Source organism: Magnolia sinica, chromosome 8, assembly GCF_029962835.1.
Source record: "Magnolia sinica isolate HGM2019 chromosome 8, MsV1, whole genome shotgun sequence".
Classification (NCBI taxonomy): Eukaryota; Viridiplantae; Streptophyta; class Magnoliopsida; order Magnoliales; family Magnoliaceae; genus Magnolia; species Magnolia sinica.
In genome coordinates, this window is record NC_080580.1 from 44137246 (window position 1) to 44209334 (window position 72089).

General features: G+C 40.0%; 2 protein-coding genes across 8 annotated transcripts in view; one reads left to right on the forward strand and one right to left on the reverse strand.

Annotated features, from left to right (window-relative positions):
• Positions 1-7381: 7381 nt before the first annotated feature.
• LOC131253277 (serine carboxypeptidase-like 27) lies at positions 7382-60030 on the forward strand. Its single transcript, XM_058254229.1, has 9 exons — positions 7382-7998; positions 8124-8219; positions 8313-8405; positions 8488-8573; positions 8673-8929; positions 19469-19600; positions 19739-19834; positions 59469-59574; positions 59679-60030. The coding sequence occupies exons 1-9, from the start codon at positions 7635-7637 to the stop codon at positions 59820-59822; spliced, it is 1374 nt and encodes a 457-aa protein (XP_058110212.1). The 5' UTR covers positions 7382-7634; the 3' UTR covers positions 59823-60030.
• An 11000-nt stretch (positions 60031-71030) lies between these two features.
• LOC131253992 (cyclin-dependent kinase G-2-like) overlaps positions 71031-72089 on the reverse strand; it is a 1331-nt gene continuing 272 nt past the window's right edge. The window contains exons 1-5 of one of the 7 annotated variants that reach the window (XR_009175410.1): positions 71829-72060; positions 71653-71745; positions 71535-71557; positions 71335-71446; positions 71031-71211 (exon numbers count right to left, since the gene is read on the reverse strand). Coding sequence is in view for 4 of the 7 variants with exons in the window: in XM_058255058.1 (XP_058111041.1) it covers positions 71148-71198; positions 71335-71446; positions 71657-71745; positions 71829-71915 (339 nt within the window). In the remaining 3 variants the exon portion in view is untranslated. Of the gene's footprint in view, positions 71212-71334; positions 71558-71652; positions 71746-71828 lie in introns of all 7 variants that reach the window. The other 6 variants (XM_058255061.1, XM_058255060.1, XR_009175408.1 and 3 more) reach the window with 6 other exon arrangements.

A 72089-nucleotide genomic window follows, 5' to 3' on the forward strand; every position in this document is an offset into this window, starting at 1 on the left:
TGTGATAATCTTTTAGAGAACGACCCGAGGCAGAGCACCATATAATAATCTAGTAGGGAATAGCCCAGGGTAGAGCATCCATGCGCGCTAATCTTTTAGGAAATCACCTAGGGCAGAGCACCGGTGATAATCTTTCGGCAGTGACCCTAGGGCAGAGCACTCGTGCATGCTAATCTTTTAGGGAATCACCCACGACAGAGCACCCGTAATAATCTTTCGAGAATGACACTGGGCAGAACACTTGTATGTGCTAATCTTTTATGGAATCACCCAGGGTAGAGCACCTATGATTCAATTTCATTTTCCATTCAAATACGACATACGAACATAAAATACATTCCACTAGTCATAACAGATAATAATTGATTTTCCACGAGTTTAACATGTAAATAAAGGCTTACATTCACGTTCATTACATATTAACTATACATTCAAAGATAAGAATTTAAAAGTAATTTGGCAAGCAAAACACAACTAAAATCAAAGCAATCTAAGCATCATGTGAAAACCATAATAAACTAAGCTTAGCGTGCACGCGTGAATATGAAAATTACAAAGTAGGGAAAGATCACCCACCTGGAAAGGTACACAAGGTCTGAATACATCGCTGAAGATATGCACCTCGATCCGAGTTCGATCCAAGTTAGATTCAGTTGGATGTAGTTATGCATGATGTGACTCGATATGCGTTTCTATGTGAATCATTAGAGATCTCAACATGGAATCACATACATTAATTTCACATCTATTAAACTAGGGTTTTTATTTTCTAAACCCAAAATACAACAATTCATTATATTGACTCAGTGAATCGACCTAGTGAGTTGAATGAATGAGTCGCTAGACTTAAAACTACAACTTATTATAAGAATCAAAGAACTACAAGGGAAACTTATCTGATGATCGATGTGCACAGGGCCTAATTACGCTCAAGAAATACGTGCGAATGTGGACGAAGAGCCGGTTAACTTAGTGAGTTGACTCAGCTGATACTTCTTCCTTTCTTCCTCTTTCTTCTCTTTCTCTTCTTCTTCTTTTCTTTCTCTCCTTCTCTTTTCCTCTGGTTTCTCCTTTGAAATCATGTCAACAAGGTGTTGGAATAGCAACTCGACGAGTCAGCAACTTGCTGGGCTTCTATGCTCTCTCGATCTCCATCTCTCTCAAATCTCTCATTTCCTTTCTTCATTTTCTTTTCTTCATTTCCTTCTTATGTTCTCTCTTTTCTTCTCTAGTTTTTCTCCAGAAACGTCCAGTGGTGAATCGAACTCCCTGCGCAACGTGACTCCATAAGTCATGACTCATCAATTTCTCCCCTCTTGATTTCTTCTCTCTTACTCTCACTTTCTAAAATTCTCTCTCAGTTCTCCTCTCTCTTGTTGTAATCAAAGGAGTCTTATAGCCTTTACTAAGGTCCAAAATTCCAAGTTATGATAGGAGTTGAGTCGAGATGTGAGGGGCATGAGAGGTTTACAACAGCGTGTTTCGGATGCTAGGTTGGTTTGGATATGGCTACAGCCTACAATGCACAACGTTAATCTTGGATTTGATTTCAATGGTTAGATGCCGATTGGATCGGCCACATGATGGCTGGTTTGGGTTCAAAATAAGAGATTATACAAGTTTTCACAGACCACGCTACTTAGTGTGGAAGATGGAGCCTGTTAATGACAACTTTGTAACTGGGGTCGTTATTTCATTCCGAGGCTAATGAATAGCTTAGATTGATCAAAGAAAGCTTCTCGACATGAAGGTTTGAAGCTTTAATGAAAATAACCTAGTGGGTTCGAACTTGGAAGGTGCCGCTACCGCACGGCACACAATGGGAAGACAAAATCGAAGAGGAGAAGAATACAATGACGGGGAGTCTTCAATTGGTTGTTTGATGTGAAGATGTGCTGGAGGATGGAAGGTCGTTGGATATTGTAGAAAGTTTGTGAGTTGAACAGCTCAGATTGATCTGAGTTGCTTGGTTTAACTGTGATGCTTGTGAGAAAAATGAGGATTCATTTAGGGTAGTTTGCGGTCGCTAACAAAGCTAGGTGGGGTCCACTAGTGATGTTAGAGAGGAATCCACTCCGTTCATCAAAATTTATAGATCACTTTAGGTCGGGAGCTCGAAAATGAAGCGGAGTAAGAACTTAGGTGGGCCAAATGACAAGAAATAGTGAAGATTGAAAGTTGGCCATCGGAGGCCTCTAGGGTGATGATGAATGGCTTTGATCAGTGAGGTGTGTCCCGTTGAGATGATCGAAAGGAGAGAGAGGTTGGGATGAGAATGAGAGGAGAGACATGAGGGGTTGGGGTTGGGTTTCTATTTCAGAGTACTCAATGTGTGTTACATATGCACGTTGTCTCTTTCTCTTTCTTTGTTAATGGGAAATGTAGCCCCTATAGAGAGCACCCTGATCCATAGCTCAAGTGGTAGACTGAGTGAAAGATACCTCATTTCAACACTGAGGTCTTGGTATCGATTCCCTAGTGGGGGTGGCTAATAGTGAAGTGTGAACTGACAATGGATGTACTAACAAGCTAATAAAAAAAAATGTAGGCCCTATAGAGATGTTCACAAGAAATCTACACCATCTATTAATTTTTCTAGATCACAATAGGACATGGTCTAAAAAATGGGGTAAACCCAAAGCTTAAGTGGGCCACACAACTTTAAAAGAGGGGTGGGGGATTACCTATCATTGAAACTTCCTTGGAGTTCATTGAGATGATTAGCTTGGATTGGGTGGTCAATCGGGATTTGTAGCCATTGGAGTCGAACTTTAACAGTACAAAATGTAGATTAAAGTATTAAAGTCATGATGAAGGGTTTAAAATCATGGATGATCGGATCGTAAAGGGCTTAGCTTGCATCTTTATACATCTCATGATTATGCTATGTTCCAAATTGAAATCGGACAACTAATAAGCTAATAGGTCCATGAAGAGTATTCTTAATGGTTCAGATCAAATATTAATAAAATGGATAATAATATGCAAGCTCGGGATGATAGAAGATATGTGTATATGTATGTACTTAAGAGTGGGTCGCTAGATCATGATCTTGATGGTTGGATAGGTTTATACATGGGTGACATATGAGATAAATGGATCAAATTAATAGATAGATATGTACATGGGTAGATGTGATGATCTTGAAGCTAGTTTACTATGATCGGGTGGTTTAAATGTGATAAACGGTTGGATGTCTTAATTTGATGATGAGCAATTAATTTGACGGTTGATTTAATGAACGATCGGGTACACAAGGGTATATTGGGTCTCGAAGATCGTTATGGGGTCTACGAGAGTCTAAGTGTATGTGTAAATACACGCAAGTCTAAGTGTCGTTCTCTCAAAAGTACAGATCCAAATTGGGATATACACGAGCATGAGTACTTGTGTACATACATGAGCATAGAAATTTTCAAGGTGTTATATTCTACGCCCCTGAACAAAAATTTCATCCATGAAATTTATTACACGTACAACTACACTCGAATCGGGTGGTGCATTTGTAAAGGCGTGGCATTGCATTGACGCTTTTTCTTGCGGTGACTGTTCTTCAAGTGTCAACTCGCTTACTTGGGTGTTGAATTTTACTCCTTTGGTGGTGCTACGACATATTCTTGAGTTGTTTGATGATGTTTTAGGTGTGGCAAAGATTTCTAATGTCACTGTTGTTGAGGTCGAGTCTTTTGAGGTCTTGATAGCTATGAATGTTGATGTTGCTAAAGTAGCTGCTGAAATTGTTAGGGCAGTCCTTGATATAGCTACGAAGGTGACAGGTGCAACAAAGTTTGATGGTGATGTTATTGCTGAGATACTTGGTATGGTTGTGGAAAAAGTCGTTATGAGTCCCTACATAAATCCCTTGGCTAGTACGCCATCCAAAGCAATGGCGCAGCCATGCCATGCCCTATATGGTCTATACTCTTTATTTTTTATAGCATTAATTGCTTATTTTCATGCTTTCTCATGGCATTCAATGGTCAATACATCAATTATCCGTTGACACTACTATGGTGATTCAAACACTCCAATATAAGAGAGAATGTTTATTCTCCAATTTAGCATGAATTTATGGACGCATTCCACATATAATATCCAATACAGTACTCTGAAACCATTCTTTTAACAAATGGACAACATGTTCTCCAATATAGACACAATGATATACTTCCTTTCTAGGAGATCTATGCTCGACAAGAGCACATTTACTTATCCCGAATCCCTTTTATTAACATGGATTCATATCGGAAGGGAGAACATTAATAATGGTCCGTACCCTGATATCTCACCATGTAAGGAGGCCACAAAGCTTGAACCATGGATTGCATAGACAATCCCATGACTATCAATAAATAGTCATATTGTATGCATCTTTGCATATCATGCATTACTTGCATTATATTAAATATTGCGTGTTTTGTCACCGTAAAAATATTTATTACTACTTTGTTACCATTTATCTTAGAAATAAGGGTATTTAAAAGATGTAATTAAAATTTTGTGATAAATCATAACATGCAATATAATAAGAACCCAGATAATAATAATTAAAGCTTTCCAACTATATTTGCTCTTCTTATTCTCCTGTGCATTTGGCGATGCAATGAGATTGTTTTATGAACTTTCCATATGATGAATGACAATGAATGTGATCTAGGGGTGAAATATTTATACAATATATATATATATATATATATATATATATATATATATATATATATATATATATATATATATATATATATATATATATATATATATATATTTCACCTAAATCCCAATCAACACAAACAAGCAAGCTAACGTGCTTTTAATAGAGCTCTGCCTACAATTATAACTACTCTACCTAAAGTCAGCTTGTATAAGCAACATTTACTTTTTAACTTGAGCTCGTGCTAGCTTGAATGGTGATCGAGCCATTGTAACTCTTACGAGAGCTTAGATCACTATGTGGTGCCCTCTCTCTCTCTCATAACATTCATAATGCCTCAGGTACATTATTAGTGTTGTGTACTGTCCGCATTACCCTCTTGTTATGTAGCGATCCGAGTTTCTTACATTTCTTTATATTGTGATGCACGCTTCATTATAGACATAGCTCAACACTCTGTCTCGAAGATACATATGCAAAACCACACATGGTTCTATATCCCTTAATTCATCTTGTACTGATAACATCATGGACTTTATATGGGAGAGAGATCATTGGCAATACAATGCGCTTGCACTATTCATCTCACTATACGAGAGGGCAAATAGCCTCAATCAATTGATCACAACTGTTTTATGATTTGCTCGAGTTATGATTTAGGCATGAGAGTTGCACTCACTCCTGCAATGCATGCATAATGCATCATTGCATTCCATTCTTTTATTTTTCTTCTTCTATTTTATATTCTATTTTCATTAATTTATTACCTTAGAGTCAATGGTTCTTCCATGCAATATAATTAAGGGCCCATGTTATGCCACGACCTAACTTAATAAAAGCCTTCCAAGTATATCAGTTTTTTTTTTTTTCTCTTCTTATGTAGATATGATAATGTCTTTAAATGTCTATGCAAGACCAATTGAAATTGATATCAACGTGCATTTCCTAAGCATATATTGATCATGATTGGAGATTCGTGGTTGGACTCCTGTAAGGTTACAAAGCACAAGGGCAATCATTGCACTCCCATCACCCTAAGGTACACCCAAGTTCCATTTTACCAAACAATTGATAGACACAGACGCTTCGATTACAATAAACTCAACCACTCTCATGCCTAAGCAGCATGGCGGGGTATCTATCGCTTTGGCATTCAGTTGCAAACAATCTTTCCTAAAGATGGGCATCTATAGACAACCCCACCCAAAGCGAGGCAACCAATATATAAGACTTGAATAATAACCCAGAAACCGCAATGTAAAAACCTTAGGGATAAACCTCTACACCTCTCACACACAGGCTTGGAGTGAAACGAGAAAGGCGGGCCAATGGAAATTCAAATTTCGCTAACACCTTTTTTTAACAATTAGAGTCAACCAAGTGACCTCCCATGAGTCATAGTGTCAATTAGGCTTCAGGGCTTAAGTACAATGGAAGAAATCGAATTTCTGCAAGCTCTATACCACTCGAATCTCTATGTATCTGTCGCACAAAAAAGCTGAAGGGAGCCTTGGGTCTCAAGCTAACTAGCATGTAGCTAGAAGAAATTCAACTTCGGTTGGCTCCTCCATACAGAGAGGCCACTCCCGCCACCACAACAATGACCAAGGAGACTTCAGGGAGGGAGGAGAAAGAGGAAGAGAGAGAGAGAGGGCTAGCTCCTATCTTATCCATACTAGTCATTGCCCAAACAATCCTCAACCATCCAGATGATCTACATCTCTTATTTGAGTGCACAATCTCCCCATGCAGTTTCTCCGCTACTTTGCTATTGCTGCGATATCTCCTTCTCAAACTCCCCCTGTTATTTTCCCTTTACCTTTCCTTTTTTATGACTAATCGATATATGTTGTGTCTTGCTGAGTAATTACATCCTGACACATCAGAAATCGAAAGTTGAATTATTTCTTTGTTAGCTATATCTTGTTATCTCCTCGGGGTGGTCGATGTTAAGTATATCGTCTCCATTGCCGTAATTGAAGTTGAGTATTGTTGCATTTTCCGTAACTTGGTAATATGCAGAAATTTTATTATAAGTTATTCAAAGAAGAGACCATATATTAGTACCAAAGAAGGGTGCCAAACCCATGTTTTCTCCATTATGGAGCCCTTACTCAGAATCTTTGCACCTAAGATTCCAATTCAAACACAAAATAATATAATATTTATTATAAAAAACAATAATGTATGATCTGGCCGTTCATCCAAACATGCCCTTAGGAAGTTCTTTGGGATTTCTCAATTCTAGTTAGTAATAGATTACATCATACAATTCTTCATCCTCCACTAACATAAAAAAAAAAAAAATCAAGCTGGGTGCCCACGCTTATGTATTCCGCGTCATCTAATACAATTCCATGTCACCTAATTCAATGGTGCAAAGTATCCCTCTTACTTCATATAATATTTGGTTTTGTTGAGTGCTTCTATGTTAGAATTTTTACTTATTTATGTCATTCCTAAATTGCATTATTGCTTATGGTAAAAATATATGAATTTTTTATTTAAAAATATGAAGTTATTATAAATTTATAATAAATTGGGTAATAAATCCCTCTCGTATTTTATTTTTCAGGGAGAGTTTCGTGATAGTATCCAAAAATAAAAAATAAAAATAAAAATAATATCTTTCACAGTCGCCGGAGAATTTCTCGAACCGAGAAATTCATCGGAACGGGATTTGTCGCCGTGCATTGGACTCGTGAGATGGGATTACTCAGCATCAGAAAGAGAGAGTGGGGACCATCCACCAACGCCACGTGCGTTTTCCTTCTCCGTCGTTGAAAGTGAGAGAGAGAGAGAGAGAGAGAGAGAGAGCTGCTGGATTGGAAATGGACATGTAAGGATATTCTAAAATGAAGAAGATTTTATCTCCATGAAATATTCCATCCTCCAGCACGAGCAGTAGCAGCTTCTCTCACTCTCTGTCTCTCTCCTTCCTCCTTTATCTGTAAATTCTTAGATTTTGTGGGATTGACTGAGAATGATGGAGCCAGAATTCAGGGTTTTCTCTTTATTTTTGGTTTTGTGCTTTCTCATACCTGTTTCTGTTGGTGCGCAAGGAGGACCGGAGGCGGATCGGATAACCGGTCTGCCTGGCCAGCCATCGAACGTTGGCTTCTCTCAGTATTCTGGCTACGTGACTGTCGATCTTCACTCAGGCCGTGCTCTGTTTTACTGGCTGATTGAGTCTCGTCCGCCAAGTTCAGCGACGCCCCTTGTGCTGTGGCTCAACGGAGGGCCTGGTTGCTCCTCCATCGCTTACGGAGCAGCGGAAGAGGTTGGTCCCTTCCGTGTCAACCCTGATGGCCAGACTCTCTTCTTGAACAATTATGCATGGAACAGCTGTGAGTTTGATGGATCCAATGATAGATATAGTTATTATCCGTACAATTCCCCCTTTCTTCTTCTTCTTCTTCTTCTTCTTCTAATGAGGGTAGTGTTTTTTTTTTTTTTTTGGGTGTGTTGTCAGTGGCCAACATACTGTTCCTCGAGTCGCCTGCTGGTGTTGGCTTCTCTTATTCGAACACATCTTCAGATCTCTACACTGCTGGAGACCAGCGAACAGGTTGATCCTTTCTTTTGTTTCTCTTTTGGTTTCATTTAATTCGGGAGACTGAGAGATAGCAATTTTTTTGTGGGTTTGTGAATCTGTGTGTAGCTGAGGATGCATACACTTTCCTTTTGAACTGGTTTGAGAGGTTCCCTCAGTACAAGTACAGAGACTTGTACATTGCTGGAGAGAGTTATGCAGGCAAGCAAAGAGTTTCTCCTTCGTAATGCCGTTGCCAAATGTAACAGAAAAGCAATATATGACCTCCTGTTATCTGTTTCAGGGCACTATGTTCCTCAGCTGTCCCAAATTATATTCCGTAGAAACCAGTGCATTCAGAATTCTGTCATTAATTTCAAAGGTTTCATGGTAAGACTGCCGCTGCTTCTGCTTTTGCTGTCAGCTCTGTAACGGAATAGAGCTTTTCTTGGCTTGATTGAGTTGCCATCTTGTCTTTGCTTCTTTCAGGTAGGCAATGCTGTTACAGATGATTTCCATGATTATGTGGGTACCTTTGAGTACTGGTGGACTCATGGTCTAATTTCGGATGCCACGTATCGTACACTGAGACTCACCTGTGACTTCCAATCTTCTGAGCACCCTTCAGTAGAATGCCAGAAAGCTCTCAATGTTGCTAGCACTGAGCAAGGAAACATAGATCCATACAGTATATTCACACGTCCATGCAACAACACAGCATCCCTCAGACGTAATTTGAGGGCGACATCTTCTCACCGGTGAGCTTCATTTCTTCATTCACCCCGCCCCCTTTCTTTTTTTCGATGATTGGTTCTAAGCTACCCAAAAACCACCTGTGATAGAGCCATTGCCATCATTTCAAAGCTATTCATCACACCATCTAATATGTCGTAACTTGTAATACAATACTATGCATTCGATCTGCTGAGTTGTGCTTCTTTCCTCCAACATTGGTCTAATTTTGCTTTCTTCTTCAGAATCCATCCATCCAAAACCTCTCAGGATAATTAGACCAACTTAACTTTGGTAAAGATGTTTTAGTTTGCAAAGTATGGCATTGGTCTCATTTCATATGAGCTGGTTGCATCAAACAGTTCTTTACTCATGTATGTGGACTGAAGGGGTCCGGCTCCATGGCTTAGTAGTAGACGGACTCTGTTTCAACACTAAGATCATGGGATCGAGTGCCCGTGTGGTGTGTGTGTGTGTATACAAAAAAATATTAAGAGCCCCGAAGCAAAGTTAGAATGGGACAGCCCAACAAAGGGCAAGAGAAACATACATCCATGTCTTTGAGGCTGGAAGCCCACTCAATAACAAGAGCTTTCACCCTACTCACGATTTCACCCATAGAGCTACTTCTATTGTAAGGCAATGACTATTCCGTTCTCCCCATATGGTCTAGAGACTAGCCATCAATATGAGCCGCCAAACCACCTCTCCCTCATCAATTCTGCCCCCATGTCATTCCAAGATAAACTCTTCTATAGAGCCAGGCACAAATGTAGATAAGAAGCTTTCCCACACCTCCCTAGCTAAGGGACAATGGAGAAATAGATGGCCAACTGATTCGAAATTCTTCATACACATAAGGCATATATGGGGTGCACATGCCTCTTTTAACTAGATTATCAATGGGGGAAGGGGGTGTCTGTTCCGAACAACCATGTCACCTGCTAAGGAATAACAACAGGCCATTGTTAAGTTTGTTTCAGTGGCAAGGTTGGCCAGCCTTGGAAACTCCTCTCGCACTAGGCGTCACCACACCACAAGTCCTCTCAAAGCAAGTTTACTTTCCATCACTGACAGAAATGGATATTCCCTCTTTCAACAAAGGGCACACTGAAAATATAGCTTTCCATAGGCTTGAGGCCCTATAATGGGAAGAATCCTGATCCACCATTGTGGGTACCATATATACTTCCAATTGCTTTTCTCCATGAACTCCTTCCATTGCAAACCTCTACATCCATTTTCCCAAGAGCGCCAAGTTCATATAGAACTCAACACTCAGCCCTTCGCCATTGGGCAGCTTACACGCTTCCTCCCATTTCAAGAGATGAAACTTCTGCCCATCCTCCGCACCACTCCACAAGAAATCTTGCATTAGTTTCTCCAACCAGGACGGATCATGAGCACATGAAAAGATACATAAAATAGAGGGGCATATTGAATAATGCAGATTGATATAGCATCAACTAGCACCCCAAGGAGAGATGTTGGCTTTTCCATCTAGAAAGTTTTCACCATATGAGAGAGTTGAACCCATGTTTTCATTCATTTGCTTGTCTTCTCAATCGTTTTCATGCATTTGGGGGAAATAAAGAACGTTGAAATACATGGTTCTTCTAGGGCCTCATTTGCATCCAGTGACACAAGGCGTTTGTAGATAGTAAAGCTATTATCTTGGTTGAGAATAGGATGACAACTTGAGGGAGATTGGAAGAGGAATGAGGATGAGATGGGCTGAAGCATGTACAGACCATTTATCTTTCACAGTTCATAAAGAAACCTTCAATCAAGTGAATTGCATTCATACCCTCATATGTATTGCATATTACCATGACCTGACCAGATATAGTACTTGCTGTGAATATGGTCTGTGAGTTCCTAGCGATCCTAAATGCTCTTATCTATGTGCTAAGAATCAAATTATTAGATATATTCATGGTACTGTTAGTTGTGGTTTGTTCTTGTCTTCATCTTCATTCATACCTTTAGATGATTGCATAGGTTGATTTAGATTGGGCTGGTTGTCTTGATTATCATAAATCTACTACTGGCTAGTGTATATTCTTTGGTACTTATTTCCTAGAAATTTAAAAGCAAGAAACTATCGCAAATCTTCTGCATAATATGAATACAAAGTAATGTTGTTAGCAACTAGTGAAACTGTTTGGCTCCATAGACTTCTTGAGGAATTTGGAGCATGGAATTAAGTAGCATTTTTGGAGTCACTTGCTTGGGGACTGAAACCAGTACAACTAGCACCGACTTGGTCCTATTTCGGTCCCCTAACCATGGGAGACATGTTTCGTTTTGGACAGAAAGTGATATGACTAAGGTGATGTAAAGTCATATGGGGCTTTCAAACCATGATATGAGGACACAATACCAACTTTGACACCCATTCATGCAAATAATACCGGTTCCATTCAAATTGCATCTACTTTTTCATGAACACAAAGCATATTCAAGTTGAATGCCATTTCATCCAACAACATTACTTTTTAGAAGACATTAGCCTACCACATGTTTCATCTCGGTATCAGTTGTTTGACCTCTTCACTAAAGGCGTGCGAGTTCCCATCATGCTTCTTTGTTGGCAAATGACTGCATCAATTTGAGGGGGAATGTGAGAGAGACACATAGAATGTGGACACCTGGGGTGGGGAATGAGAGAGAGATATGATTCACCTGGTTTGTACCATATATTTTGCCATACCATTCTTTACACTTGTGTACTTGTGTGGCAGCGGCGTGATCAGGTTACTATTGGCTTAAAGCATTCGGATGTTATGAAAGGGAGTCACCCCTAGCTCTTAGTACTAATTCTATAGTGAGCTAGAACTACACAAGAATGATCATGAAATGACTCTGATTCACTGATTTAACCACAATATTGCAGATAAACGATCCAATTATGAAGGAAGAAGGGATTCGGTACCTTCCTTCACTTGAAAAATTGGATCTCTCAAGATAGATCATAAGAAAATCAGAACATTCTCTACTTCTTCCTCCTTTGAAAACGGTGGTGGGTCCCCAACCCACCAAATCCAAAGCATCCATCACTGTGGGCCTGGGGCCCTAATCGAAACCGTCCAAACAGTGGGACCCACTAGTCTCATCCACCTATAATAAAAAGAAAAAAAGAGGGAAGAAACGGCAGCGTCAGTGCTGCTTGCGCGGCAAGAAGCAGGTGAACCTGACTCCTTCTCCCTTCCTCTTCCGTTCTACTTCTTTGCAGCTAGCGGAGGTGGGCCCTGCACCCACCACTAATCCAAACCGTCAATCACTGTTTCTTCCCTCCTCCTTTTCTCATTCTTTTGTCTCTATTTTCTTCATTTCCATCCCTTTATGTCTTTCCTCATCTCATGCATTTATTCAGTTTTCTTCTTCAGAATATGTGACCTTTCCACCTCCACAACAGTTTGTGGATGGCCCACAGGACATGGAATGCAACTTCATGATGATATCAAGGCCATCATTTACATGCTCTACTAGGGAATTTTGCACAACTTTTGGCCCCAAAAACTGGCAGCAATGTTGCACAGTTTCTGACCCAATCCCAAGTTTAGCAGAAAGATCAAAATCCAGCCCAATCACAAATTTCCAAAAAAAAAAGAAAAAAAAAAGAAAAAGAAAAAAGAAGGAAAGAAGAGGAACAAGAAAAAAGTTCCATCTTAAAAGGAAACAAATCCACCCAATCACAAATTTCCAGAAGCAAAAAGATAATATTTTCTGACCTGTATGCGGCGAAAGATGCCAACGTTTTTCAGAAGTTTCCCTAAGCATGTTAAATCTCTTGATGAAAGTGCTTATGGTCACTCACCATATTGCTCATGCAAAGATGGCTATATGAGAGTTGGCTGATGACCACCTGCATTGCTCATGCATAGATGGCTCAGGTACTAGAAATATCCTTCATGCTCACTTTGATACTATTTGATTGATTGTATAGTAATGATTGAGAATTGAATTTTAACTGGCGAGAGAATGGAGGAGGAATGGGCTGAAACATGCAAAGACCTTTTGTCTTTCACTGTTTGTAAAGAAACCTTCAATCCAGGAATTACATAGATACCCTCCTACATATCACATAAAGGAGAAAGAGTACAAGGGTAAGAGGAATAGAGTAAAATACAGGTATACTATGCAAGAGGTATAAGTACAGAAGTGTATAGAATGTGGTATGGAAAAATATATGGAACACTGCAGGTGTATCATTACTGTCTCCCACTTACAAGAGTATCAGTAAGGTCTTGTAGTTAACCAATTCTCACCTTCTTGATCACTAACCAAAATATGCATTTAATGCGCCTGTTTCATTCCTGCATACTCAACGTTCTCAATCTGCATTACTTTCCCCTCCCAAGATCAATTCTCACCTTGCTATAGTCCCCTTATTAGCTTTGTTTTAGTCTTCAGGTTATATATGATGAGTAGAGCGTAGGGTTGGCTCCGAAGTTTGAAAAGAAATAGTAAAATGGGAAACATGTTGAAGGTTTGGGAAAAGATTGGAAAGAGGGGTCAAGATTCAATGTGAATAGCGGTGGAGTCTGATTTTGGGAGGATGAATGGCAAGTGGAGAATTTGTCGGCTGAAAGCCTGAAAGCTTTCCAAGCTTTTATAAAATAGTGTTGAGAAGGAATGTATCTGTAAAAGAGAGCTTTGTGAAACTGGGGGCTGATTAGTTTGGAGCATCACCTTTAGAAGAAATCTGAAAGATGATAAGATTGAAGCTTACTAAGAGTTTTGATCAAGTTAAGAGTTGGTCTTTCTCTAGGATAAGGAAGAAGATAGCAAATCTGGAGGCTTCTTGCCTAAATCATTCTTAAAAACAAAGGTACCCCTATAGTTGTGGTGGTTTTATGGATGGTGGTGAAAGGTAAGATTCTTACCTTTGACCAAGTCAACAGCCAGGGATTCTACCTTCCTAAAAAGTGTGGTGTGCAAGTAGAATGTGGAATCATTGCACTGTCTTTTTATTCATGGCCCTGTGGATTTGGTTGATGTTGTTTTTTCTTTGTGGGATTGTTTGGGTTCCTAGGGAGAACCAAGGGGAGGTTTTCAATAGCTTGGAAGTAGGAATTGGTTTGTTTAAGGACACGGGTAAGGTGCTATGGCACCTTCTTCAATATGCGATGTGTTGGGGATTGCGAAGGAAAGGAGGAACTATTGTTGTATCTTCAAAGAAGAGTCACTCTAATTGCCGAAATGTACAAAAGAATTAAATGTAGCATCATTGTTGTGCTCCCCAGTTCCTTAGGTTTTAGGAGTATCTTGGTTCTGGATCTTTGCAAGGATTGGTCCAACATAATAATAAGCAGTGTTTGCAATATTGATACTATTAGCCGATATTATCGGTATCGCGGTCCAGCGATATGAAATTGCCCAGGAGTATCCAAAAAATAAAAAAATTCCTGACATCGTTCGATATATCGACGATATCGCAATTTATTGGTGATAAATCGTACGATATTGTGCGTTTTTCTTTGTTTTTGATCCAGATATCGGTCGATATCTTCGGTGACATCAGGCGACAATCCTCTATACCATTACAAAAATTCATATATATATAGGGAAAAGGTACTATGCGCTCGACCTCACGATAAACTCCCGTGAGGTCGAGCTGTGTGGGCCCCACCGTGATGCGTGTCGACCATCAACACCGTGCATTTGATGGGTCACCTCTAAATTATGGGATATCCCAAAAATCAGCTGTGTACGGAACTCAGGTGGGCCATACCATCTAAAATCATGTGAAGACACCGTTAAAACATATAAAAGCACTTGGTGGGGCCCACCTGAGTTTTGAATGCTGCTGAAACTTGGTCTGAACCCTCAAACAAGTGGGACACACATAATGCATGGGCTGCATTTGCAAACCACATCTCGGTGGGCCCAAAAAATTATTATGAATGTATTAATGGTGCATGGTCCCTCCCCACTTCTGTATGTGGTGTGGCCCACACAAGTCACCGATTGACTTGATTTTTGAGACCTAGGCCCACGATGGAATGGTGCATCCGATTGATGGGGTAGATGTTCGAAACGCATCACGGTGGGGCCCACACAGCTCGACCTCATGGGACGGACTCGTGAGGTCGAGCGCATAGTACCTTTTCCCATATATATATATATATATATATGAAAAAAACTCTCTTACCTTGTTACTCAAGATCTACCTAGATTTGGTGGGCCAATCGTGATCGACAGTGCTGGATCATGTAAGAAAACCTTTAACTCCTTTTTGTCTTCGAAGAGAATTACTTCGAAAGGAAACCAGACTTCGGCCGAGGATTTTGGGATTTTAACGAATTCGAAGTCTCGAAATGAGTCATGAGGGCTTGCAAGTTTGTGGCTTTAACGGAGAAGATGAGGAGAGTTTCGAAGAACTCTCTCGCTCTCTGCCTTAATTAAGGGAGTGGATTTGGTGCGACTCGGTTGCACCGAATACGGTGCGGCCCTTATGGTGGGGCCAACATTGATGTATGTATTGTATATTCATGCCACCCATACGTTTTGTCAGATCATTCAATGGCATGATCTAAAAAATGAATTAAATCCAAATCTCAGGTGGACCATACTCCAAGAAAGAGTGGTATTTGAACGTCCACCATTAAAAACTTGCTAAGGCCCATTGAATGTATTTTTAATGTTTATTTGTCATCCAACCTGTTGATATGGTCACAAAAGTGTGGATGAAGGGAAAATAACAAACATTAGGTTGAACCAAAACTTTTGTGACCGATTAGCAAGTTTTAATGAGCAATCACCACTGTTTCCTACAGTATGGTTCACCTAGTGTTCGAAGTATCCGTATCGCTACAAGTTTCGCTAGCCAGGGATATGGAAACAATATCGATATCGCCGATAATATCGCTGATAACCAGAAATGCGGGGAAACATAAGAAAAATGGTGGAATTTTCAGCGAAACTTCATGAGATGTTAAAATGTACATATTTGCATATTTAGAAATAAAAAAATTGCAAAAATAATGCATACATAACAAGTTTCCATTTAACGGGCCCTTAAAAGCATGTGCTATTGTAAGAAATCAATCCAACCATTCCCTCCGGCCTATTTAACCATCCAACCTTCCATTCAAACATCCATCGATATTGCAAAATATCATCAACACATGATATTTCAGCAAGAAATCATTAACAATTGGAAAGGAAACGAAAGATTGTGGTCTCAATATCTCGCATGTTGCGATATCGATAATATCGAGATATTATCAATATTAACAATATTATCAATGACAAATTGAACACTACATATAGCCATGTGCCCATGAAAAAAAATTGAAATAAAATTTTTTTTTCTAATAAACGAAATTTTGATAATATCAATACATTGGCGACATTATTGAAATATCGTCAATACACTTATGATACAAGCATTACATAGAATTTACATAGTCGAAAATATTGGCGATACGTTAGCGATATTGATGCATTGGCAATATAAGCGACACCTAGAATTTACATAGTTGAAAATATTGACGATTACATTAGCGATATTGATACGTTGGTGATACTTAGCAATACATTGTTAATACCTGGAATTTCTGATACTACTAGTGTTATTGGTATTACTACCAGTGTTTTCAGTATCGCTGAGCTAGAGATAAAGATAATATCGGAGATAATTCGAACACTGGGTCCACTCGAGATTTGAATTCCCTTCATTTTTTGGGCTCATGCCAGAAAACGATTTGTAAAAACGTATGAACGACTTGGATATACAATAAATATACCAATGTGGGCCCCACCATAAGTGTCGCATCGTCTTGGGTCAGGCCAGGGTCGCACCTAATCCTCTCCCTTAAAAAATAATCAAACGATGTCACCAAGTTCTGTGGGCCCCACCATGGTGTATGTGTTGTATCCACACCGTCCATCCATTTGGAGAGATCGTTTTAGGGCACGAGCCAAAGAATGAGGTAGATCCAAAGCTCAAGTGGATCCCACCACAGAAAAAGTGGAGATTGAATGCCTACCATTAAAATTTTCTTGCGGGCCATAGAAGTGTTTGACCAAGCTGATATTTGTGTTTTTCCTTCTTCCATATTTGTGTGAACTTATGAGCATGTTGGATCTCAAATAAACATCATGGTGGGCCCTAGGAAGGTTTCAATGGTGGGCATCATTGTCCCCACTGTTTTCTATGGTGGGGTCCACTTGAGCTTTGGATTGGCCTCATTCTTTGGCTTATGCCCTAAAAAGATGTCTCCATTGGATGGATAGTGTGGATACAACACATACATCATGGTGGGGCCCACAGTCAGGGTCCCACCCACATCACTAGTCTTCCGTGTCGTAGGCATGGATTGTGTACTACCCAACTTTGTCGAAAGTGGAAGCGGATTAGGTGAGACCCTAGATCCACCTTGCGTGGGACTCGTGGGGCCCACCTTGATCTATGAGACTACATACATGACACCGTCCATATGTATTGAAAACTCATTTTAGGGCATGATCCAAAAAATGAAGCAGATCCAAATCTCTGATGGACAATTGTTCAAGAAACAATAGTAATTGACCATTAAAACCTCCTTGTAGGCCACAGAAACTTTGGATCAAGATGATATTTGTGTGGTCCACCTAAGATTTGGGCATGCTTCATTTTTGGGATCATGCCCTAAAATGAGCTTTGAAAATGGTCGGATGGTGGCCCCTGGAATGAAGCATCTCCAAAGCTCAAGTGGACCACACCGTAGGAAACAATGTCAATTGAACGGCTACCGTTGAAAAATTCTTGGGGGGCACTGATGTTTTGGATCAAGCTAATATTTGTGTTTTCCCTTGCAGCATGTATGTATTGCATATCCACGCTGTCCATCTGTATTTACAAATTATTTGAGGGTAGGGTCCCAAAAATGAAGCAGATACAAGTTTTAAGTGGACCACACTATGAGAAACAGTGGTCCACCAGTGAGGTTTGTTTGCACGCTGCCTGATATGGTCCCAAATGCTACCTTATATGCACGGTCCCAAACAGTGGTGCACCAATGAGGTTTCAAGTGGACCACACTACAAGAAACATGGTCCCAAATGCTATAAAAAGTGGTGATTAAACACCTTACCGTTGAAAACTTCCCAGGGCCCACCACAGTGTCTGTTTGACATCCAGCTGTTGATCAGGTCCACTGGATGTGGACATGGGGCAGGGCCCACTCATGAGGCAAATCTGGAGTTCAAGTGCCCCCCATTACAGCAGGACAATAGGAATGAATACTTACCATTGAAAACCTTCTTGAGGCTCACCCTATTGTTACCTATTGTGTAACCTGTTGAGGAGGTCACCGGGGCATGGAGGTGGCCTAGGCCCCAAAACAAGTTGCATGTTATGAACGGTGCAAGTCTCATGCATTAGTGTGCATTAGTGCAGATCATATATGTCTTGATACATTTATAAATGCTATGCATTCAATTTGAGTATAGTTGCATTGTTCAGTTAGACAATGCATAGCTTAGGACCTTATACAAAGGAAACCTATTATGTGCACTTCTTTTTTGAGATGTTATGATTTAAAAGAGTGTGTGTGTGTGTATGTATATGTATATGTATATGTGTGTGTGTGCGCGCGTGCGTGCGTGTGTGTGTTTATTTTAAACAATCCTTGAAGTTTCATTGAAAAATTCAACCATTTTCCCAATTCTTCCTCATGTTTCCCAAAAAGCGTGATAAATTACCTGATACAAATGATATATCCGTGCGATAACCAATATGAATTTGTATCCCAAGGGTGCGCATTGTGCAATACCGAAATTTCAAACACTGGTAATGAGTACTCCAAACAAGGTAATTCAAGCCCCTCAAATAGGAGGGGGGAGGGGGGTAGGGGGTGATGAGGTATGTGTCCATCTGAGATTCGAGGCATGTTTTTGGGCCCTCTTCCTTAAGGCAGTGCTCATTTGTTGGAATCCATGCCTCTCCAGATATTTCATAGGAATTTCAGATGAAGGGATATTGTGGAAGGAGTCTATGTGATTAAGGGGGTTAAAGATCCACAGTCCGATCTGTCAGAGCTGAGTTTTGTCTTCAATAATATTAAGTCTCTCGTTGCTAGTCATCTTTCCAAGTTACTTGAGAGGCTCATTTCATTTTCAATGAAGTGGCTAGAAAGAGTGTGGGCCTCTTTTTGCTGGGAACTCCTATTCTGTACTCTGGTTTCCCTTTTTCATTATTTTCTCAAAAAAATAAAAAATAACAAAATCCTACAGTTAGTATCTTCCAATTGTGGGGATTTTAATGGACCATCAGCATGAGGCCCATCCTATTATTGCTGAACCATGGGCTCCTTGCATAAGCTGAAAAGCTGAAGTTCTATAGAAATCCTTGGAAGAGTATTGGATATAGTTCACAAGATAATGTTGACTGACTACAGACTTGATTTCCACTTGTTAAGATAATTAAAGATGAGATACAACATGATGGGACTTTAAAATCTGAACATTATGGTACCATGCATTCGTATACTCTTGGTATCATGTTCTCACTATTATAAACTGTTCAATGACATCTCAAGTGTACTTACACTATTTTATTCAACCCAGCCATGGATGTCTAGAGCATATGATCCCTGCACTGAGAGGCACTCTAAGGTGTACTTCAATCGTCCAGAAGTTCAGAAGGCACTCCATGCGAATCTTACTGGAATTCCCTATCCTTGGGAAACATGCAGGTTTGGATACTTGTTGCTTGTAGATACTCTTGATGTTATATCTATCAATTCTTACTTATTTAGGAAATTCAAGGATTTTTTTTTCTTTCTTCTTGAATTTCTAAAAACTAGTGGCATAAATAATTCCTCTCCATGCAGTGACGTTGTTGGAAACTATTGGGCAGATTCTCCTAGATCCATGCTTCCTATTTATCAAGAGCTTATTGCAGCCGGTCTTCGGATCTGGGTCTACAGGTAAGTTCTTTAGAAGTTATGCACTAGAACATCACATGCAAACGCTGTAAAGGCAAATATTGCACTACACATACAATGAAATGAAGCTTTTTCTTTGGTGTTCGAGTAAAGTAGGTATGCATATGTTACCAAAAGAGGCGTTTTGTTTGTATGGCTGTAAATTAGTGGAAAGGGTGATGCAGGACAACTAACCACATGCTCTAAAAGCTCGAACTGATAGAGCATGGCGAATCAATCCCTTTATCTCATCGCTTAGGCCCCACATCCCATGGGTTAGGTCCTCGGATGAACCCCCTCATGGGCCCCACATCACATGGGTTCTGCCTCACACGAGCCACCTGCCTCACACGGGCCACCCACCCCGAGTGTGCCCCTGCATCCCACAGGCCACCCCACTCGAGTCCGGTGTGAAAATGCCCCTGCATTAATCACCTGCAGTGAGGAGTCTCTAACACGAGACCTCCTGCTCTGATACCACTTTGATGTAGACTAACCACTTGCTCTAAAAGCTAGCTCGAATTTGTAAAGCATGGCGAATCAATCCCTTTATCTCATACCCCAGGCCCCACATCCTATGGGTTAGGTCCTCAGCCGAACCCCCTCGTGGGCCCCACATCACATGGGTTCCGCCTCACATGGGCGGGGCTCGCCTTGCATGAGCCACCCGCCTCACATGGGCTGCCCACCTCGAGTGTGCTCCTACATCCCACAGGCCGCCCCACTCGAGCTCGGTGTGAGAATGCCCCTGAATTAAAGGGAGATGGATTGGAGAAGAAGAAAGAGAGGAGAATGCAAAGAGAGGTGAAAGGGCTGAAGTTTGGGTTCACTTCCCCCCTCTCCTTCTTTTATATTATTAAAGTTTCATAATTATAGAAATGCCATTAATAACAAAAGCAAAAATCCCCTCTATGTCCTGACCAAAATAATCCAAGTGGGTCTATGTAGGCCCATATCACATTCATTAACATTTCCCCTTAAGTGCATATATATTATCTATGCTATGCTTGGAATATGTATGTATAGCCTGAGTGGAATGAAGAGCCTTGGTGAACACATCAACAAGTTGGTCTTGAGATCGAACATATGGAGTATAAATTTTGCCGCTAGAAACTTTCTCATGTATTAAGTGACAGTCAAATTCAATATGTTTAGTTCTTTCTTGATAGATCGGATTGTTTGCTATGTGTGAAGCAACCTGATTGTCACAGAATAACTGCATAGGAAGGTGCATTGTAAATCCCATTTCTTGCACCAACTTTTTGATCCACATCAATTTATAGGAGGTATGAGCCATTGCTCTGTACTTTGCTTCGGCATTTGATCGGGCTACCACACCCTACCTCTTGCTCTTCTATGTGACTAAATTTACTCCCACAAATGTACAGTATCTAGTAATGGATCGTTTATCTGCTAAGGAACCTCCCCAATTTGCATTTGAATATCCTGTGACTCGAAGATGACCATTTCGTTTATACAAAATTCTTCAACCTGGTGCTCCTTTGAGGTAATAGAAAATTCGAATGATTGCTTCCACGTGAGGTATTCTTGGAGAATTCATGAATTGGCTTACCACGCTCACTGCATAAGATATGTTTGGTTGAGTAATAGTTAAATAAATAAAAATTTCAACCAATCTTCTGTGCCTCCTTGTATTCCACTGCATCTCCTTGATCACTTATAAGCTTGTGATAAGATCTATTGGAGTGTCAACTAGCTTGGTGTTAGGAAGACCTGTCTCCATGAGTAAATCCAAAACATATTTCTGTTGAGATAAACTAACTTGTTTTTTGGATCTGACTACTTCTATACCAAGAAAATACCAAACATGACCTAGATCTTTTGTGAGAAAATGATGTTGAAGATACTTCTTTCGTTCTTCAATCCCCTTGTCGCTTCCAGTAACAACAATATTATCCACATACACAAGTACAATGGGACCTGAGATACCTTTCCATACAAAAAACGGAATGATCAGCATGACTTCAGATAAAGCCATAATTTAATACGACCTTGCAAAATTTGTCAAACCATGAATGTGGATATTGTTTTAACCCATAAATTGCTTTTCACAGTTTACGCACTCTATCAGACTCCCCTGAGCAACAAATCCGGAAGGTTGCTTTATAAACTTTGTAAGATCACCAAGAAGGAAGACATTTTTTTACATCAAGTTGGAAGAGGGGTCAGTCATGATTAACAACTACAGGTAATATAACTCGAATTTAATTCAACTTGGCTACATGAGAGAAGGTTTCACTATTATCAACATAAAGTATTTGAGTATACCCTATAGTGACCAGGCAAGCCTTCAACTGTTCAATCATGCCATCAAGATCAAACTTGATTGTGTGGACCCATCGGTAACCCATAACATATTTACCAGTTGGAAGTGGTAAGTTCCCAAGTGCCATTTTAATGAAGTGTATCCATCTCTTCCTTAATAGCTTGCTTCCACCCCTTACGTAACAGAGCTTCCATATGACTTAGTAACAAACTAAGAAGACAAGGACATGGAAAAGTTGCGGAAGTTGGAGATGAGCAATGAAAGGAAACATATTTAGAGATGGGATGATCGGTAAATGTACGCTTACCTTTTCTTAGGGCAATTGGAATATCAAATGTGTTTGAAGAATTCACTGGAGCACAAGCCTCTTAAGAAGATATGTTGGGTGACACTTGATGATCGATTATACCATTTGTGAGTGGACTTCAGTTGAGGCATAGTGGAAATGAAAGATGCAGTAGATGATGGAGATTAGATGTCTTCGTTGACTGTAATAGGTATGAAACAGTTTCCGTATCAAGAGACTTGCTATCTTTTGAGAAGAACGGAGTAGAGTTAAAAAATGTAACTCTTTTTACGCGAGAATATCTAAGAAAAAATTTATTTATTTAACTGCTCGAGGATCAAACTTATCATGGCTAAACTCTAATTGATGGACAAAACAAATACATTAAAAAAGCTTTAGTAGGTAAAGGAAATAATAAAGTATCTGGGAATATAACTTGATGAGGTAATTGACCCTTTAAAACAGATGGGAGCATTTGATTGATAAAAAAACATGCTGTGAGATAGGTTTATGATAGGGGTTGGCTTTTTGCTTGGTAGTGTAAAAAGAATTTGCTTCTGGGAGGACATGTGGATTGGGGACTCCCACCTCAAGTCTATTTTTTAAAGAATTGCTCGTCTCTCCTCGAAGGAGGACATCCTAGTTTCTAAATGCTTTTTGTGTAGCGACGATGTAGTGGTTGTAGATCTTGCGTTGCCGAAGAAATTTCTTGGATGAGGAAGTGGAGGACTTCGTAAGGCGTATTGATTATCTCCAGTGCTGCTCTCTATGAGTGGGAATCGAGACAATTTGATCTGGCTTAAGGATAAATCAGGTTGATTCTTGGTCTGATCTTTTTCGAGTCTCTTTAGTCCTCGCCCAAAGGTCGCCCCTTGTAACCACATGGTTCATGTGGCATTATGGGGCTCCTCCAAAAGTTGTGGCCTTTGGATTGACAATCTCCAAAGAAGATCTATGGTGCTTTCTAATGTGTGCATGATGTGCATGTCGGATGTTGAGTTCGTAGATTATCTTTGCATCTATTGTTTGTTTGCTAGGTAGATGTGGAGTAGTCTCCTTAAGCTATTCAATTTGATGTGGGTTATGCTAGCTTCGATGGGATCTCTACTCTCAGTTTGGCTTGAGGTTTAGCTTTGGTAGGCAAAAGAAAACTTTATGAAGATTGGCTCTTCTAGCCACTTTGGGGGCAATTGGGTAGAGAGATATTGCAAAAGCTTTTAGAATGAATTTTTTAGGGTGGGAGAGGTTTTCTCTAGGGCTATTCTCCCTATAGTGGAGTGATCTTCCTCTTTGTCTTTAGGTCCCGAAAAATACAATGTGCAAGATAGAAAGTGACGCAACAGTTAAGGGATTTGGTAAGTCTATTAACAGACATAAGGTTTAAAGGAAATTTTGAAACAAATAAAATAGAGGATAATGAAAGAGAGGGACTTTAATGAACGATACTCATTCCACATACTTTGGATTGGGTACTGTTTGTCAGAGTGACCAAAGAACCTGTTGATGAGTCATTAATAGGTAAAACCACACTAGACTGACTTGTCATATGGTCGGATGCTCCAGAGTCAATTGTCAATAAATTATGAGACTTGGATCCTAAACAAGTTATACCAAAGCTTAGCGAATGCAGCCGTATGCAATGTTTTATATATCGATGATATCGACCAATATATCCCACAATATATCTTGTATCTCACCTTTGCGATACGAAACACACAAGTAATGCTGATATGTCCCACATGTTCGATCCGGTGAGCATTTTCAAATTTTGATCCATTTTTTCGTTGAAATTATGTTAAATTAGTGTCAAATGGTTATAAATCCATTGATTCTTCATGTTTTTGCTTTTTGGAATATTCTTCTTAAGTCAAAGTAACCATCTCAACAGTCATACATGTCTGAGGAGTAGTAGATATATAATTATCCAAAGGAGGCCCGCTATGGAGGTCCTGGCATTTTTCAACAGAAGGATCGGAGAGCTTATAATGCGTGCACTTCCTAGGTCCATGACGTCTGCCAGGACCACTTCCGACCACCTTTTCCACTACGGCCACCACTGCGACCCCGACCGAAGAACGATTTTAGAGCTGGGTTGTCATTGGCTTCACTTGTAAAGCCCAAAGATACACATTGGAGGCATTTATACATCTCGTATAGCGATGACGCATCTTGGCAACTCAAAATTTGGGTATGAACCGGTTCATACTCATGTATCGGGAAATTGGTAGAACATCTTTGGGACCCAATTATCGAAAGAATTGAGAGGAAGCTATCCTCTTACAAGAGTAGACATCTCTCTTTGGCAGGGAGATTAACTTTGATTAAAGCGGCTTTCTCCAAATGCCGTTGTACTATGTCTCTTTTAAATTTCCTAAATCAGTGTTGGACAAGCTTGAAAAACTTAGTGCAATTTCTTATGGAGAGGAAAGGAGTCGAAGAGAAACTTCCACCTTTTGATGTGGGGAGATATGTGTGTAAGCCTTTGCCGAAAGGAGGGGCTGTTTTGCGTGTTTTGGAACATATGAATAATGCTCTTTGGGGAAAATGGGTGTGGTGATTCGCCATGGAGACGAATAGTCTATGAAGGGAGGCAATGACAAGGAAATATGGTACTGATCCGGGGGGTGGTGGATAAACATTCTTCATGATATAAAGCTTTAGGGATATGGAAAGCGATATTTTTTATTGCCTCGAAGATTAAAGATGTGTCTCCTTTATGGTGGGAGATGGATCGCGTATCCTTTTTTGGGAGGATCGTTGGTTAGGAGATTGTTTACTCAAGGAAGCCTATCCCAATCCAGCCCTTGTAGCCTCAGATAAGTACGTCCTAGTTGCTAATTGCTTCTCCATGCTTGGAGATAGGGGCACCCCCTTGCCGTAGAGGCCTTTTAGATGAGGAAGTGAAGATGCTTATTAGCTTGATGGAGATGTTGAAAAATGCCTCACTTATGGTATCGGCGGAGGATTTGGTAGTTTGGAAAGGTCATCCATTTGACAAGTTCTTGGTTCGATCCTGCTATAGCTTCTTTTCTTCAACACCTTTTGCCCCTTCTTACAACTGTATGCACCCCCCCCCCCCCTTCTGAAAGTGGTGGCTTTTGTTTGGTTGGCAGGTAGAAATAGGGTTCTCACCGTGGATAACCTTCAAAGGAGGGGTTTGATCATCTCGAAAGTGTTTATCTTGTGCAAAAGGGACGTTGAGTCTATGGATCACCTATTCATTTCTTCATTTTGCCCTTTTGTGGGGAAAATTTGGGATGCCTTTTGTTGACCCTAAATTGTTGTTGGGTCATGCCAGGTACTATTTCCTCTTTTTTGGCTGCTTGGCATGAAGGTTGATTTGGTAAAGATGGAAATGTTGTGTGGCGTTTGGCAGCAATGACAACTTTATGGGCCATTTGGGGAGAGGAATAGGCGCTTTGAGAACAAGTTTGAAATGGAAGGTCGTGTATTTCGTGAAGCGGTGTCTTGGGTAGTAGAGCAGGCTTCCGGATTTAAGGAGTTGGACGCTTGTGTCCTTGTTGCCCTTATGGGTTTGTAATTTTCTTTTTTGCTTTGTATTCTTTTCCGCCTTTTTTGTGCGTGTTTTTAATAAAATCCTAACATTAAAAAAAAAACTTACATTTTAACCCATATAAGAACTTAGCGACCTGGAACTCTTCACCTATTATTATTATTATTATTATTATTATAGAAGGATGGCAATTTATTCAAAAGGCAGGAAAATTGCAAAAGAATACAAACAAAATAGAAAAACAAAAATTAAAACGCAAACCAATCTAAGCTAGATAGCTTACAACCACAAAGCTTTGCGTTCACTGTGACGCAACCTAAAACCAATGATGTAGCTTTTAAATAGAAACTCATGGCATCCCCAGAAACATCTATTGTTCCTTGCACCGAAAATTGAGCAAAGGCCCACAAGGAAAGAAAGCCTCCAAACCAAATGACCCGAAGCACCAATTGTTCTGCCATTCCATTGGCTAAAGACGTCTTTAATGGAATTAGGCAAAACCCAAGCCACCCTAACAGATACAACAAACCCCTATCCCACACTTAGCGAAAGGGCATCATAAGAAGAGATGAAGAACCGATTCCTCGTTGCACAAACAAAGGGGTGATGGGGACATTAGAGGACCTACTCGGGTATACCAGAGTTGGAGGCGACCACCCACATCAGCGCAACGTTCTTTGTAGATGGGAGACGAGTTTCAGATGGGGCTCGTTGGGCCATTTTGAAGACCCCACATGCATTGGACGTGCATTACATACGCCATATGTCCGTATGGGTAGCCACGTGTCGGCCTCCGTTTGGGGTTTTCTCTTCTTGATTTCCCTCCAAAACTCCTTAAAACCCTATATCATTTGAATCCCTAAAAACTCCATTCTTAAACCTCCATCCATGAATACAAAACCCTAATGAAAATCTGATTTTTTTTTTTTTTGTGAAACTTCCCTCAAATGAGAATTTTGCTTGCATCATTGTCTATCCACGTGGTTGTTGCACTACCCACTCTAGATTGGAAGTTCCTACTTCCAAGTGGGCCACTCTTCAATTATTTTATATTTTCGTGCATCGCGTATGTGATAACCTAGGACCTTTGTGTTATAAATATAAATTTTGAATCTATTATGTGGTTATGTTTTATTTTACAAGTTGATTGCTGAAATTAATGTGTAAATTAATCTCTCATCTTGCATCCTAGGGTAGTTTCCATTATCCTACATCAAATTTGGTATCAAAGCCTAGGTCTAGCGTAGCATAGGTGTTTAACAAAATTCCTACACCCATAGTAGAGCATATAGGTCGCATATAACTTGCTGAATTTTCTGATTTGGCTTGCTGAATTTTCTGCTTGGGTATTTTCAAGTCCTATGTTGCTGGAATTTTTAGATTTAGTGACTTTGAGACATAGTTGCCGAATTTTCAGTTTTAGCCTTATTAGAATTATTCTAGGGTCATCCATACGGTTTAAGGTACATAGGGTCATCATACTTGTACATGTGCATCATATAGTGTCACATTGGACGTCATCAAATCTGATTTTCGCATCTCATTTATCATATAGTACATATACATTTAGGTTGTCTATCATTAGGGCCGTTTAGTGTATACAAATATGAACGGGTCGTGGTTTTGGTCTATTTCCCACCATGAACCCTTGTCAGATTGCCGAGGCTTTTGAAAAGATTAACCGCTGTTTGACGGCCATTGAGACGCACAATAAGACCACTGCCAACAACCAGTGTATCACGTGGCTAAAGGCTACCTCTCACGATACCCTCACCACCAGGGAAGACCACCAGTCTCAGGTAGGAGAGCCAACGGATGAGGACCCAGTGGAGCAGGGTCCAGTCCCAGTAGAACCCATTAGGGGTTGTAACAGGAAATTTGGTCAGGGTGTAGGTCATGTAGGACCACACGCTCACGCGCCCCGTAAAGAGTCGCATGATCGTTACGACCCCGAGGAAGGGGTTATGAAGAGCGTCAAAGTCGATGCTCCCAATTTTGACGGTCGCTTGAACCTGAAGTATTTCCTTGACTGGCTAGTTGACATGGACTACTTTTTTGAGTGGCATGATATCTCAGATCGCCATCGAACGAGGTTCGCTAAGATGAAGTTGACAGGTCAAGCCAAATTGTCCTGGACTGATATAGATCGGAAGGCAGAGTGGTGTGGAGATGAACCCATTACATCATGGGTTGAGATGGTTGATGTCTGTATCGGATTACATTGAGAGATTCGAGGAGTACATGATATAGTGTGATGTCGATGAGTCCCTTGCTATGACCTTGTCTCGTTTTAGGACGGGCCTGTGCCTTGAGATTAGTTGTGAGCTCATCCCTCATGATGTTGGTACACTAGAGGATGCCTACCTTAGGGTAGAGGAGCTTGAATGATACCTAGTGCAATCAACCATGAAGTGGTTTGGGTCTCATGATTTTAGTGGCAGGGTTGCTCCTCAAGGAGCCAAACCTAACCTTGAGAGCCAGACCAAAGCCCCAACTAGTGCTCCCACATATAACAAATATGTTAAAGGTAAGGGTCTAGTCAGTACTAGTTTGAATGGAAGTGAGCACATGCAGTGTTTCTGTTGCAATGGTTACGGTCCCCTCACAAAGGAATGCCCAAACAAAGAAAGAGGTAAAGCTCTTATGATAGACGAGGTAGATGAGGATGACGAGGACAATTGCGATGTAGAGGAACATGAGCCTGATATTGGTGCTAGTGATGAGGAGTTTGATGATCAGGAGACTCACACTTTTGCAGTAGTCAGATGCGCCTTTGCCCAAGCTAAAGAAAATGATGATTGCCGTAGGAACACGATTTTTTACACTTATACCAAGTGTGGAGAAAAGAATTGTAAAGTGATCATGGATAGTGGCAGCTATGCCAACGTGGTCTCTACAGGCATCGTGAGGGGACTGGGCTTGAAAGCCGAGTCTCACCCTCAGCCCTATAGAGTGTCATGGGTTGATGAGTCCTCCATTCCGGTCTCATAGTGATGTTGTATCCCCATCCAGTTTGGATCGTATAAGGATTCACTAGGGTGCGATGTTGTTCCCATGGATGTCGGTCACATGATCTTGGGTTGGTTATTTGATTTAGAAGTTACAATATTAGGTCGCTCGAATATTTGTACATTTATGTTTGAGGGCAAGAAAATTAGATTGAGTACTCTTCCACCCAAGAGCATACCTGGCAGATCGCCAAGAATGGTGATCCTGGAACTTAGGGAGTCCAAACCTAAGTCTCTTCATATCATTAACGTAAAAGAATTTGAAAGAGAGACTGAGGAGGATTTGGAGGTGTATGCCCTCGTGACTAGAGAAGCTACCCCCCAGGTTGGTGTAGAGTTGCCTAGTGAGGTGATTTTGGTGATGGATGAGTTCAATGATGTCTTTCTTGATGACCTCCCGGATGAGCTTCCACCTATGAGGGACATCTAGCATGCCATTAATCTAGTCCCTGAGTCGACTCTCCCAAACCTTCCTCATTACAGAATGAACCCCACAGAGTATGTAGAACTCAAGAAGCAAGTTAATGAGCTTCTTAGGAATTGGTTCATTTAGGTGAGCATGAGTCCATGTGTCGTGCCTGCCCTTCTGATGCCTAAGAAGGATGGTACGTGTATGTGTATGGATAGCAAAGCCATCAACAAGATTACTGTTAAGTATCGGTTTCCTATACCGTGTCTTGACGATATGTTGGACGTGATGGCCAATGCCACAAATTTCTCCATTATGGATTGCATTAAAAAAGGGGAGTTCCAATGGACTAAAGCAACCTCTAGGGCGTTCAAGTAGATTAAGGTTAAGATGACTGGAGCTCCCATCACGCGACTTTCATATTTTTCCAAGGCTTTTGAGGTCGCTTGTGATGCGTCTGGTGTAGATATAGGTGGAGTGCTTGGTCAGGAAGGGCACCCTATCACTTTCTTTAGCAAAAAACTAAATGAAGTGAAACAAGAGTATTCTACCTATGGCAAGGAATTCTATGCGATAGTGCAGTCCTTGCACCATTGGCGACATTATCTATTATCGCAAGAGTTCGTCTTATTCTCTGACCATGACGCTTTGTACTATCTCAACTCGCAAAAGAAGTTGAACCCGAGGCATGCCAAGTGGGTCCAATTTCTCCAAGAGTACACTTTTGTATTGAAGCACAAGGCCAGGGTTGAGAATAAACTTGCCGATGCGTTGAGTCGTATGGTTGCGTTACTCCACTCCATGAGCGTCGAAGTCACTGGGTTTGAGTGTTTAAAGGAAGATATCCTATTCGCCCATATTTTGGAGGTGTACATATTGTTGTTAGATAGTCAATATAAGAGTAGTAGTGAGTTCGTCCTAGTCAGTGAGTTTTTGTTTAGAGGTGATAGATTGTGTATACCCCGTACATCCCTCCATGACTTTCTTGTCTGGAAGCTTCATGCTGGAGGGATAGCTGGTCATTTTGGGCGTGACAAGACTATTGCCCTTATAGAAGAGCGTTTTTATTGGCGAAGTCTCAAGCAAGATGTGGCTAACATTATAGGGCAATGTAGGACTTGTCAGTTTGTAAATTAGAGGAAGTAGAACACCGGTTTATATACAACTTTGCACTCCCTCACGCCTTATGGGTTGGTATTAGCATGGATTTCGTGCTTAGGCTCTCCATGACAATTAAAAAGCACAATTCCATTTTTGTAGTTGTGGACCGTTTTTCAAAAATTGCTCACTTTCTCTCATGTTTTAAAACGTCTAATGCAACTAACGTGGCTAAGATATTCTTTGGGGAGATAGTTTGTCTGCATGGATTACCGAAGACCATTGTTTCAGATCGAGATGTGTGGTTTATGAGTTATTTTCGGAAAACTCTAGGGCACATGATGGGAAAAGTTACAATTCTCTTCGGCATACCATCCCCAGACTGATGGTCAGGCGGAGGTTGTCAATCGAATCTTATGGAATCTACTAAGATATCTAGTGGGAGATCGTATTAGGACCTGGGATGCGGTTTTGCCTATAGTCAAGTTTGCATACAACAATTCCATCAATAGATCCACATCAATAAGTCCATTTGAGATAGTATTTGGGTACAAGCCTAGAACGCCTATAGATCTCATGCCCATGTTATTTCACATAGGCCATCTGAGTCCACAGCAACATTTGCACGGCATATTCATGACTTGCATAGTGAGATTAAGAAGCGCATTAATGCTAGTAATCAATATTATAAAATCTTTGCAGAGTCACATCGTAAGTTTAAGGAGTTTTAGGCGGGTGACTACGTCATGGACCGCATTAGGCCCAAACGAGTCCCATAAGGAACCGTGAGGAAATTGCATGCTTGCAGTATGGGTCTATATAAAATTTTGACAAGAATGGGCCCTAATGCGTATGTGGTGGATCTTCCATCTAACATGGGCATTAGTGCAACATTCAACATGGAGGACCTTGTGCCTTTTGACAAACCCACACATCCATTTCTAGCTCTCCTGCAAACCTTTCTCCTATTTTAGATGATGGTGTTCCTGACCCATCCCCAGCCCATGGCCTTTACATGACTTTAGTTCCCACCCATTGCCTTCTCTTCCATCACTACCTGGTCGGAAAGAAAAGATTGATGATGTTCTGGACCACCAAGCGGTCTCTACTCGCCATGAAAGATATCAGAAATACCTCGTGAAGTGAAGAATAGGCCGGAGTCAGACAACATTTGGATTACAGAGGCAGAGTTCCAACACAGTGAAAGGATAGGCCTCGAGCATTATCATAGCTTTATTTTACCAGTGGCGAATTCTTCTCAGTCGGAGAGTTTGACGGGGACATCAGAGGACCTACTCGGTGTACCAGAGATGGAGGCGACTACCTACATTAGTGCAACGTTCTTTGTGGATGGGAGACAAGTTATAGATGTGCCCCACCGGGCCATTTTGAAGACCTTACATGCATTGGATGTGCATCAGGAAGACCCCACTTTGGGATGATGCATATGGGTTGCTTAGGAGACCATTTTAGTCATAGGATTTTTATTTCGTGTCGATCAGACCATTGGATCTTGTCGATCAGGCCATTGGGCCACCATATCTTCCAAATCTGGGCCCCCTGGACTTTGATCTTGCTTATTTTATGGTTTTTTTTTTTTTTGTTATTTTTAGGATTTATTTGATGATGTGATTGATAATAAGTGTTTTAGTTTTTTGATTTTGAATAATGGGCCATTTCACTTAAGTGAGTGGCATAGTTGTAATTATTTTGAATTTTTAATTATAAAAGCACCGGGGGGGGGGGGGGATGTCCAATTCTAGTGGAGTTATTGAGAAGAAGAAAAAAGAGAAGCTCTCTGGTGTGAAGGAATTTTCCTCGTGTTTTAAGGTTTGTGAGAAACCCTCCCTTCTAATTGAATTGTGGAAGGGTTGAGGCTTGTTTGGTGGTGGATTCCCCAATGTACCTCCTTTCTCTCTCTTCTTCAAAAGGTTTTATTCTTCTTCTCTTGTCTTCCTCCTCCCCCTTCCATTACAACCTTCTAAATCCATCAAAATCCTACTCAATCATTCCTCTCTTTCTTCCCCTTTACCTAGTCATGTGTGGACGCGCACGTGCACATGCACGCCCGTGCGTCCGTATGGGTAGCCACATGTCGGTCCCCGTTTGGGGTTTTCTCTTTGATTTCCCTCCAAAACTCCCTAAACTTTAGATCATTTGAATCCCTAAAAACCCCATTCCTAAACCTCCATCCATGAATACAAAACCTTAATGAAAATCTGATTTTTTTTTTTTTTTTAACCAGAATTTTGTTTGCATCATTGTCTATCTATGTGGTTGTTGCACTACCCATTCTAGATTGGAAGTCCCTACTTACAAGTGGGCCATTTTTGAATTATTTTATATTTTCGTGCATTGTGGATTTGATAACCTAGGACTTCCGCGTTATAAATATGAATTTCCGAATCTATTGTGGCTGTGTTTGATTTTACAAGTTGATTGCTGAAATTAATGTGTAAATGATCTCTTATCTTGCATCCTAGGGTAGTTTCCATTATCCTACATTAAGGGGGCAAGCATTAACTAGAATTAATCCCCTCTTCCACAATTGTCAATTGTAAGGACCCTCTCTCAACTGACCAACCAAGCAAAAGTCGCCACATTGAAAGGAGCCTTATAGGACCATAAAATTGTGGAGGGCAATCTCCAATCTCCCGACCCCAATTGATCCACTAAATAGAAAATGGAAGAAAGATTTCATAGAAAAAAATAATCCTGAATTGCTCTTTCCACACCGCACTGAATCCGGTTCCTCTGAAAGAGCCAACCCAATTAAAAGATTTAGTAAAGATAATAGTTCATCTGCTTCATTAATAGAGGTAAGCAAACCCCTTGAGACCCTTGAACCATATAGCATGTATCAACTGTGATGTCCAAATTCACCGCCACGCGAACCAAATTGGGGAATTGATCTTGCAACCCGTGTTCTCCTAACCACAAATTCTTCCAAAACCTAATGCTAGAACCATTCCCCACCCCAAATCAAACTCCCTCACTAATAGCACCTTTTAACTTCATAATAGCTTTCCACACCCCTGACACTCTATACAATGAAGAGCTCTTGGACCACCACCCTTCCTTTTCCACCCCATATTTCATAGCAATCACCTCCTTCCAAAAGCTACCCTTGTTTAAAAGCAAATCTTTAAATCCATTTTCTTAGAAGGGCCAAATTCATAGAGTCCAAGCTTCTTAAACCACCAACCAAGGTATTCTGGTCACCATTGTTACTAATATGGGTATTGGCTGTAATGGCTGATACGGGATGTAATGATCGCTATGACCTTTTTTTTTTGCCCGAAAATTTTTGAAAAAATATCTAGAGAATCTAGAATAATGTAAATATTCCAAATATGTATTCATTTTTTGTTTTGAACTTGTTTATGGTAGTGTAACGGTTCACTCTTTGGTGAGAATGTTGTATCTGGTTGTTTGATGAATTTATGAACATGGTTATGTGTCTCTAATATTTACACATGACGATCAAGCATTAGAACTAGAAATCGGAAAAAAAAAGGCATAAATACCACTTTTTCAAATTTTTATTTTTATTTTTATTTTTTATTTTTTTTTAAAATGGCCCTTGGAGCTTCTATTCACCCAAATCTCTTCAATATATGATTTTAATCCTAAAAGCTATAGTAAGAGTGGTCGAAATCTGCTTTATAATGATCTAGGAAAGTTTTTGGAATGAGAAAAGTACAAAAATGAGGAGAAAATGGATTTAAATAGAAAAAAAAGTGTCTGTTATTCGATTGTTATCGGGGTAACGGTCGTTATGCCTTGTAACGGCCATTACGGCCCAAAAAAATCAACTGCCCCGTTTCACTCCCATATCGCGTGACAGTCAATGTATCGGCCATTACGATCGTATCGTAATAGATACAGAACACCTTGCCACCTACTTCTTTTGACCTACTAACATCCTCCCACTTCATGTGATAAAATTTTCTTTTCTCTGCTCCCCCTTGTCGAATAAAATCTCATTTAAGCTTCTCTAACTTGTTGAGCACACTCTTTGGGCACCGGAAAATAGCATGAAATTTACAGGAGGATTTAAAAGAGCCGCTGTAATCAACGCAATTCTGCCCCCCAAAGATAGGAATCTACTCTTCCAAACTAGAAGCTTCTGCCTAAATCTTTTGATCACCGGATCCATAAATGCTTTGCTACTTTACCGATGCACAAAGGGAGGGGCAAATACGTCAAGGGGAACGTGGTTGAACTAAACCCAAACGTGCTTACAAGGACCTCAATGTCTTCTGTGGGGATACCTATTCCCAACAATTTAGACTTTCTTAAATTCATGTACAAAGCCAAAGCTGCTTCAAAATAGAAAATGGCTTTTCGAAGATTTTCTACCTGGATCAACTTTAGCCTCACAAGATAATATTGTATCATTTGTGAATTGGAGATGAGAGGCTTTGAAACTCCCTCCATCCACCTTTAGATCTCTAAAGAAAACTTAAAAAATCCCTTTGGATAATAAGCGACTAAAAGCTTTTGCTGCCACCACAAAAAGAAATGGGTAAAGAGGATCCCTTGCCTAAGACATCTTGAGGACTTGAAGAATCCTTTAGGCGAACCATTCACTATGACTGAAAATTTGGCCGAACTAGCGCATTCATACATCCACCTTCTCCATTTAACACCACACCCAGGGTGTCCCAAATCAGTTATGTATCGGCCGTAACAGCCGATACGTAATGGTAACGGTGGGACCCGTTACGCAATACGGGGCCATATCGGCCGATGTCCCGATTTTGTACCCGTAACGGCCGTTACGGGCCTGTTACGGGCGTAACGGCCGTTACTGAGCCGTAACGACTGTTACGGGCTTGGAAAAAAAAAAAGAAAAGAAAAAAAACTTACCTTTTTTCTTTCTTTTCTTCTGCTTCTTCTTCTTCTTCTTCTTCTCTCTCTCTCTCTCTCTGTTCTTTCCCTCTTTACCTCTTTTTTCTTCTCTCTTCTTTCCCTCTTTTTTCTTTTCGGTTTCCCTCTCCCTCTCCCTTTTTTTTTATTTTTTATTTTTTTTTATTTTTATTTTTAAAGGTGTACCACACTAGCTTAGCTGCTGTAGGTACGTGTCACGCTAAGACGAGCGCTGACGCTCCTTGAGCTCCGAGTTGTACGAACGGTTCAAAGGAGATTAAGGTTATATGGGCTCCACAGTGATGTATTTATTATATCTACACCATTCATCTATTTTTAAATATCATTTTAGAGCAATACCCAAAAAATGAATCGTATCCAAAGATCGTTTGGACCACACCAAAAATAGTAGCGGAGATGATGATTTTCACCGTTAAATAATTCGTATGGCCACCATAACATTTATTTTCCATCCAATCTGTTCATAAGGTCAAAAGGACCTGAATGAAGAGGAAAAAAAAATTTCATATTGATCATTGATCCAGAAGTTCTGTGATCCCAAAAAGGGTTTCAATGGTAGACGTTCAATCCCCCACTGCTTTTTGCAGTGTGGTCCACTTGATAATTAGATCTATATTATTTTTCGTGTCAAGCCTTAAGACGAGCTCATCAAATGAATGGACGGTTTAGATATAACACATACGTCATGATCAGACCCATAAGACCTGCTTGCGTGAATTGAATGGACTGTGTGCGAGTTACGCAGCGCGCTGCACATTTTATTAAATTGTACACGTGCCACATGGGCCCCACCATAATGTATATATTTTATCCATGCCGTCCATCCATTTTGCCACATTATTTTAGGTTATGATTCAAAAAATTAGCAAGATCCAAATCTCAGTTGGACCATAGCATAGGAAATAGTGGTTATAGAATGCTCACTGTTAAAAATTTCCCAGGGTCCACTATAATATTTATTTTCCATCTAACCTGTTAATAGGGTCACACTGACGTGGATGAAGGGAAAACACACATGTCAGCTTGATCTAAAACTTTTGTAGCCCCAATAAATTTTTAATGATAGTCGTTTAATTATTGTTGTTTCTTATGGTACGGTCCACCTGAGCTTTGGATTTGCCTCATTTTTGGGCTCATGCCCTAAAATTATTTGGCAAAATGGATGGACGGTGTGGATATAACACATTCATCACGAGTGGGGTCCAAAAAACTTTGACACTCGTGTGCTACACTTCACAATCCGAGTCCTACCTAATTTGGGCCCTTAAAAAATTGTACACTAGACATGTATTAACTTAAAATTTACCAATTAAATTATGGACTGTAATTGCTAACTCAAAATGCCAAAATCAAATTGTTTGAATAGTTTTAATTGTTAATTTGTGGACGCTTATTTTTTAAAATAGGGCCTTTTGATTTTTTTTTTTTTCATGATTCACTATCCAATAAATGTCCACCAATTCACAAGTGGGTTAATGCCAATAAATTGCATGAATTTGAGGCTGATTTGGGGCATGAATTGGTCCTCCAAGTCAGCCCCAAATTGGCAACGCGATCTACCTGAATTTAATTTCATTTTTTTAAAGAACTATTGGGAGAAAGATATTAAATTGTTAAGTATATAAATTAGATATTTAGAAAATTAAATATATAAATTTTGTAGTCAAATTCAGGTTGCCTGGTTCAAAAATTAATCAGACAGTCCGATATAACTTCTCACCAAAGAGTGGACCGTTACACCACCATAAACATGTTCCAATTTATAAATGAATGCATATTTGGAATGCTTAGAATATTCCGGATTTAATCTATATTTTTTCATATTTTTTTGGCAAAAGAAAAAATTTGCGCCGTTACGGGCCGTTACGCCCCCGTATCGCTGTTACGCCCCCGTATCCGTATCGGTTTTGGAGGGCAACGTTACGCCAACCGATACCGATACGGGATACCTTGACCACACCCAGTTTGAGAAAACATATAATCATGGAACAACCAGTCTACATGACCATTAGACTTTTTTAAATCCAACTTGCACACCACACCACTTTTGCCCAAGTGATGGGTTGAATTAATAACTTCATGGGCGATGAGCGCACTTCTGAAAATTTGTCTGCCTTCCAAAAAAGCCCCATGCATATAGGAAATAACACAACCCAAAATTGTCCTGGATCTTGAAGCTAGAACCTTTGCCAAGATTTTATACGGGCCCCTATTAAGTTGATAGCCTGAAAATCTTAAATGCAACCGGCTATCTTTTTCGGAAATAAGACTATGAAAGAGACACCTAACTCTGAAGCAAACTTCCCATTGGAACTAGAACTGAATGCTCGCACCATTCCCCACCCCAAAACAAACTCCCTCACTAATAGCACTTTTCAACTTCATAATAGCTTTCCACACCCCCGTTGACCTATACAATGAAGAGCTCTTGGACCACCCCCCTTTTCCACCCCATATTTCCTATCAATCACCTCCCTCCAAAAGCTACCCTTATTGAAAAACAAATCTCCAAATCCATTTTCCCAAAAGGGCCAAATTCATAGAGTCTAAGCTTTTAAACCAAGACCACTAACTTCTTTCGGCCTATAAATCTCCTTCCACTGTGGAAATACATGTAACTTTGTTTGCGTGTTGTTGTATGTCGTGTACTCCTATGGAGCATTTTATCTTTCTTGCAAAGTTAATGTACATGTGTGTGAGTTAGTCATTTTGACTAACAACAAAACACAACACAAGTTGTTGCCCTAGTCTCTCTCTCTCCTTTCTCTCCTACACTCCTGCAGATTTATTCTATAATTGATTTCTTCTTGGTATCAAAGTCTATGATTTGGGACTTGATTACGGTAGTGGGGCCCATTGCCGACATCATTTGTACGTACAGGTGAAGTCATTAGCGTGTGGCCAGGTAGTCTTTTTGGATTAGGAAAATATGAGATATGGTAGATCTTGATTTTAGAGGAATAACTGTGACCTTTTTGCATTTTTTAGAGAAGTTTTTTGTGAATAAATCAAAATCAGAAAAAGTATAGATTTCGGTTTTCTTCCTGTGTTGTTTTTCAGAAGGTTTTTGGGCAGATTTTCTACATGGAGCAGTTGTGGTTTATCATGTGCAATCACCAGAAACAAGGATCACGAAGTTTCGTCAAATTTTGGATGTGCTATGACGTGTTTCATATGAAGTGGGTGTCGTCGGCCCTTGTTTTTTTTTTTTTTTTTGCTGGAATTTCGTTATTCCTTCTTGTTCTGATGTTATAGGGCCGTGAAATGCAACGTTGAATCATGTTGATGGTGATTGCCAAGTTGATGTTTTTGTTTTGTGCTTAGAAGTATGTTGTGGATCTTTCCTTTTTAGTTCATCATTTGTTCCTTTATTAGGCCATTGTTGTTAGTTGTGAGTGTAATTCACTCACATTGAATTGCACGTGTTGCACACGTCTTCACATGCTATTGTGTGTGTATTATCTCAAGTGCTGTGAGTGTAGTTTTCTCGTTTATTGTGTAAGTTGTACATGTTTGTGAGAGAATTTTGCATGTGGATGATGTGTTGGTGATTCGATGGTTGTCAAGTTTGGTTGTGGCCTCCTACTTGAAGAGAAGATTCAACAAACATAGAAAGTTCAATGTACAGTCTATAGACAATCACCAATTGAAGATCTTGTATCTTGCCATGTTTTGTTTGAGGGGGAGCAATGGTCCATGCTTATCATCACCATCTTCTTTGTATGTATTCCAAGCTGGGCATGATCGATATCCCTGCTCCAATTTGAGGGGGAGTGGAAATACATGTAATTTTGTTGTCTGTGTGTATTCCGTGTACTCCTGTGGAGCACTATATCTCTATCCCTTGCAAAGTTAATGTGTGTGTGTGTTAGTCATTTTGACTAACAAAAAAAATACAACACAAGTTGTTGCCGTAGTCTCTCTCTCTCTCTCTCTCTCTCTCTCTCTTTCTCTCCTTTCTTTCTTACACTTTTTAAAATTTCTTCTATAATCGATTTCTACTCCCACTTCATGTGATTGATTTTTCTTTTCTCCGCTCCTTATTGAAGAAAATCTCTTTTAAGCTTCTCCAACTTGTTTGAGAACACTCTTTGGGCACCAGAAAATGCAATCTGCCCCCCCAAAGATAGGAATTTACTCTTCCAAACCAAAATCTTCCGCGCAAATCGAAAGCTTCACGACCTAACCGATGCACCGAGGAAGGGCCAAATATGTCAAGGGGAGCGCCCCTGACCTAAAACCGAATGTGCCTGCAAGCATCTCAATTTCTTCTTTGGGGATACCTATACCCAAAAATTTAGACTTTGAATTCAGGTACAAACCGAAAACTGCTTCAAAACAGAAAATGGCTTTTCGAAGATTTTCTACCTGATCAACTTTAGCCTCACAAAAAAATGTCGTAATCATTTGTGATCTGGAGATGTGAGACTTCTGAACTCCCTCCATCCACCTTGAGACCTCTAAAGAAACCTTAAAAATCCCCTTTGGATTACAAGCGACTAAAGCTTTCGCCACCACCACAAAAAGAAAAGTGAAAAGACGATCCTTTGCCTAAGACCTTTTGAGGACTTAAAAGAATCCTTTAGGCAACCTATTCACTATGACCGAAAATTTGTCTGAACTAACGCATTCATACATCCACATTCTCCATTTAATGCCACACCGAGTCTAAGATAGCATGTAATCAAGGAACGACTACTCTACATGATCATAAGATTTTTCTAAATCCAACTTGCACACCACACCACTTCTGCTTGAGCGATGGGTCGAATTAATAACTTCATGAGCGATGAGCGCACTTTCGAAAATTTGTCTGCCTTCCACAAAAGGCGCTTGCACATAGGAATTAACATGACCCAAAATAGTCCCAGATCTTGAAGCTAGAACCTTTGCCAAGATTTTATAAGGAGCCCCCTATCAAGTTGATAGGTTAAAAATCTTGAGTGCAGTCTGCTCCCTTTTTCATAATTAAGGCTATGAAATAGGCACCCAACTCCGAAGCATGCTTCCCATTGGAACTAATTCCAAAATATCTTAAAAAAGGCTAAGGGAAAACCATTAGGGCCTGGAGCTTTATCTTTACCCAAATCCTGAATTGCATTCCAAACCTCCTCTGAAGTAGGCTTTTCCAAAGAATCTGCTTCTTCAGCCGAAAGCATATCAAAGCCCAAATTGTCTAACTTTGGCCTAATGATTGGAGGATTAGAAAGCAACTTCTTGTAGTAGCCCACTAGCGCATCACACACTTTTCTTTCGCGATCATATTTAACTGCTTTCACCACCACACTTTCTATTTTATTTGCTCTAGCATTGTCATTGGTTACGCATGGATTTATTTTTATTTTTATTTTTTTGTCCCCCTCCAACCATGTTGCCCGCGATCTTTGCTTCCATTTCACTTCCTCCTCTTTAGACGCCTATAATAATCTCCCCTCAGAACATCCCTTCGATCCCTCTTCTTTGCTTCTGAAAGAACAACCCCTTTCTGCTTCAAATCGAGAGCTTGGATTTCTAACAAAATAGAATCCATCTCCTTTTCACGGCCGCGCAAAAATTCCTCCTTCCACCTTGAGATTTTCCCCCTCCAAAGCCTCAACTTCTAGAAAAGAATAAAACCCGGCTTGCCTTAGACTTGAAAAGAAACCTGCCACCCCGTAACCAAATCAGAAAAACCTTCCACCTTAAGCCATGCTAACTCAAATCTGAATGACCTCGGCCACAACTTTCCATTTCCACTTCAAGAAAAATTGGACAATGATTTGATATGGGCTTAGGAAGGCTGTGTTGACTGCACGAAGGAAAGTTATCGATCCAACTTTCCGAAACTAAAAAGCGGTCTAATTTAGACCGAATAGGATTAGCTTGCCCATGGGACCATGTGAATTTGACACCTCCCATTGGGAGATCATCATATTGTTCCTCTAACCCAATATGAGAACTTTGCCACACTTGATATTTTCCCCCTAGATGATTTTTCATATGAAAATCTAGCCACATTAAAGTCCCATCCTACACCAAGGATGACCACTCTAGCTCCAACTCAATCCAACTTCAACCACGGGTGAAATCTCCGCTTCAGGAAATTTGGCCCATAAATAGCAGAAAAACCCCATTTGAAACCATGAACCAAGTCAAAGAGTAGTAAATTGAAAGAGAATTCCCCTACCCATAAATCTTCTTTTAGTCGCATAAATGAGTTTCAGATAAATAGGATGCCCCATGTTGATTCCACAACATCTTCTACTGCCAAACATTTTGAGTTACCACTCCATAACTCATGCACCATACTCTGCCCCTTCAAGCCAACTTCGTCTCTTGAATAGCCACCAATTGAACCTTAAACCTTTACAAAAATCCCTGATTTGGACTCTCTTACGGGGATAACCCATTCCCCCAATGTTCATGGACATAATCTTCAGTTGGACACCCTGTTATCCCTTCTTCCCTTCTCCTCTTCTCCCCTTCTCCCCTCCCTTAGAAGAGGAAGCACTTCCATAGTTCACCGAACTTTTTAAGTCCTTTCAATTCCCTTAGCCCCCTAGGAGATAATAACTGGCATTCTAATATTGTCTCCTCCTTCTGAATTCCCCTTTCTCGAATGGTTTGAAACAACGCCACATAATCTTCTTCGCAATCCCCAAACATGACATTTATCATTCTTTCCATTTTTCCTAGTGTATCCTTGGCCCATTTCATACCTTGTGCAACTGAAATATGACTCTCTCCAACACCCACTTTAACCTTTGCCTTGGCTCTCTAAATCCGAACCTCGACAAGAGCATCTGCTTCACAGTTCTCTCATGAATCTTGGATGGGAGAAACCTCAAGTGCATCTGACCAATCCTTTTCCAGAACTCTTGCCAGTAGCAAATTGTTGTCTTCGAGGTCTTCGTGGGCATCCTTCTCCATTGGAACATGGCTGTGGATTTGCACTTTCTAATTGACCTCCACAAATTAATGAGGAAATTTCCAGACGTTGATCTCCTTATTAGGAGAGATGGATGCGAGAATATTCTCTCTCAGAGAGATTTGCCCTAAGAAGTGAGCTCTCTTGGCAATACACCTCACATATGGGAGTGGCATAAGTGACCAACCCATGTGTGGCCACTTCAGCAATAAGAGTAATGTATACTGATTTATGAATTTAAAGTTGTATTCCATGAACTTGTAGCGTGTGATAAAACGTATACATACGTGCCTAGTGATGAAGACTGGATGAAAGCTGAATATGTTCATCAATTTCTCAAAGTTTTTTATGATCGTACAAAGTTTTTTCTGGGAATAAGTACCCTACGGCAAATCAGTTTCTTCTAGAAATTATTTTAATTATGCATGCTTTAAAAAAGTGTGCTGATGAGGGTCCAAATTTTTTACAAGTGGTGGCTCTGGGAATGCAAATGAAATTCGATAAGTATTGCGCTGATTACTATTTGTTAATGGCCATTACAGTTGTTATGGATCCACGCTACAAGATGACAATGGTTAAGTACATTTTCAAATCGCTTTATTCCAGTTCTAAAAGAGTTTCAGTGGAGACCCGCCATTATTCATGCTGCAGTTGAAGAGTTGTTCACTTCATGTGTTGGTACTTTTGCCGTAACATCAAGTACAATAGTTACTCCTCAATATATGTTTAGTACTGTTATTAGAGGAAAGCGACTTCATGACTACGTCTTTTTTAGACGAAGAAGAAATAGAGACGCATAAAACTGAATCAGAAGTGGAGAAGTATTTAAAGGAGCTGGTGATAAAGTTACGAGAAGATGATTTTGATATTTTGTAGTTGTGGGAAGTCAAGAGCTCGTGAATACCTTAGACTTTTGGTAATGGCACGAAACTTTTGTCAATCCAATTTCGACCGTGGCATTAGAAACAACTTTTAGCACGGGGAGCAGGGTTGTGAGCAAGTATCGTGATGCAGGACATGAAATTTAAATATGATATGCAAGATTTCAGGCTTAGATCATACTAATTCAGAACAATCACATAATAATTCCACATCCCACAAAAAGCTCAAACATTCGAGTAAAGGGGAATCTGCACGGGTCTAGGCCTACGCAGGCTAGGACTGGATCAGTAAAATTAAGGACCAAACGATGCTCAAAGGGAAATAGTAATCATCCACACATGTATAGCAATCAGCCCTTAATCCAAGGGATTCCCTAATTTCAATTCAAGGAACCCTAGGGCAAAAAAAGGGGGTAAATAAATTAGGGATAATGTAATCTAGGACCAGGGTTATGAAAATAGGTAAGAAAAAGGGAAAATAGGAAGAAAACTTGAACCTGGAATAGCTCCGGCGTGCGGACAGCGGGCCCGGGTCAGGTGCACGTGCGCAGGAGGTCGGCCGCACGTGTGGCGGGGGCCCAAATCCCAAAACGGACTCCTTGGCCTTGGTCAGCCAGGGGAGGTCTCCAAACCCTCTAAATTTCGTCACAATCCAATGTGTGGTTGAGGCGCGGTGCTCCGTCGAAGTTTCAGCCCTCCTACAGGGCTAGATTTTGGAAACTGACTGAAGAGATATGAATAGCTGCAAAACAAGCGGATTTGAAGCGAGGATGATCGTGGGATGGATGAAATAAGATGGAGGGGCAGATTAGGATAAACGTGGCTTCACAACACGGTAATTAGTCCTTCGAAAAGAGATGGCTTCGTACTCACTTGAATTAAGTCCTTTGAAAATGGAGGGCTTCGCACCTACTTGAATTTTTCCACAACTTAGAAACTTAGAGAGCAGAAAAACATGCTGGAATTTTTATTCAACTTCAATGAAAAAAAGAACTACAAAGGGTGCTTATTTATAGGAAAACCCTATACCCCAAAACTCGCACCATGTGCGCAACCTATTACTTGGCGATGAAGTAAACTGAAATAAAAACCAATCAAAAAAATCTAAAGCGTTCATGATGTTCTAAATAATATAAATAAGCAAAACCTAAAGTATGAACTTAATCTGACTAGTGGGGCACAATCATGAGATCCCATGATGGGTTTTTTGGTGACTATTGGGCCCACTCTTTTAAATCAAACTTTGTCTTCTAACTAGGAGGCCCTCCTTGGATGTCGTCATCGAGCCAGATCGACGGTGAGGCCCTCCATCTCCTCCTGTACGTGCGTAGGGGGCGGCGTGCGCGCGCGTGCGTGTGATGTCCTTATCAATTCTCCTCGGCTGCGAAGATTTTGCCACTGGCGAAATAAAACTCCTGAACCGCTCTAGGATGTTGGGATCAAGTCTCTAAAGCTCATCCTTAGTGAGCCACGTGCTGTTTGAAGCTGGGTGTGACTTCCATTTAACCAGGTACTTCTGAAATCCGCTGTCCGACGTTGAAACTATCTGATGGTCCAGGATATCTTCTATTTCCTCTCTGGGTGTGTGAAGGCTAGGTATGAGAGGTAGAGGCTGGGAAGAAAGGTCGGGAAGAGTAGGTATGGGAGGTAGAGGCTGGGAAAATGGGCCGGGACGGGTAGGTATAGGACGTAGAGGTTGGAAAAATAGGTCGGGAAGGGTAGGTATGGGAGGTAGAGGCTGGGAAGATGGGTCAGGAGGGGGCCATGGATCAAGGGAAAGGTTTGGGGAATCAGGATGGTTAGGCGAAAGGCTAGACAATGCATCAATGGCCCCTTGAAATGACACTAAATCGTCCACATTGAATGTGAAACTAATTCTCATGGAGGGTGGAAGATTTGCCACATACGCATTGAGACTGTTTCGTTTTATAATTTTGAAGGGTTCAACGCTACGCGTGTGTAACTTACGAACGGCCCCCGGAGGATACTGTTCGGGCCTGATGCGGACCATCATAAGGTCCCTTATATTGAATTCCTTGAAACATTTATGCTGGTCGACAGAAAATTTGTACTGGTCATTACTAGTAGTGATCTTCTGCCTGATTTCTTGATGCCATGAATGAATGTGATGCACAAAAGACTCTGCAGGCTCTGACGGCCTATGAGACGGTGAAATAGGGACAAGATCAATAGGTTTCTCAGGTTTATAACCAGTAACGACTTCATAAGGACTGAGACCTGTGGACCTATTGACAGAACTATTAAACGCAAACTCGACTGTAGGTATTACGGTGTCCCATGTTCTGGTGTGCTCTATATCCCTCCTAGGAGGAGACTCATCCGGTAGATCATCAGGAGGACATCATGAAACTCATCCACTACCGGAATGGCCTCAGTGGGTAACTCTACACTAGCCTCTGGTGCACTCTCTCCAGCCACAAGGCCGCACATGTTGTACCCCTCAAAATAGTGGTCTTGATGTCCTTCATGGGGTGGGTGCACGGGTGCACGCACATAACTGATTCCTTGACCAACTCCATTCATTGGTTTATCCTCCTGGCCACCTGCCTGAGATTGAACATCTACCTCAATGGTGGGGTTTGTCCTGGCGGAGGCCTTTAGTTGGGTAATGCGCACATCAAGTTGTTCAAAGCATTGGGCCATATCCAAGCGCTTACCCAAAGACTCAATCTGCTGGGACAGTTTATTTAGTGACTTTTGCAATCGTTCCATGTTTAGTGTAGGGTGCAAACCAACCACGACTCGTACGTGGGGGCGTACGACTGTTAACTCTCTCTAAGGACTTTCTATGACGACTATATGCAACTAAATGGGACTAAATGATCCTATGAGACTCTATATGAGGGAAATTACGCAGTGTTACTAAAATCCAGCAATATAGTTGTCGAAATAAAGGACTAACAGAAAGTTACAACAATGTGAATTGCTAACTCCCTACTAACAGAAATTTCAGCAACTAATATCAGGGACTACGGTCTTTTAATAGCTATATGTGATGAACTGGATGCATGAAGGACTCAAACAAACTAACCCTAACATGTAATGTATTCCCCTATAAGAACCCTAAGCTCTAATACCAAATTTGATGCAGGACATGAAATTTAAATATGATATGCAAGATTTTAGGCTTAGATCATACTAATTTAGAACAATCACATAATAATTCCACATCCCACAAAAAGCTCATAACATTCAAGGGGAATCTGCATGGGTCCAGGCCTACACAGGCTAGGACTGGATCAGTAAAATTAAGGACCAAACGATGCTCAAAGGGAAATAGTAATAATCCACACATGCATAGCAATCAGCCCCTAATCCAAGAGATTCCCTAATTTCAATTTAAGGAAACCTAAGGCGAAAAAAGGGGGCAAATAAATTAGGGATAATGCAATCTAGGATTAGGGTTATGAAAATAGGTAAGAAAAGGGAAAATATGAAGAAAACCTGAACCTGGAACAGCTCCCGCTTGCAGACAGCCGGCCCAGGTTGGGCGCACGTGCGCAGGAGGCCGGCCGCATGTGTGGCGGGGGCCCGAATCTCAAAACGGACCAAACCCTTCAAATTTCGTCACAATCCGATGTGCGGTTGAGGCGCAATGCTCCATTTAAGTTTCAGCCCTCCTGCAGGGCCAGATTCTGGAAACTGGCTGAAGAGAGAAGAATAGCTGCAAAATAAGTGGATTTGAAGTGAGGATGGTCGTGAGATGGATGAAATAAAGTGGAGGGGCGGATTGGGATAAACGTGGCTTCACACCACGGTAGTTAGCCCTTCGAAAAGGGAGGGCTTTGCACCCACTTGAATTTTTCCACAACTCAGAAACTTAGAGAGCAGAAAAACACGCCGGAATTTTTATTCAACTTCAATGAAAAAAAAGAACTACAAGGGGTGCCTATTTATAGGAAAACCCTATACCCCAAAACTCGCGCCATGTGTGCAACCTATTACTTAGCGATGAAGTAAACTAAAATAAAACCAATTAAAGAAATCTGAAGCATTTATGATATTCTAAATAATATAAATAAGCAAAACCTAAGGTACGAACTTAATTCGACTAGTGGGCCACGATCATGAGATCCCATGATAGTTTTTTTTTTGTGACTATTGGGCCCACTCTTTTGAATCAGACTTCGTCTTCTAACTAAGAGGCCCTCCCTGGACGTCGTCATCGAGCCAAATCGATGGTGGGGCCCTCCTCCTTCCGTACGTGCGTAAGGGGCGGCATGCGTGCGCGTGATGTCTCCATCATATTGAAGTTCACTCGTCTCGAAAACAGTTGAAGCACTGATATGTACACAAGATTGGTTGCGTCCAGTTTGGGGCGTAGCAATTTCGTTGTTGAGGAGGATGATGACGAGAATGAAAGTTAAGACGAGAATGCATCTAAAACTGCATGAAGGAATGTATACTTTTAAAGTTTTGTTTAAGCTTTTATATTTTGTAATATATTTTCACTTTTTGGACTTGATGTTGTGGTATCTAGATAGTATATGTGAGACCTTTTTTTTTGTCTTGATGTTGTGGCATGTGTGACATTTTGGACTTAATGTTGTTGACTTTTAATTTGTATTTTGTAGAAAATAATATAATAAATTGAGGTAGGAGCAAGCTTGACTCGACTCGAGGTAAGCTCACCTCGACTTGATCCACTAGCTCGCCTCGAAAGGTTTGGTAAAGAAGCCAAAGCTCCAATGTTAAGCTGAGGGCGAGCTCGAGCTCGAGGAGAGCACGGACGAGTCAAGCTAAGCTTGGTCCACCACGACTCGACTTGGCTCGATGTACAACACTACCATATGATCTCAAATAATGGGTTGTAAAAGGGCGTTCATGTACAAATTGCTGATCTAATAAATTTATGAAATCTAAATACTTCTACGGGCTTCTAGGCATAATTCTAAGCAATTCTTACAAAAAAACCCATATCTAAATCATCACAGGTAAAGATTTATTCACTGAATAAGTTAAAATTCACGTTAATTAAGGGAAAATAAACATAACAGACAATATGATAAACTTAAGCTATTATGGAAAATTCGGGGCATTACAGTCAAGGCAAGGCCCAAGAGCAAACAAACCTCACCTCCCCACATGCTGCACCCTCATCATAAAACTCCCCACATCCACTCTCTCCACATGAGTCGATCCCTCCACGCCATCCACTTCTGCCTTTAAATGGAGCCCATCTACGACCCTTTGAATCTCAACCACCCGATCATTCTTAAGATGAACCAACAGAAAGGATCCTCAGCCCTTACCTCCGTTGCAACGAAAGGGATATCACCCTCTCACAAATTCCCATTCCATGTGTCACTTGGAGAGGGGAAAAAACCTCTCGCATATTGCTTCTTCAGCACACTACCCTTTCTCATAATTGGAAATGTGGTCTCCCTCCACCACATTAAAATCACCGTACTGAGATGAACATGTGTCCCACTCCAAATTCAACTCCTGTCCATCGCTATCACCATACGCCTGCATAACCTTTAATGCATCTGAGACTCTCCCCGTCTCATCTGCCCTATTGGAGGAAACATGCCACCTGGTTCTGGGCAAAAATACCACAACACCCTTCTGCCACATAATTGTAGGATTGAAATCACTGCAAGATACAATTTCATTTTTTTGAGAATGTGACTCAAAACATAAGATTCAATTTGTTTCTTGTAAGATTTGATTTGAATCATAAGATTCATATCGTAAATTGCAAGATGTTAATAAATTGTGTAGGATTTGATTTCTTGGGTCAGTCCAAAAGCCACTAAATATAAAAATAATAAGTCAAGATAACCAATCAAACCAATATTGCTCTCAACTCAATGTGATCACCACCATTTGGTAACTTGGCAAATGGGCTGGGTATGTCTGTATCTTTTTTGTCGCCTGTAGGTATGTTTCTAGGTCACATTAATACATCAAGGTTGATGATGTGTAGCAGCTTGGTTTGATGGGATGTAGTGCGAATAAGAAACAGAAGTGAATGATGAAAAGGATGATGCAAAATGCATGAAATGTTCGATGAAATGATGTCATTTAGGAGATGCTAATGAATGCAATGATTTGAAACTACTACCAAGATGATAGGAGTTAAGATCTAAAATTTAGAGTGGAAAATAAATTGCTTTGAATTGGAGGTAAAGGCAATTGTTGGATAAATGAGAAAAAATATTCAGATAAAATAATGATTGAATTCTTTTTCTTGAAATAATCTTGCTTGAGTTAACTTGCTTCTAATAAAATAACTCGAATGAAGAGAAATGACTTGGTTGAAATGAAATATTGGAATTGCTTGATTGAATAAAAATAACTTGATTGAAATAAACTAATTGGATTGTAGTGAAATAATTGAAGTAGAATAACTTTGATTGAATTGACCTTAGGAAAATGTAAGTGATGGAAACTTCTTTAGATTGATTTTGAAGTAAAGAAAGAACTTCTATGATGATGAAATGAACCTAGAAAGGGAAATGACTACAAGGATGAAAAGGCGAAATGAAATTAATGGGAATGGTATGAGGGATTATCAAATATGTTCGTTTTGAAGTGGGTTAACCTGTTTGGCCTAGTACCCACTTCTAACTCCCTTGATATAATCAAGAGCAAAACAACAAGGCTATTTTTAATGGAAGCATGGATGTAGATGGATATGAGTGAATGATTTAAGGAATGAAATGATGAAATATGAACGTGGTTTTGAATATTGGTATCGGGGGGCATATTGGCTCGGCCAAAAAATGATATGATATGGGCATTGTGTATCGATATAGTATCAGACAATATTGGCCTGTATCGGTCGAATTTTTTTAAGCCAAAGAATTAAGGAAAATATCAGGGGAAAAAAAGAGAATAATAAGATATTCAAGAATCATTTTTCATTTTATTTTTTGGTATTTTGGACATGCATATGATGGTGTATTGGACCATTCTTTGATGAGAATGTTGTCTGTCGGTTTGACTTGTTGAAGATCAACTAAATGAGCCCTAATTGAACACAAATCAAGCATGATTTGGTGAACTAGGGCCCATTACATTGAATACAAAATACAAAAAAGAAAGTGAAGGTTTACTCGTCTTTTCGATTTTTCCCATAATGGTCTACTTTTCTTCGATTTTTCGAATCCCATTCAAATTTGTTTTGATCCCAAAATAGGTCTAGATCTACCTTAAAATGAGTTTTTAATCTTCTTCCATGGTTTAAATTAAAAAAGAAAAGAAGGAGACGTGAGTGTAGTATTGAAAAAAAAATAAAATCAAAATTCGGCTTTTATGGGCATGTCCGCCTGTATCGATTGTATCGGTCCTATATCAGTACCGATACTATACAAGTCAGTTTTTTCATATCAAGCTAATATGACTACGTATCGCATATCATGCCGTGCCAATACGTATACAATATGGCCGTATCGGCCGATACGATACCAATGAATATGAATGAAATAATGAAGTATGATGAAATTCGCTAAATGTAACATGCATGGAAAATGTGAAGAAAATGTAGAGAATATGAAATCACACTAAGGGCACAATCATGAATGAGCTTAACCCCTAAATGAAGTGTGCTTCAACATCTGTTGCGTTGATCGCTATTTACGTTCCAAGGGGTTATCATTTCGCTCACAATCTTTGGAAATTAAGACTCATTGGGTCAGTTCTATCAACCACTCGAAGGAAAACCTGCATAGAAATAAAAAGAAGTATGAAATGAAATGAAGAACATGAATGAAATCTAAACTAGAAACTTGTCATTGTTGCGTGGGTCGTCATTGATATTCGAATGGGTTATCATTTTGCTCACAATCTTTGGAAATTAAGACTCAATGGTTCAGTTCTATCAATTACTAAAGAAAACACATGCATAGTAATAAAAAGAAGTATGAAATGAAGTACATGAATAGAATCTAAACTAAAACCTTACCAACCAAGCCATCCTCTTGGAGAGAGTGTTTTGAAAGCAACAATTTTATTATAAAAAGGCCAACAACCTCAAAGAATACATAACACGAACATAAAAAAGGAAAAAAAAAAAGGGAGACAAAGATAAAGATACAACCGTACCTCATTTATATGCATTTTAGCCCTCTTGAATACATCCACTGCCCAACCACTTAGATTCCAGAAACCACAGAGACCAGATGCCAACCACTAAAGCTATTCACGAATTTTCCTTATCTTCTTTACCAAACCTCCCTCGTAAGTTATAGTTCTCCTACTTGCATTTGGACATTTAACCTAATTCATTGATCTAAACTATTCATTAGATCCAACGAACATTTCATGGTCTATCATGCAAACATCACATTGATTTGACAAATATTAACCATTGGATCAGTCTTTAATATAGACAATCAAGATCTACCTCTCAAAAGGAAAAAAAGGACAATCAAGACCGTTTACATAAAAATAGGGTCCAATCAACAATTTGACCCATCTATTTGATAGAGAATGTCGTGGATTGCTTATGACTTTGTTAGGGCATTGTAGCTATCCCATCCATGCCTTTTTTCTTTTTTTTTTTTTTCTTCTTTAAAAAAAAATAAAGGAGGAAAAAAGAAGAGAAAAAAATGATGGCCACAGGAAATGAGGCCAAATCATAGATGGATTGGATCATACAGTTAAGTATGATTTTTGTGTGAGAGCCAGGAGCTTGTGAAATTTGTTATGGACTTAAAAGTTCAGATCAACTGATTGGACTGTTTGAGTAAACTGATGTAACTAGTAGTGTTATCATTCTCGTACGATTTAGATCGTACGCATGAATCGCATAATAGGTCGAATTGTATGATTCACAACTGAATCGTACGATCATATCGTGAATTGTATGATTTGATTTCCCGTGTTATTCACCAAAAAAATTGTGAAAAATCCTTTCATTTTTTCAGTTTTTCCACTTTTTTTAGGGCTTTTGTTTTTAAAACATTTCTATGGTCCATCCACATTAGAAAAACCATTCTTTTTGTTCTTTAGAGAGAGAGAGAGAGAGAGAGAGAGAGAGAGAGGACTTTTGGAGATTTTAGGGCTTAAAAAACTTGGAGAAAGATCATCACATATCTTTTTCGTCAGTCAACATAATCAAACGCCACTTTTTGCATTGGGATTCTACATCAAAATAGGTACAAATAAACATGAAATACTTCTGTAATCTTTTCTTTTTTCCTTTCTTCCCTTTTTAGGGTAAAATATGCAATGTTTGTCTTTTTCTTTTGTTTTTCATTTATTTAAAGTTTCTTTTCATTTTCTTAATGATTTATGTATTTATTTTAGGCTAAATAGTTGTTTTCTCATAATAGGTAGAGTTGGTATTGATTCGCATTGAAGATGGGAAAGAAGTCGAAGTCCAAGGAAAACAACACTACATGAGACTATTGCTCGAAGGTGGATGAAAACAATAACCTTCACCTCAAATGTAAATTTTGGAAGAAGAATTATTGGGGAGGTGTATTTCGAGTGAAACATCACATTGCCCGGACAAAGAAAAATGTAGCAACGTGTTCCCAAGTGGGCAATGATGTCGTGGATAAATTTAAGAAGTTGTTGGACAATAATTCAAGTGAGGAGCAACAAGTAATGTACAATATTGGAAGAGTTCCAATAATTCATGGTGTGGAGGAAAAATCCAAACATCGATGGATGAATTTGTTGGAAGAAGAGTGGGGCAAATGAAAAGCAGCAAGCTACTCTAAACAAAATTTGGAAGAAAGGAGAGAGATAATGTATGCCTTGCTATTACTTGCTTCTTGTACGTGAATGCACTGCCCTTTAATCTTGTGAAGAGCCCCTTCTTCGAAGCTATGAAGTAATTGTCGCATTGGGCCAGGGTTGAAGCTTTTGACATATCATAAAAGAATAAAAATTTAAAGTTGGAGGTTGAGTCTATGGAAGAAGTCAATTCAAGTTTACAAGGAATGAGCCAAAACTAGATGGATGATCATGTTGAATGGAGTAAATCAGTCTAATTACAAACTTTTTGGTTTATAGTCTAAGTGGTTTAGGTTTTTTTGAAATCCGTTGATACAACAGATAATTCAAAGAAGATGGATAATTTGTGAGAGCTTTCTTTGAGTCTGATATTGATGAGGTGAGTGAAGAAAATGTCGTGCAAGTCGTTATGAAGAGTGCATCTACTTATCTTAAAGCCAGTCATTTTTTAATGGAGAAGAGAAAAAAGTTATTTTGGTCTCATGTGCCGTCCACTGTATAAACCTTATATTTGCAGACATTGAAAAATTGTAAGTTTATGTTGGGACCATGGCGAAGGCAAGGGCTATGACAGTCTACATTTACAAGCATTGTTGGGTCTTGAACTTGATGGGAAAGCACACGAAGGCAAGTTGACAAGGCATGCCGTAACATGATTTGCTACATATTACTTGACACTAAAGGGCATACATGAGAACATGATTGGTTTGAGGTTGATGTTTACCTTAAAGGAATTGGAAGGAAGCAAATTTTCAAAGATCGCAAAGGGAAAGAAAGTACATGATATAGTATTAGCCGATGTAGACTTTTGGTCATCTATCAATTTTTGTTTGAAGACTACTCTCCCATTGATTAAGGTTCCACAGTTAGTTGATTTAGATAAGAGGTTGGCCATGGGATATATTTACGAAGTAATGGATTAGGCAAAAGAGTTGATACCAAAAAAAATTGGGAGAAGTAAAGAAACGGTATTCTGTGATATGGGAAATCATAGATGAGTGGTGGAATCTTTAGATGCATAAGCCCTTAAATGCGGCAACTTACTTTTTAAATCCGTGATTTCAATATGATGGGAAGTTCCATGCGGATTTAGAGACCAAAACTGGCTTATATGACTGTATTTGAAAGAACAATCTTGGATTCAAGGCAAAGGGTCATCATTAATGAACAGATGGAGAAGTTCAAAAGGGCTTATGATTTGTTTGGAAGAGAAATTGTAAAATTAACAAGAATGACAAAGCAACCAAGTAACTTTTTAATTATTTTGCCTATTTTACTTCTTTAAGTAGTTAAATAAAAAATGCATGTTATAGTTTTTAGGTTAGTTTATTTTTTAATAATTTAATCTTTAATTTATTATTTAATAATTTAATCTTTATATTATATGATTGATTCATAGGTTTATGGTGAGAGAGTTATGGAGATGAGTGTCCACAATTACGAAAGCTGGCTATTTGTACTTTGAGACTACATGTTACTAGTTGTTAGCGCAACTGGAGCACTTTTGAGCTGCTGAATAATTATTAAATTCAGTACTCATCTTATGAATTTTATTGTTAATTGATTTGTTTATTACTTTTATAGTTTATATACTTAATTATTAACTAATAATTGTATACTAACATACTACAGTTATGGAATTATACATTCATTGCAGATGCATTCTAAAAGCAGAAATAGACTCGAGTAATAGAGATCGAATGTTCTCGTTTTTTGTAAAATACAATCTTCAATTTGAAGTCCATCATGTAAAGAGAGAGGCCAAGGGCTTGACCCTATTACTTATCGGATATGGAATCTGATGATGAGGGGATTACCAATGAGGCCCCAGCCCTTTTTACAGATAACGACTGGATTGGCATGGGTGAATGCTTTGTCGAGGCATTAGAGGATAATCAAGGTGTAGACAACTCTACCTGATGACCAGATGGGCGCAATGTGGTATGATTGCATGTTGTAGACTTGTCGTATAGTCTTATACTCTTGTAGTCTTACAAGTAATAGTTTCATTTAGTTATGCTAAAATAATAAGCATAATTCATAAACTATTTGGTAGGTCCTAGAAAACTTGCAATTAAAAGTAAAGCAAAGGGAAAAGCTAAAGCGGGAGAAGATGAATTTATTTCAACATTAAATTTTGAAGATGAAAATGATGTTGCTAATGTTGATGTCATTGATGATGAGGATGATGGCTGTGGCCGACTAAGATGGACAGAGCAAGGGCTGCCAAGAATAGATTTATTTGGACCTTTTGGTTTTTTTTTTTTTTTTCTTTATAGAAATGAGTGAATACATTATACCTATAAATGGGAATATGTTATTTTTTAAAATCCCATATTAAAAAAAGACATTTACATAGGATGGGCAAAGGGTTGAGGTTATGGAAAGGGTTATTTTTTAAACTTGATTATGACATGACACAACACAATGATACATTTATACACTGTACACAGTTGATCACATGATTAATGTCATGGTTATTTTTTGTGTGCATATTCATGAGAAAATGGATGATTGATATGTTTTTATAAATTTTTTTATTTGCTTACATTTTTTTAAAAATTTTATGATATTTTCATGAAAATTTGAAAAAATCTTACAATTTATTATTATTATATGATACGATTCAGAGCAGAGTACAAGTTACAATATGTTAATGATGATGACAACATTGATTAGGAGCACTATAAATTATAGTGATTTGAGAGCATTGGAACATGACTCAAAAAAAAAAAAAAAGAAAAAAAAAAAGAAAAAGAAAAAAAGAAAGAAGTTGGTTTACCCTTTTCTTTGATTTTTCTCATAATGGTCCATTCTGCTTCAATTGGTCCAATCCCGCCCAAATCTTTAGTTACGATTCCCCCAAAATAGGCCTCAATTTAGTCTAAAATGACTTTATAGCCTCCTCCATGGTCAATAGTGAATTTGCACTTGGTGTAGGATACCACGACTATGCGCAGAAGCTTGGCATAGACATAGAATGAAGGCTATATCCTTTATTTTTATTTTTAATGTGGGGGGCGGACAATAACATTTTTGCCCATTAAACACATAATTGCTTATTTAAACTAATATGCCAATTTAAACTAAGTAAAAAAAATTTAACACTAAGGGCCTGTTTGATTTTCATATCAAATGTAATTACCATGTAAATGGGTAATAATTATTTACCCAGGTAATTACCACATCTTTCCCAATGCAGATGTGACAACTTACTTTTTCAACACTTAAATCGAGAAATTTACAACATCAATGTGGGGCCCATAGTGATATATGTTACTTATCCACACCGCTCATTTGTTATGCCAGCTGAATTTATGGCATGAGCAAAAAATGAGGCAGATCCAAAGGTCAAGTGGACCACACCACAGGAACAACGAGAATCGAACGCCTACCATTTAAAACTTCTTGGGGCCCTTAAAAGTTTTGGATCAAGCTGATATTTGTGTTTTCCCCTTATCCATGCCTGTGTGACCCTATGAACGGGTTAGATGATGGAAAAAACCTCAATGTGGGCCTAGTGAAGAAAATAACTTTCAATGGTGGACGAATTAAGGTCACTGTTTCCTTTTGTTTGGGCCATTTGAGTGTTGGATCTGCCTCATTTTTTGGTTCATGCTCCAGAATGTTCTAATAAAATGGATGGATAGTGTGGATATATCATATACATTATAGTGGGGTCCACATATTTAAGTCAACACTTTTGTTTCAATTTTTGAGGTGGAATTACTCTCATATTTTCAAACAAGGTGAAAAAGTAATAATTACTTATTTACCATGATTTACATGTATCATGGAAAATCAAACAGGTCCTAAGGCTTCCAAGCCAATATTGGGTCTAATCACATAGATTAAAAATCATATTTCAGTGAAGCATCTAGTTTATAAACAAGATAGTGTACATGTGTGTGTGGGATGAGTTAACTATCAACTCCTAGTATTCATCTAATCATGTATACATAAAATTAACTAATCAATCATATAAGCATAATTAAATAAGTGCTTAAAAGACAATCCCAAACACAAGCATGTATAGTGGTTTGGTTTCCCTATCCCATTCTCGACGGACACACTCAACCCATGAGTGTACCAGATTTCACCATCGGAGGTTTTAAATACCTTTAACCTTTACAAGCGTACACTCCCACCAGAGACCTTCACAAGGACTTACCCACATACTCACCCGTGTCAGTGGCCTACGCAAGGACTTACCACATACACACCCATGTCAGTGGCCTACTCAAGGACTTACCCATGTGTACACTCATGTTGGTCTACGCAAGGACTTACACACGTACTCACCCGTGTCGGTGGCGATACGGTCTTGCACAAGAACCTACACGAGTTTAGGTTACAAACTCTACACTCAATCCTATACAAGGAAGAAGTGTGTGGACTCTTATAATATGACAACTTACTTGTCGGATTGAGCCCCTTTTGTAGCGCCTTCTTGGGTTGCTTATCGATGCTCTCCCATACTTCAATCAACTCCCCTTTTGCTCCCCTAATCGTTAATGCTGATGCTTTACCAAGGCTTTAACTCTAAGATTAAACACTTTGCATGCAATGCTCCATTGAGATGACTAAGGTGATGGGAGTTGGGTAGAATCTCCTACAACTAATGGAAAGTTAAATTCCTAGGGGATTCTCTTTGATAGAAACTCTAGAGGTTAATAGACAATAATATTTGCCAATAAAATCGGTGTCTAAACTCTAGAAAAGGCTTGAGATCATGATTTTCTTATAGAGGAGCATGGAAAGCTCATTAGAGTGAATAATCACTAAGAAGAAACGCGAATCTCATTGGGATAGAGTTTATGAGGTTTGGTAGAGCTTGAAATGCACTAAGGTCTCTAAAATGGCAAAATCCATAATTTGCAAAATAATCCGAATGCAATATATATAACAAAAGGCTCCAACGGATCTCTAACGGCTAGGCTCAATCCATCGAGTCTGGCCTTTGATCAATCGAGTTAAGGCCGAAAAAGGTCCAGTGAACTCGCTAGACTGTTTTGGCCATGTTCGATCCATCGAGCTCGTGTCTTGAGCGTCCAAACTAAATCATATTTTGGCATGTTTCTAGCTGGACGTTCTTGGCCATGTTCAGTTGATTGACTCGATCGATCGAGCACACCACTAAGACTGCTAGTTTGGGCAGTTTGATTTCCAATGGCTCGCGACCTCTATATCCTATCTTATCATATTTTAATAAGGCTCCTATGGCTAAGGGATGATTACACAAGGTTTTCCTATTAAGGCAAGGATCATTTATAAGTTCAATGGTTGTTTTGGGTCAAGGGTTAGAGTCACCAAAGCGCCTCATATACCTATTCTTTGCTCCTTGATGATCATGTCCACTTGTGTTTTTGGTCTTCAGCTTCCACGGGCTCAACTGACTCCCTAACACAATGACTCACGTGATTGACAAACAAGGTGCACAAATCAGTGCACTAACAAATAGATCCAATTTTATTGTCAAAAACACCCTTCTACTTATTTACCTCAATGCATTGCAGTTCCATCTTTTTAAAGATTTTTCAAGCTTCATTGGTAGTTGCATGATCAATGAATCTTGACTTTCTACCTGAAGCCCTAGGAAGCATGGCCCACCATAGATAAAGCAAACTTCTGAAAATCTGTGTTTGGTAGGATTTTCCCCTTGAACATGGGCCGGTGGATCATTTTTCACTGCACGCTTGTAGGCAGCTAGGACATTTGCTTTTGTACAAGGCTACAAGCTTTTTATGATTGGTCCATACCATGGATGGCATGGGTTTATCACCAATACAATCACGTGTATGGTGGAGTGGCACCAAATTAATACTTACTGATTTGTTACTGATTAGGGCGTCATTCCCTTTGTGAAGAACATTTGCTCTTCATGGGAGCAGCCATCCTCATCCTACTCTTCATCAAACATGCAAATACTGTACATCCATGAAATGCATGAATAGTTGAAAACAAACAACCAACAAAACTGTCTAGCATCTGTATTTAGCATACACGTGCAGCAAACTTGCTGAGAGTGACCGATGATCTACTAGCAACTAAACATACATAGTGGGGACTGGCATGACGAGCAGACTCAATCATCCATACACATTACAAATTGTCATACATGGGAGAGTAGGAGCTCGCATATGTCTTTGAGTCCCAAATTCCACACATATGCACCTTGAGCACGTGTGAGCACACACATTTTGTGCTTGGAGATGGGAATAGTATTCCTCTTAAGTTGTATTAAATGAATAAGTAGTTCTAGTTGTATTAAATAAGTAGTTCTCAGAAAGATGGCTTCATGTAACAAGTGTACAAATGCAAGTGTTTTCAAAAAGAGATATTTGATGTAAAATAGTAAACAAATAAGATAAATACATATGGGCAACTATAATTTTCCCATTGCAAAATAACCAGATCCTGCATTAAAAGTAGAAGAAGAAGAGAGAATTCACCAACGGGAGACAAAGGTTAAGGTAGTTGCTGGCAATGGTATGTTTTTACCTGACTACGTAGAAATGTAGAGTTTTAGGATGATGTTATGTGGATACATGACTGGAAGCTTGTTGAACTTTACTGTCTTGCGCTTTCATGAGCATCTCATGCTGCCTATTTGATTGCCTTCTAAATTCAAACTCTTGTCCAGTGGGGACACAGATTCTGTTGTGCCAGTGACTGCAACCAGATACTCTATTGATGCTCTCAAGCTGCCAACCCTTATCAAGTGGTATCCCTGGTATGACAATGGAAAGGTTAGTCTAAGAAACAGTTGTTTGGGAAGGCCATTTCTACATATATGATAATCTTGACATCTCATCATGAACTCTTTTGTTTGATTTCACACTCCTTATGCCAGGTTGGTGGGTGGAGCCAAGTATACCAAGGTCTGACCTTTGTAACTGTGAGAGGTGCAGGGCATGAGGTTCCGCTTCATCGCCCTCGACAAGCTTTTATACTATTTAGATCTTTCTTACAGAATAAGCCGATGCCCAGAAGCTGAGCCTTCGGATAGCTATTCAGCCGATTCAGAAGAATAAGTAAAACTACAAAAAGAGGGATGGAAGGAAAGAATAAAGGACAATGTCCATAGTGTGTAAGCTCGAATTCATACTTGGTGATTGTCTTCCAGGTTCCTCCCCAATAGTTGATAATCTTTCTGCCATTCTTTTCTGATCAATTCTGTATTAATGGAAGCATGGTTTTTTCCATTGATAGTTCTCTAAATATGGCATTATAAGCAATGAAACTTGATTTTTTTAATTTTATATATATATATATATATATATATATATATATATATATATGGGAAATGGTACTATGAGGTTGACCCTCATGGGAACCTCGCATGAGGTCAAGCTGTGTGGGCCCCACTGTGATGTATGTCGAACATCAACACCGTGCATTTGATGGGTCCCATTAGGTTATGAGATATCCAAAAAATCAGCCATCTATGGAACTCAGGTGGGCCATACCATCTAAAACTATGTAAAGACATGCCTAATATATATAAAAGCACTTGGTGGGGCCCACCTGAATTTTGGATGCAGCTGAAACTTGGCCTGACCCCTTATCCAAGTGGGACAAACACAATGGATGGGCTGGATTTGTGAACTACATCTCGGTAGACCCAGTAAATGATTATTAATGTTTTAATGGGAGGGTAACCCCTACTATTGTAGTGTGGCTCACCCATGGATTGACCTGATTTTTAAGCCCGTGGCCCACCATGGAATGGTGCATCTGACTGATGGGGTAGATGTTTGACACAGATCACAGTGGAGCTCACATAGCTCAACCTCGTGGGAAGTTCCCACAAGGTCAACCTCACGGTACCATATATATCCCACCAGTCCCCCAGGAGTTCTAGTGAGAACTTTTTGAGAACTCATCACACTTGATCTGAGCTAAAAATCTGAATGGTTCACGTGATGCAGCACCCCATGAAATTAGGGCCCAACTTTTATCCTGATCTAAAACTTTAGTGGGCCATGGAAAAAGAAAACAATTTCCTCCCTTGATTTGCATCTCTTTGTCATGACCCACTAGAGTTTTGGATCAAGGTGAAAATTGGCCCCCAATGATTTTATGGGGTACCGCATCACATGGACCGTTTGGATTTTGGGCCCATGGCACGTGTGTGCAGGTGCGCATTCCTCTCTCTCTCTCTCTCTCTCTATATATATATATATATATATATATATATATATCACTTTTTGATATGAACAGGCCAAAATCAGAACGGTTCACGAAATGCGGCACCCCATGAAACCGGTAGGGCCCAACATGCAGCCTGATCCAACACTCTAGTGGGCCAGGGCAAAAATGCTCCCCTAAGAATTGTATCGCAGGTAGCTATATGCCCACCTCATCTTAGGAAGCGGATTGCGTACTGAGTAACTCCGTACCCTTAGCGTACTGAGTAAACTGTGTGGGGTCCACTGTTATTTATTTATTTTATCCACTCCGTTAATCCATGTTAAAAGATGATTTTAGTATTATATCCCAAAAATGAAGAAAATTAAAATCTCAAGTGGACCACACTACAGGAAACAGTTTGATTGAACCTCTACCATTGAAATTTTTTTGGAGGCCAAAGAAGTTTTGGATCAAGCTGATGTTTGTATTTTCTCTTCATCCATGTCTTTGTGATCTTATGAACAGGTTGGGTGACAAATAAAAATTAATTTGGACTGTAGGAAAGTTTCAACGGTGGGAATCATTATTCCACACTGTTTCCTGTGTAATGGTCCACTTGAGGTTTGGATTCACTTCAATTTTGGTATCAACCCCTAAAATTATCATTAAAAATGGATGGACGGTGTGGATAAACCACATACATTAACAGTGGGCCCAAATGAGTTTACTCAGTACGATAAAAGCGTACTGAGTAACTCAGTACGCAATCCGATTCCCTAATCTTAAGTCTTAACCATAGCTTTTTAAGTTTTTGAAATTCTTGGTGAGAGAGCCTCCAAGACTTCTCATCTATATTTCAAATTGTCCGAGAGAGTCCTGTAGAACCCACCTACGAAGACCCCATCAGGACGGGAAGCGAATTAGCTGTTGCCCTGATAACAGCTTAGTGGGTGTTACCAAACCATGTGGGGCCTACCTTGATGTAATTTTTGTAGATCCACTCCGTCCATCTGTTTTTCTATCTCATTTTAGGATTCCATCCGAAATCGGAAGAAGATCCAAATATCAGGTGGACCATGCCAATAGAAACAGCAATGAATAACCATTAAAAACTGTCAGCCACAAAAGTTTTGGATCAAGCTGATCTTTCTATTTTCCCTTCGTACAGATCTTCTTCACATTATCAACAGGTTGGTGAGACACTCAATCACCACTGTTTCCTGTGGTGTGGCCCACCTGAGATCTGGATCTGCATAATTTTTGTTACCTCTTGCTAAAATAGGCTGGAGAAATGGATGGGCCGCGTGGATATGCAACACATCATCAAGGTGGGCCCTACGGTAGGGGTAACACCCACTAAGCTGTTACCCGGTAACATCGAAGTCGGGACGCTGGAGACAGCGGTGATGTCAAGGGCTATATATATAGGGAGTGGTAAGGGTAACGGTCGACCCAGGATATCTTGGTGCGGTCCAATTCCTAGTAGTATTGGGAACTTATATTAGTGAAATCCATTTTAACTATTATGTTATTGTTAAATTATCCAAAGGGCTAAAAATTTTTCTGGATTAATGATTCAGGTGGGCCACACCAAGGGAAACAGTCAGAGAGGGGACACCTACTGTTGGATTTTTACATGACTCCTAGGGATGTTTATGTGAAATCCAATCCAACTATTATTTTTTTCATGAAGATTCATTCATAGGGACGAAAAATTAGGCCCATGAGTAATTTATGTGGGCTGCACCAAGTGAAAAAATTTGAATGAGGGATATTCTTTGCACTATTTCTTCTTGTGTGGTCCACATGAATTATGAATGTGGCTAATGTTTTAGTCCTATATCTCAATTCACATCACACACCTTGTGATTGGAGTGGATTTCAAATGCACATCACTATTGGGCCCATCCAAGCTCTTCCTGTCTTAATTTGCTCACGCAAAAAGCTCTTTAACGTCACAAATTTAGCTATCGACATGACCGCACCAACTAAGGCACTCGCAGGGTGGGCAGGGAGTGGCCCCACCATGATGTGTATGTGAAATCCACTCTGTCCATATGGTTAGCAGAAAAAAAATATGTTTAGTTATATGACTAAAAAGCAGCTACATCAATAATTACAGTGGGCCACATGAAAGGAACTGGCAAGGGGGATGCTTACCATCCAAACTGTGTCATTTGGTTTGGCTCACATAAATCAAGCATGTGTATAATTGTTACACCCCATGTATGAATTTTCTCAATGAAGCTAATGGTTGGAGTGGATTTCACATAAAAAGTACAATGGACTATGTAAAAATGCAATGATATACGGCCCTTCTCCCATTGTTTCCTTTAGTGTGGCCCACCTTAATCATAAATCTACTTGTTATCGTTGCCCTACAGCTAAATTTCCAACAGTTACCTAATGGTCGGAGTAGATTTCACGTACGGATCACTATGAGGCCCACCCTATCTAAGTTCCCAAGATAATAGGGAGGTGGAGTGCACAAAAGGACGTGGATTAGATATGGTTGAGTAGCGAGATTGGCTATGGAAGTGACGTCACCAAGTTAAGTGGACCCCACTATGATGTATGCGTTGTGGATACAACGGCCATCCATTTGGAGATATTATTTTAAGCCATGAGCCAGAGAACGAGTCAGATCCAAAGCTTTAGTGGACCCCACCACAGAAAACAATGGGAAGATTGATGCCCACAGTTGAAACCTTTCTAAGGCCCACCATGATGTTTTTTCGAAATTCAACTTGCTCAAAAGTTAACAAAGACATTAAAGAAGGAAAATATAAATATAAGCTTGATGGAAAACTTTTGTAGCCTTTAGAAGTCTTTAATGGTGGCATCACTCTCCCCACTGTTTTCTGTGGTGGAGTCCACTGGAGCTTTGGATGTGACTCATTCTTTGGATATTAACCTAAAATGATCTCTCCGGATGGTTGAACTGCGTGGATACAAAACATATATCATGGCGGGGCCACGTAATCTGGTGATGTCACTTCAGTGGCAGTCTCGCTGGCCAATCCGCGCCCGCACAAAGCTCTCTCGCGGTGGGAATTGGACCGCACCGAGTATCCTGAAATTGGTTCTCTGCTGTCGAGCTCATGGGAACTTTCCATGAGGTCCAGCTGTGTGGGCCCACCGTGATGCGTGTAGAACATCTACCTCATCAGTCAAATGCACCATTTCATGGTGGGCCTCGAGCTTAAAAATCAAGTCAATCCTTGACTTCCGTGGGCCACACCACATACAAAAGTTGAGAGGGGTTACCCTCCCATTAAAATATTCATAATCATTTTTTGGGCCCACTGAGGTGGTTCATAAATCCAGCCCATCCATTATGTGTGTCCTACTTGGATGAAGGATCAGACCAAGTTTCAAATGCATCCAAATTTCAGGTGGGCCCTACCAAGTGCTTTTATATGTTTTAGGCATGTCTTCACATGATTTTAGATGGTATGGCCCACCTGAGTTCTGTTTACAGCTGATTTTTGACATATCCCATAATTTAAACGGGACCCATCAAATGCACAGTGTCAATGTTCGACATACATCATGGTGGGGCCCACACGGGTGGGATTTCCTGGTAAGGCCTTTCACATGATGTTCATCCATTTTTATAAATCATTTTAGGCATTAGCACAAAAAAGAAGCATATTAAAGGCTAAGCAGACCACGTCAGATTAAGCAGTGGGGATTGAACTCTTGTTTAAAACATCCCACGGCCCACCGTGATGTTTATTTGCAATCCAAACCTGTTCATAGGGTCACACAAATATGCATTAGGGAAAACATAAGTATCACTTTCACTGGTAAGCTTTAAATCCCCATGGCTTCACGTAGTGTGGTCCACTTGAGTCATCGATCTGACTCTTTTTGAGCTAATGCCCTAAAATGATCCATCATAATATATAAACGGCATGGATAAAACATATAGATCACGGTGGGCCACACAACCCTTCACGTGACCATCCGTTCCTAGCTGGCTGCGGGATGGGGATTTCCTGCTAAGGCCTTTCACATGATGTTCCTGCGCTGTGATGCTAGGTGAGGCCCACCGTGATGTTTGCGAGAAATCCATACCGTCCATATGCTTTGAGAGCTCATTTTTAACCAAAAATTAGGTGGATCCAAAACTCAAGTGGGCCGTTCAAGAGGGAAACTCTAAAAACCTTCCTGGGATCTACCCTTATGTTTATATGCCATCCAATCCGTTTATAAGGTCATTCCCTATGGATGAAGTGAAAACACCAAAAACTTTGCCTGAAATGAAACTTTATGGCCATACCAACAATAACTGTTTCCACTTGTGCGGCCCACTTGAGTCTTGGATCTACCTCATTTTTTATCGCATTACGGTGGGCCCCACGTAGCATCCCAACATCCAGCGAAAGGCTTTCCCAGGAAATCCGCATCCTCGGTTGCGTGGGAACCATGATTTAGGTTGGACCCTGACCGTAGGCCCATCTCGATCGATTTAATGTATATCAACGCCGTCCATTGGTTTCGCCAGCTTATTTTAGGGCATCGTTTTGAAGTTCCTGTGCTGAAAACTTAGATGGGCCCACTGTGATGTTCGTAAGAAATCTACCCTGTCCATCCATTTCGTGAGCTAATTTTAGTTTTTCAGATAAAAATGAGAAGGATCTAAGAATCAAGTGGGCCGCACTAAAGGAAAAGGTGAGTTGAGAATTACCGTTGAAACCTCCCTGGGGTGACAGTGATGTTTACATGCCATACATACCGTTCATAGCATCATTCTTACTGAGATGAACCGGAAACCAAAATATTATCCTGATTCAAAACTTCGGTTAGCCCCACAAATATTTTAAATGGGGACATACAATCCTCACGTTTTCGGCTAACTTGAGTATTGGATCCGGCTCATTTTCGACCTTGTGTCCTAAAATGATCTCAAAAAAAGGATAGACAGAGTAGATTTCTTACAAACATCACAGTCGGCCCCACTTAGATTTCCAGAGCAGGAACTTCCTGCGGCGTCCAAACAAAATGAAGTAGATACAAATTCGAGGTAGACCACACCACATGAAATAGTGGTTATTGACCATTAAGAAAACTTTTATGGGCCGCAAAAGTTTTGGATCAAGCTGATATATATATATATATATATATATATATATATATAGAGAGAGAGAGAGAGAGAGAGAGAGAGAGAGAGAGAGAGAGAGAGAGAGAGAGAGAGAGAGGTGGTCTCCTATGCACCGTCCCACAGGAGACTTTCGTACACACCAAGTTAGGCTCTATTAGACAGGTGGACTGGGGTGGGCCCATTGTGATGTATTCGGGAAATCCACCCCGACCATTGGGCCTGTGAGAGAAATTAAGCTGTGAGACTCCAACATCAAGTTGATACTTGATTCATGTGGGCTACACGAGGGAAAACAGTGGGAGAAGGAGACGGCTACTGTTGACTTTGTACAGGTTCCACTGTGATGTTTATCTAGAATCTACTCCAAACATTATCTACCTTATGAAAATTCATGTATGGGGACCAAATTTTATGCCCAAAAGTGATTTATGTGAGCTACACCAAGTTAAACAGTTTGGATGGTGGGCATCCCTTAGCATTGTTTGCACATATGTGGTCCAGCATAAATTATGAACGTGTCTTATGTTTGATCCCTATGGCTATGTTTTCACGTACACATCACGATTGGGCCATCTCCGACCCTCCTGGTTTTCCCACCAGTCTCAAGCATGTTTACGTGAGTCTTGCAAGTAGCAACCTATATTGGACGGTGTTGAAACTGCAATGTGGGCATACCATGATACATGCATGATCCAGATTGTCCATCCATTTTTCCATATCATTTAAGGGCATGAGACCAAACATGAGTAAGACCCAATTCTCAGGTGGACCACACCACAGGAATCAGTTGTGACTGAACAATGACCATTAAAAATTTCCTAGATCTCTCAAGAATTTTGGATCAAGCTGATATTTGTGTTTTCCGTTCATCCTAATCAACAACAAGTTGGATAGCTAATAAATGTTACAAGACTCTTAGGAAGTCTTTAACTGTGGACGTTCAATCACCACTATTTTCCTATGGTGTGGTCTAGCCTATCTCGTTTTCTAGCTAATGCCAGAAAAATGGATGGAAAGCTCGGTTAAAACACATACATCAATGTGGGACCACGAGCACCAATGAACAGTGCCGCTGTGGCAGGGTTAGGATGCCATCCGTGCCCTGATGGTCTTGCCAGGCCGGGGTGGGCCCACAATGATGAATATTAAATCTACTCCGATGGTGAGGTGAGTGACAAAATTTTAGCCATAGACATCAAAAACCACCCACATCCATAATTCAGTTGAGTCATATGAGCGGAAACATTTAAGTGGAGATGGCCATCATCCAAACTGTTTCACTAGGTGTGGCCCACCTAAATCACTTATAGGCCTAAATTTTGGTCTCTATGTGTGAATTTTCATGATGCAGTTAATGTTTGAAGTGGTTTTCGTATAAACATCATGGTAGGTCTTGTAAAAATCTAATGATATGCATCATCTCCCACTTTTCCTTGGTGTGACCCACTTAAATCATGAACCTGCATAGTTTATCAACTTTTTGGCTAAATTTTCATTACAGATTTAATCATCAGAATGTATTTCATGAATGCATCACAATGGGACCTAACCCCAGCCCACTGTGTAAGCAAGCCTGCCTTGGTGCATATGAAAGTCTCCTACGTACGGTGCGCAAGAGACCACCACTATATATATATATATATATATATATATATATATATATATATATATATATATATATATATATATATATTGCTTTCATCCAAGTCTTTAAGACATTATCAATAGGTTGGATGGTCAATAAACATTAAGATGGACCGTAGGAAGTTTTTAATGGTGGGCGTTCAATGTCCACTGTTTGCTATGGTGTGATCCATATAAAATTTTTATCTCTTTCATTTTTAGGACCGTTACCTAAAATAAGCTGGAGAAATGTGGATACACACTAAATACATCAAAGTGGGCCTATGTTCAGGGTCGCACCCACGTCGCTGGAACAACCAAGTCACACTCGGCTACTAGCTGACCCTAGCTCGAACTCAGCTTGGCTCGGTCCTCGAGCCTGACTGGCGAGCTTAGCTCGGTTCGGTCTACAACTCAGGTTAGTTCGAGCTGAGCTCGAGCCAATGTTGAGCCTGAGTTCACCTGTTCAATATTTTTACAAACACATGGACTGCACCTTCAAGTTCTTGCTTTATGTAAAACAACAACAATAATTTTATAGGTATTTCATCAAACACCTTGTGTAGGCAACATCAAAATCAAGAAAAAAAATATATTTGTTTCATTTACATACCTTCCTTGCCACTAGCCAACACTTCGTTGAGTCATTTCCTCAAACACTTGGTAAGCAACATCAATATCAAAGTAGCCGAGTCACCGAACTAGTTTGATCCAAATTCAATTCAAGTTGGGTTCGGTCCTAGTCGAGTCGAGCTCGGGCAACCTCGAACTTAGTTTGAAAAATTTTCAAGCTCAAAAAATCAGCTTAACTCAACTCGAACTCAGTTTCGAACCAAGTCGAATCAAACTTCTTCGATTTGAGTGGAGCTAGCTAACCGATGTAACTCAGTTCGTGTACAGCTCTAGTGCTGAGTAAACTCTGTGAGGTTCACCATAATTTATGTAGTTTATCTACTCCAACCATCCATTTTAACATATAATTTTTGGGCTTTCCCAAAGGTGAAGCATATCCAACGTTCAAACGGGCCATACCACGGGAAAAGTTTGAATTGAAAAATTCTTAGGGGCCATAGAAGTTTTGGATCAAGCTTATATTTGTGTTTTCCCTTCATCTATGTATTTATGATCTTACGAACAGGTTGGATGACAAATACACATCACTGTGGGGCCTAGCAAGGTTTTAACGGTGGAAATCATTATTTCCATTGTTTCCTGTTGTATGATCCACTCCATCTTTGGATATACTTCAATTTTGAGATGGACAACGTAGTCCACATACATTCACGGTGAGCCCAACTGAGTTTACTCAGTATGATAAGAGTTTACTAAGTAACTCGGTACGCAATCCGATTTCCCCTCGAAAAGCCAGCTGCAGGAATTTCTTGCCAGGGAATGTTAGGCGGGGCCACTGTGATGTTTGTGCGATATCCATCCCGTCCATCGTGTTTTCGGATCATGTTATACAGATCGGAAAGCAGGATTGAATGTCCACCGTTGAAGTAGCTGTGGGAATAAAAAAACAGGCTAATATTTTTGTGTTTTCAGTTCAGCTCAGTAAGATTGGCCTTATGAACTGTATGGATGGCATACAAACATCACAGTAAACCTCAGGAGGTTTCAACGGTGGACATTTCCACGACGACTGAAACGACGTGACAAATCAAGACCCGGAAACGTGAGAGGCCGGGGGGCAGGGAAAAGAGTCAAGTCGATCAGGCTCGACGACCGGGAGAAGCAAAACGAAATCAGGATTTGGCCGAAAAAGAAGCAACGCTATGGATACCATGACTTAATTAAATGGAAAAAATCAAATGAAAACTCCAAGAAAAGATTGAATTCCCTCTTGAAAAACACCCACTTAATTGCAGTTGTGCAGCCCACTTGAATATTGGATCCGCCTCGCGTTTGGCCCCATGACGTAACACGATCTGAAAATAACTGGATGGACGGGTGGATATCTCACAAACATCATGGTGGGTCCCGCCTAACGGGAAGTTCCTGCTAAAGGCCTCCCTGACGGGAAAAATGAGTGAATAGTGACCTACTCGCTTGGCAATGGCCAGTGGTCGCTGCTCTAGGGTTTCCACTACTAGTGTTTTATCCATGCTGTTATCTTCTTCTTCTTCTTCTTCTTCTTCTTTCTCTCTCTTTTTTTTTTTTTTTTTATATTATCATTTTTACAGGTTATTTTGTCTAAAAATAAGGTAGTTCCAAATCTCAAGTGGGTAACACTGTTGATTGAACGCCCACCACCAAAAACTTAATGGGCCATAGAAGTTTTGGATCAAGCTAATACTTGTTCTGTACGACTTAATCAACAGGTTGGAAGTCAAATAAATGTTACAGTGGACTTTCAATCACTACTTTTTTCCTGTGGTGTGGTCCATCTGAAACTTAGATCTGCCTCACTTTTGCTATCAAGACTTAAAATGACATGCAGAAATGAATGGACAGCACGGATAAAACACATACATCATAGTGGGGTTATCGAACACCGACCACTAGCCAGCAGGCTAGTGGCAGCGTCACTAGCCAAATTGTCCTCCGTGAAGAATCCGCGTGGAAGCAGGTTGTGAGGTGTAATACACCACCGACTTTGATGGTACGTCGATGACAACAAGTTCTTTTGGCTCACCATGATGTATGTGTTATATCTGGACTGTTTATCCATTTGGAGAGATCATTTTAGGGCACCAGGAAAAAAATGTGTTAGATTTTACGGTGGGGGCTGAGTTCGCTCGTGCTTCTGCACGTGACTTTTTAAAAAGGGATCTTGTACTTTGATTAGAAAGAGTATTATATTTAACTAGAGTTGCCACTGCCCACGCTACAAGAAAAGGGGGTTTTAGCCTCGGTTCAAAATTGAGGCCAAAAAGGTTAAAAACTGAGGCTAAAGCCTTTAGCCTCAGTTTTGCCTCAGTTATCCAAACCGAGGTTGAAACCCTTGTGGCTAAAGGCTTTAGCGTCAGTTTTAGCAACCGAGGTTAAAATGACTTTTATAGCCTCAGTTCTTCAAGTGAGGCTAAAAACCTTTTTAACTTCAATTTTCTCGAAATGAGGCTAAATCAAAATTTTAGCCTCCATTGTTTTCAACTGAGACTAAATCCAAATTTTAGTCTCAATTGCTTCCAACTAAGCTAAATCTATTTTTAACCCTGGTTCTCAACAACCGAGGCTAAAGTCTTTAGCCACGGGAATTTCAGCCTTGGTTATCAACAACCGAGGCTAAATTCAAGCCTCAGTTACAAATTGAGGCTAAATTTTTTTTTTTTAAATATTTATTTAAACTACTAATCCATTCATTCAATTCACTCATGAAACAATCAATCATGAAAGCCATGATACCAACAAAACAGTTAACAATAGTCTATTTAAAGTTTAACTCAATCAAACTGTTACACAACATTAGGTTCCACAAATAATACAAAGTCATGGTCGTGCCTGTCATCACCGGTGCCGTCATGCTTGGCGGACCCTGAGATAACACTGCCCGTCCATCTTCTGCTGCTTCTGCTGTTATCTACTGCATTACAAAATAACTAACAACAAATAACTCATCACAACACAAAAAAGAAACCAGAGTGCAGAACAACGAGTCAACACATTTTTCCTCCAAACTATTGTGTTATTTGTTTTAGGAAAATACCTTTTTAGGGTCATATGTAAGCAGTTTGTTCAATAAGTCAAATCCAGCCTCAGAAAGGGTTGGGCGTCCAGAGAAAGATGTGGGTGGGAACTTATCATGCAGCTTGTTATACCTGAAAAAAACAGGTCAGTGGTTACTCCAAACATAAGCTACATCCGCGCAACTGAAAATTGCCAACAAGGCAAACCAGAAAGCCTGACCAGCATCACCCATAGCTGGAAGCCTGGGAAAGCAGTGGCGAGAATAAGAACACAACTAAATATCTAGTATGCCTCTTAATGAATTTGAATGAATATCAGAAACAGGGAGAATAAGTACTTACGGCTGCTTTACAAAGTTGACCTTGACCCCAGGCAATTCAACAAACTCCGGCCATATCTTTGTGCTTGGTGTGCCCAGAGTTCGGAATATCTGAAATGAAGTAAAACCACAATAACTGATTAAAACAGTGCAGCTAATAATAGGCATGAGAAGAAGTAGTGCAGAGTAGAAACCTTGTCAAGCTGATCAAATTCAGTTTTCCCATTGAATAACGGTTCCTTCGCTAAAAGTTCTGCCATTATACAACCTAGCGACCACATGTCAATAGCTGTTGAATATTGCTTTGCTCCCAATAGAAGTTCAGGTGCCCTGTGAGGTACGAAGCAATGAAAACTACAATGAGGTTGCCTAGAAATTGCAATATGTTATTGAAAGGAATTAACTGACATATGCAAGACTACCATGATCAGCAAGATGAACTAGGTCCTCAATGG

What these genes read in the sequence shown, in the direction of transcription:
- LOC131253277 (XM_058254229.1), top strand. Translation starts at nt 7,635, where the DNA reads ATGATGGAGCCAGAATTCAGGGTTTTCTCTTTATTTTTGGTTTTGTGC. An exon ending in CAATTATGCATGGAACAGCT is followed by an intron (nt 7,999 to 8,123) that starts GTGAGTTTGATG and finishes GTGTGTTGTCAG; the next exon opens with TGGCCAACATACTGTTCCTC. An exon ending in TGCTGGAGACCAGCGAACAG is followed by an intron (nt 8,220 to 8,312) that starts GTTGATCCTTTC and finishes ATCTGTGTGTAG; the next exon opens with CTGAGGATGCATACACTTTC.